This window comes from Neltuma alba, unplaced genomic scaffold, assembly GCF_004799145.2.
Source record: "Neltuma alba isolate B1F8T4 unplaced genomic scaffold, ASM479914v2 tig00012088_pilon, whole genome shotgun sequence".
Lineage (NCBI taxonomy): Eukaryota > Viridiplantae > Streptophyta > Magnoliopsida > Fabales > Fabaceae > Neltuma > Neltuma alba.
The window spans coordinates 506,824-573,781 of NW_021636646.1; the positions used below are offsets into that span (position 1 = coordinate 506,824).

Genomic DNA, 66,958 nt, shown 5'->3' on the forward strand with positions numbered 1-66,958 from the left:
TTGGATGATTAATAGAAAAGTTAGTTTAGTTGTAAAATGACTGAAAAAGATATGGAGTAGTGTTTGAAATTTTATATTTTTAATATAATAATAATTTAAAGAAACACGTAAAATTATTATGATAAAATATAAATAGTTTATTTGTAAAATTATAAAATAAAAATATTTGTTACGGAGAAAAATTTGAAAATCTATTGTAGATAATTAATTAAATATACATAATGAACAAACATGAATATAAATTAAAATTTATTTGGTCTCTAATTAAAGTAAATAGAATCACATAACTAATTAGATCGTAAGCTTTGTACAATTTTTCTATAAGTCAGTTAGAAAAGTTGATTCAGATTGCGTTGGATAAGTCAGTTATAAAAGTTACTTTTTTTCATAAGTCAATTAGAAACGAAGCTCAATCCAAACAATCTTCTAAGCTGCAATAAGCCACAAACCTCAGTTTGACGCTTTCCCGTGTGTTTTTGACATTCCAAACGGCAATCCAAACAAGCCCTTTGTGGTTAAGGGTAAAACCGAAAACACGTGTTATTTTTTCCTCTCTATGAAATATGGAGAAAAACTGCTTTTGAAATATTTTTACACTAACTGTCATTTAATATCAATGTAAAATTTAAGACAAACTGTGTTGTTTGTTAAGTGATGAACAGCGTAATTTTTTACTCAAGCTCCGCTTGATACACCAAAAATGATATATAGCCTGCATTGCGTTGCAGTATTTCTTTTAACAAGAAGGACCGCATATACTCAGAATTGCTTATCATAAAAAAAAAAAAAGCAGCTCTTCATAATAGTTTATAAATAAATTTTCAATCATAATTTATAAAATACTGCCTTTGATTTTTAATATAAGATCTTATTTAATTTTTATTTTAGTTCTAAATATAAGATCTTAATTTACTTTGTCTATCATATTTATTTATTTTTTTCTTAAGGTAGTCCTTCTAATAATAATAGTTCTAGCCAATACGTTTGATTTGTAAGAATATTTTAAAAAGATAACACCTCTTTATAATAAATAACTAATTTAATTATTTTTTAATTTATTTAAATAAATCAACTAATTTTTATATTTAGAACAGAAAATAATATAAGATAAAATATGCAAAATTTATTTCGATTTACTTAAAAATATTCTGCTCTCGCGTTTTGATGTTTAACGTGTTATAAACAACAGCGCGTGCGGCAAACTCCAATGGAGAGGAGTCGGGAGGGGCAGGGACAAGAATCCGGTGGTCAACTAATCCGATAAACGTAGTCAAAGGATACGGTTTCGTAATTCGTATCCATACGCTTGTGGGGCCAGGGATTATTTTCTTATCTCATCGATTTTTCTATCAATTGGAAGGGGGAAGCGAGAGCGGTACAAGTAGGCTAGCCTGTCCTAATTCTGATGATGTGGAAAAGGAACTATTTTTCATGCATTGCTCGGCGAGCGTGCCGTTAAACTCTATTTTTCCCGCGCGCAAAAACACCATTTGATATCTCATTTATGTGGAAAATTGTGGCAGGGACCTGGCAACCTGAGACGACTCCATAAAGCAAAATTATATTTCAGAAAAATAAAAACACAAGCTGCAAGTACTTCCCCCTTAAAACCCCTTCGTTTGCTTACTGCATTCAGCTCTCTTTCTCTCTGCACTTCACAGAGAAACATATGTAGAAGATGCAAATGGCTCAGTTTACCTTTCTTCTCACAGTATAATGAGGAAGCATTTCTCTCCCATCTTCTTTGACCGCTATGGCTCTCAGGGAAGAAGCCCAAGATTTGCAGGACTCTTCGTTATTCCTCGACGCGCTCCTCTGTGAGGAGCATGGCTTCGACCAAGAATCTGCTGAGGAGGAGGAGGTTCATGACTCCGATTCGGCCGTTAGAGATCCCTCATCTTTACCCTTGAATTTGTTGGAAAATGACTTGTTCTGGGAAGATGCTGAGCTTGTTTCCCTTATCTCTAAGGAGGGAGAAACTCATTTAAATTTAGACAGTCTAATTGCCGACGAGCCTCTGCAGAAAGCTCGCGAGGACGCTGTGAGATGGATTTCAAAAGTTTGTGCGCACTATGGTTTCTCTACTTTGACCACTGTTCTCTCTGTGAACTACTTCGATAGGTTCGTCATGAGCCTCACGTTTCAGAAGGATAAGCCCTGGATGACTCAGCTCGCTGCAGTTGCCTGTTTAGCTCTGGCTGCCAAAGTGGAAGAGATCCGAGTCCCTCTTCTTTTGGACCTGCAAGTATGTCTATTGTTGAAAGTAATGAAGCTTAGGCGTCTGTAGATATAAGTGCGTCTCTCTGAAAGTGGGGTTTTCTGTTTTTGATTAGGTGGAGCAATCGAAGTACTTGTTTGAAGCAAAGACAATACAGAGAATGGAGCTCCTGGTATTATCAACTCTTAACTGGAGGATGAACCCGGTGACTCCAATCTCCTTCTTTGAACTTATTGTCAGAATGCTGGGCCTAAAGAGCCGCTTGCATTGGGAGTTCTTGTTTCGGTGCCAGCGTGCGCTTCTCTGTCTCATTCTGGGTAAGCAAAGCATTGCGCTTCGTGTTTTTAAATAAACTTAATTTTAATAATAGATGGTCATAACTAGGACGCATCAAATCCGGAATCCGGAATCCGGAATCCGGAGGCCTGAAAACAATCATAACATTGCCGATTCATTCAAAGGTGCCTTCTTGTCTCTAGATTCAAGGCCTATGAGTTATCGTCCATCTACATTAGCTGTTGCTATAATGATCCACGTTATTAGCGAGGTTGAACCATTAAATGCAATGGAGCACAGACACCAGCTTATGCTTTTACTCAAAATCAATGAGGTTTGTGTCAGCAGTTTTTCATCTACGCGGGAGCCCTGTCTCCTGATTTTGTAAATTTTGCAACTGAATTAATGAATCCCTGAGCAATTTGGCTGTGATCTTTCAGGAACAAGTGAATGAATGTTACAAACTCATTCTGAAGCTATTATGCTGTCATGAAGACATTCAAAATATTAACCCGAAACGCAAGCGTCTGTCCAGCCCAGATGGTGTCATTGATGTGTCTTTCAGCAGTGATTGCGCAGATGACTCGTGGGCTAAGGCATCACCACTCTCATTGTCGCTAGAGCCGATGTTTAAGCGAAGCAGAGCCCTAGAGCAGCCGATGCATTTGCCTTCCGTAAATCGTGTGTCTATTGATGTTCTTCACAGCCCTCGTTAGTTTTTTATTTATGCTAGTATTATCACGAGACACGGTACCCTCTGGCATATATCTGGCACTAGTGTTCTTCAGATGCAACTTTATTGTGTTTTTAGTCGTATACATGTCTCGGCCATCATTTCAAGGTTAATGACATGGAATCAGACTTCCCTTCTCTACTTTCTTATTTAGTTGGAGGTGAAACGAGGATCTGAGACCGTGAGTAGAAAGATGAACTATAATTCTACCTGAGTTCTGATATTTTTCAACAAGCACTATAAGGAAATTTCCTTTATGTCCTTATTAGATACCCCCCCGACTCTCCTTTTGTTTGTGCAGAATAGTATCTGCACATGGAGATCGCTATGGGATAACATGCTTTCGGTGTTTCAGTAATAAATGAAACTTTTGTTGAAGGTCAAACTAAACCCTTATTCATGTCATCTTGTTTTTCCCATGGGAGACAGTTTTTTCCTTCCCGCATCAATTCAACGATCTGTTACTTTTCCAAAATCCTTTTTTGCGTTAGAGTGAGAAACAGGTCGATACTATTGTACTGAATATCATGTCACGGAAAAGATGCCGAATATCTGACTATGATTGTGGTAATCTCAAGGGTCTTCATTGTTGAAACTCAGTTTGCAGTTGCTTGCCTGATTTGTTTCAATTTTGTTTATAGCTGACTAATCATATGAGAAATCTGCAATTCTATCCCTCCTGTTGTGGGCCAGCACATATCGAGTGTAAGAATTTCATGAGATGATTAATGTTCTAATTCATCAGTTGTCGCATATCGTGCAAATGAACTTGCAATTGTTTGTTGTTACTGCCATATTGGCATTTGACCAAAGTGAACTGAGATGATTATTGCTGGCACACTGCTGCCATCGATGTCAAACTTGATCCAAAGTGCTATTGGGGCTGTGCTGTGTCTGTGTTTCATCATTGCCTCTTGTGACCATTTGCCATGCTAAAGTGAATTGGTCAAAAAGTGAAATGCTTTTTGTTGCCTTCTATAGCCCGTCCTCAAATATAGGTGGCAGGAGATTCATATGTCGTTATACAGTCTCTTTGACAGAGAACCCCCCCTTGTTTTCATTGTATGATTAAGAGGGCATGTAATATTTGTTATACGTTTGTTGTTGCAATGCTGTGGTATGTTATCATTATTTAATAATAACTTTTTTTTTTTGGTAGGCAGAAAAATATGTGCTGAATTTTTCTGATATTTTTTCATTCTACTTTATTCGGTGTCAAATAAATTTCTTAGAAGTCTGAATGATAGTATCAAGTCATTGAAAATAAAAGAGCACTCGTAGATAGTACTACATTGCTGTTTGTGAGAATAACAAAAAGGTGAACAGACAACGTAATAACAAAAGGGGAGGGGTAACTACTAGCTAGGCAGGGCATGGAGGCTTTAACGTAGACAATAAGGTGGGAGGCAGGACAAAATTTAAAATGTGAAAAGGGTAAGGAGTAAGTATAGGTGGATAGAGGAAGCTAGGTATGGAGGATTTTTGGGAAAAAGACTGCCATGCTATGGGAAAACCATTCAATTGTGGTTGGTTGTGGTCCTGCTCATGGTTGGCTATGGCTACGTGTAGAAGCCGCTGCTGCATTATGTTAGTGAGGCATTATAAGTTTTGCAAAAAGTGCCTCGCGTGATGAGGACGCATTTTCAAAGCGACAGCTATACTCCAATAATAATTCAGAGTGATATCATGACCCTGCTTCTCGGAGTCAAATTTAGCACTCTGTTTTGTATTGCTCGTCTTTCATACTTGCCCCTACCCTTTGCTTCTTTAATCATTTGTCAATGCAGGCAAGCGGCCAGCACGCTGCTTTATTCTCATCCACATGCAAGTTTCGTGAGCCTTGTCCTGCATTCTCAAAATAGTCAATGTACATTTCTCCCCCTCACATAATAACTTCTCCTGCCTTGCCTTCATATTTGTACGCTTCGTTTTTTATGTTTAGTCCGGAGAAAGAGGTTTTGCCCTTTGATGTTCTGTGCGAGGGAAGTTTGGTCCCCAGGAATCCCAAACAAAGTTCACACTCTGGCCCTCTTAAAACACCATGTGAACAGGGCTCTATGACTACCTAATGATATTGGTACGACCTAGTAATTAGAATCAACATGTTTAAGTTGGACCTTAATACAATAGTTGCAAGAGCAGAAGATTCCCCGGCTGCAAATGGGGTCGCCTTCCCCACACTATTAGTTTAGGACTGAGCCCTAGGATTTTATAATTTTATAAAGTCCTCCCGGGACAATGGAAGAAGAAGTTAATGGTATCATAGAGATTAGTAAATATGCCCTTTGTTTTTTTAAAATAAAAAGCAATGAACAGAGAGAGAAAGGGGCGTGAGGACTGAAGAGGTCACATGTGATGAAATAGAAGGGAGGAGTGGTTGAAGAACAGCTATGGAGAATTGTCTGATGTATCACATCGAAGGGAAAAAATTGGAACAAGGCCTAGCACGTATGTTTCAAACATTGAACAACTCTATTAATCGTGAAGCAAGATAAGTCAAAACAGAGACGCTAGGAGATTTCACAAAAGCATGACTTAATAAATCCCATCGGACTATATGAAAATTTAAAACTGGGGTGGGTGAGAAATTGAAGAAATCTAATGAGAATTTTCAGCTGAAGGAGACGGAGAAGGTGGGTTGAAATGAATGGCAAAGGAGTGCCTCATAATAAAGGTGTGGCTCTGCTCTTGTTTGGCAAGTCAGTGAGTATTGAGTGGTCAATGCGTGTCGGTCAAGTAGTTAGGCCTACTTGTATCCCTTGTCTTCTTCTAAATCTGTCTTTCGCTAGGGTCGACCAAGAAGCATTCGTATAACCAAACTACATTGACTGTTTTTTTGCATAACCAACGTACAACGCAAGTGTAAATATTACATGACTAGAACCTTTTAGATCTCACAAGTCGCACATCGTGGAGATTTCAGGTACTACACAAGCCATCAAACATCAATATATGTTGCTTATGAGATATGGTAGTAACAGCCAGGCCAGTATCATAAACTAGTGAATCATGCCTTGCTAGATATGTTACTTGATAGCCAATCAAGTCCCTCGTAGAGTCCTTGTCCAGAGGTGGCACATGTGGCCTGGATGTACCTGCAGCATTCAATTAATCCTGATTTATCAGCAAAACGAATCTAAAGTATGCGTTTATTAATGTGAGTTCTAATTTCCATATCAAAGGTGGTGTAGTTGGGGGGAGAATATTAAATTATTCCATAGTTTCCATTAACTTCATTTATGTGTGAAATTATAGTTTATGATGGAAGAACAAGCGTCTGATCTCGTAAGGCATGTTGAGAATGAGTGATTGAGACAATTGAAGAGGGGATTACCAACGGCGCCGGCGAAGTGAATGTAATCCAAGTTTGTCTGTAATTTCAGAAACACTCATGGCATTTGGAAGGTCTTGCTTATTGGCAAACACCAGTAAAGTAGCATCCCGAAGTTCATCCTGCAATAATGCGTGTTTTTCAGCAACGTTCCAGTCCCATTTACTCTCTGATTTTTTAAGTAAGGATTTGTTTGAATTTATTAAATTTGAACCGCACAAATGAAAGAACAAATTACCCACCAAAAAAAAAAAATCATGGGAAGTTATATCAGATTGCAGATAAATTGCTAGTTTCTGCAGAAGTCACTGACCTCACTCAGCATTCTATGGAGCTCATCCCTAGCTTCAGCAACTCTTTCTCTGTCGTTACTATCTACCACAAAGATAAGCCCTTGTGTATTCTGAAAGTAATGCCTCCATAATGGTCGAATCTACACCCAAAATTGGTTCAATAGTCTCTACAGATATTTCATCGATAACATCTTTTGAATATTTTTTTATTATCAAACTAACAATACAGATCAAACACATAACGAGCATAGATTGTTGGAACTTCAGAGAAACTAAATTCATATTGAGAAAATGAATTAAAAAATTATACCTTGTCCTGTCCTCCCACATCCCACACAGTGAAGCTCACATTTTTGTATTCAACAGTCTCCACGTTGAAGCCTGGCTTGTCCATCAAAGAAATCCTATGTTATATTTCAATATCCAAACAAAAAATAACTGCAAGTTCCACTTTTTGTCGGATAAATCTGATTGTTTTCTGGGACATTCAAATGGAAAAAGAAATAGGATGTCACATTCTCAATCGGTCTGAAATAATGCTTTTTCTAAATAGTGTTACGCTATGAGGATGAGGTCGTCTGATAAACTAAGTCTTAGCCCACGTTAAATTATTAATGAAATGCGCATGGCAGAAGAATGCAAATATCAAATAAGAGTGCTAGTTCAAAATCGATTCCCAGAACGTCGGAAGATTCTGTGTTTGTCAGAAAGAAACCAACGTAAAATATGGATAAGAACTGCTTGAAGGTAATAGCAAGTAGGTGAGAAACATAGTTATACAATCGCACGGTGGTGGGTACCTATAGTGGGAATGGTGGTGACGATTTCTCCAAGTTTCAGTTTATAAAGTATTGTTGTTTTCCCAGCTGCATCAAGGCCAACCATGAGAATCCTCATTTCTTTCTTTGAGTAAAACAATCTAAATAGCCTCGATATCGCCAAACCCATTTTTGCCTCTGCTTCAAACACAACTGCAATTAATGTGACGAGCAACTCAGAAACCAAAACTTAGGGGGTAAAATATTATGTTCTAAGAATTCTTACGATGCTCAATATTGTTAGAAACTTGACAGTAGAAGAATATATGTGCGGGAATAATTGTCAATAAAATTGAGAAATAAAACGAAGATATAAGTATAACCAGAATTTATGTTCTTAAAAATTGCGTTTCTATTGTTGTCAGCTTTTGAGTATGCTACAAATGGGCTTGTGAAACTTAAACTTAGCCAACAAGAAAAATCAACGGTAAAATAAATTATTTGATGACCAAGCAAAACCAACAGTAACTCGGTGGGTAAGAAATCTCAGTGATCCTAATAAGTTTCTTTGACTCCAAGTAGGCAGCAAAGCCACTTCACAAATCTGGAAAAAAGAGAGAAATTTTATACCTGTGCTGAAGCTCGGGAAGAAAAAGGACCAGTCTTCTTTAATCTTTAGAAGCAGAGGAAAGCAAAAACCAATTAGCTGTTGGCTTATTATTATAATCGTATGACAAGAAAAGGGCATCATAATAAAAGAAAAGCGAAAACAAAAAAAGAAAAAGAAAAGAAGAAGAATATGATTCCAAGAAGATTGTCGAAAGAGAAAAGGCGTAATTTTGAGCGGAGGGCTTTTGTGAATGGATGAAAAATTCGAAGGCATAAATACTGAGAGGGAATGAGTGAGATTCTCGTGCAAGTTGGGCACATAAAAAGGTTGCGTATTCCCAACTGTGAGATTATGAAGTGATTGAGCATGATACAAATCTGAAAGCATGGCCATCCAACGCATTCACTTACGTCTTGTCAGATTCAGGTGTCTAATTAAGCTTTCACGTTGTATGTTTCAGATATTCGATTTTTCGAGAATATGTTGCAATTTATTGTTTTACATTGGATATATCTAAGTGCAAAAAAGCACCCCTTCTTGTATGCAGAAACAGCATATTAGCCCTGCTTTTTTTGGCTAATTTAGAGTCGAGATCGATTTTCACTTTTCTGAGATTAGATCATGCGTAGAGCAAATGAAACAGGGGCTCATGACATCAAATAGATAACTTAGAAATGAATGAAATTATGTGTGACTGTGTCCTACAATTTACAAGGCGACTTGGGGAACAAGCACAGAAGAATGAAGTTTAATCAGCATCACAAGAAAAGAAAGTGAAAGGAGAACAAGAGATGACAATGAGGAGTGTTATTTTTGAGATAAGGCATCTTGGGCTGATTGTAAGGTGGAGGCGACAGCGGCAGCGGCACCGGCAAGAACACCACCACTGGTATTAGATTTGGAGGCCTCCGAGAAATGAGGTTTGTGGATCACCTCCACCTTCCTCTCTTGTAGCCCTTGCCCTGCCGATGATCGGTATTCCACTGTTTCTACTCTTTTTGTCTCACTTGTCTCATCCACCTCCTCCTTCTGTCACACCAATTCATTTATATATTTGTTTATAATGATGTAACAGCTTTAAAAAAAAAAGAAGAAGAAGGAAAGAAAGAAAGAGTTTTACCATTGCTCGTGCGTTCATGTTGGCGCAGTAGTTGATTCTTTGAGGTGTTTTGGAACGAATTTGGACATTTTACTAATGAGTTGAAGATTTTAAGGGGAGTTGAAAATGGATCAGGAGGTCTTCAATGGGCATGGAGGTAGGCTAAAAAACAGGGCTGCCTTACGAATAATCTCCCACTTGTCACCAAATCCAATACCCTCCGTTTCCATTTCCACTCCTATTAATATTATCATCAGGAACTTACTCCTTTAAAAATAAAAATAAAAATTGACGTACGTTGACGCATTACACGCTAGAAAAGATAAGACAATCGATCCCCAACAAAACAGAGAGAACAGATTAGACAAAAATGACATAGCATAAGCTATAAATGCGCTGTAATCATCATTAAGAAAAATCAAAATTCTACAGATGTCAATTTCTATTATTTATTACAACATTATCACAAGAATGGTTATTTTCGTTCTTTTTTTTTTTATTTGTCGTTGCGGTTCTATATGATAATTGATAACATTATACTAGTTACTTCCCGTCCTTAATATAAGATCTTGTTTGACTTTTATTTTGGTCCTAAATATAAGACACTAATCCACTTTGTTTCTCATATTTATATATATTTTTTAAGATAATTCTTCTAATAATAGTAATTCTAGTCAATATATTTAATTAGTAAGGATATTTTAGAAAAGATAACACTTATTTATTACAAATAACTAACTTAACTTCTTTTTTTAATCTTCTCAAATTAGTCAACTAACTCTTATAATTAAGACTGTAGGTACTCCTTCCGTTCCTTAATATAAGAGACATTTGATGCTTATGGCATGTTCCTATATATAAGAGACATTTAGAAGTTGTCTCTATTTTCTTGTATTGATTTCCTATTTTACCTATTTATTATCTTCAACTCACACACTCTCTCCTTCCTACTTCTCTTTTTTGAATAATTTACTATTGTTCTTTCTCATACTCTCTCTTTATTAATGAGGGCCTTTTTGAAAAAAAAATTATACATTTTACACATTGATTATTTTTAACTAATTTTAACTATTTTTTTTATCAACGTAATTCCGTTATTTGTCTCTTATAATAAGAAACGGAGGGAGTAGTATTTAAGAACTTTTTCATAGAAGACGACATCAACGCGACAAATTCTCAAGACAAGAACGGGATTTGAACACTGATCTTTCCAAAATACAACCAAATTTTGGTGCTTCAGTTACATGAGATAGGGATTAACATGTTGACTTAAATGTTTCTAGGAAAATGTCTTTCAAGCAGAGAAATGAAGATACAACAAAATGTGGTGGTATTTAACAAGTCATGAGAGGTGACCCACTACAATGAACATCCGAAGCATCAGAAAGCCTTTGCCTCGGCGACAATGTTAAGATGCTAGTCGCATCAAAGTCAGGATTCACAATGATCTTTCTCTTCTGATTTTCGGAACTGCCTTTCTCCTCCGAAACCTCCGTGATGGGGCTCAATCTCTCACCTTCCTTCTGCTGAACCGAAACCATGGCTTGAGCTTCCGCCACAACCGTTGCGTCATCACCTGTGGCATATAATATCTTCTGTATAGCCGCAACAACCTGAATTTCGAAACATGAACCACCAAAATGTCATCATTAATTACTGGGTAATAGGTTCCCATTAGTCAAAGGAGACAAGCTATGTGCACGGTACCGGTAAGTGTTCTAGTTCGGGACTTTGGCACAGTATCTCAATATCCCTCAGTTTTGCGAAGTAGAAATCCCTCTCTTTTTCAAGGCCATCAATGGACAATTTTAACTCCGTGATCTGCATTTTCAACAGTATAAGTAAAAGATAAAGTATGACATTTGCTAATTCTTCTAGTGAAAACAAAATACCTGTTCATCATATGAAGGGCCGCTGCTTGAAGGTTTTGTGGCCCTCGCTGCTTGATTTGCATTATTTGTTGCATCATTTCTTCGTCCATTATGAGAAGACTGAGACTTCGCAGAAGTAGAAACCTTAGCAGACGACTGGGATTGTGAGGATTTCTTGTTTGCTTCTCTTCCTCCCTTGCAGGACTCTCTCCGTTCCAGAGGATTGTAACTAACGGATAATGCATGGAAGGGCATCAAACCAAACCCTTGTTAGGTGTCAAGAACTAATATAAAAAATTTAAATAGGAAGCAGGATAGCGAAGCAGGTGAGTTGGAAACTAAATATGTCCCAGATTCAATTAATTAAAATGACCCTTGGAAGTACGTCGTGAACAGTTAATGAGAGCCAATTGTCATGGAGTCGAATGAGCGAGATGTTTTCATAAAACCTTAGTTTCAAGTAAAAATGTCGATTAGTGGCAAAAGTCACAGAATCGACTATGCACAGGGAGAAGAATTGCCTACTGAAGCGTTTTGACTTTGATTATAAAACATTCAGAGTGCATTAAAAGCTTGCTTTTGTCCTCTGTTTTCCTCCTTGAAGGGCTTCAACAAAACGATTGGCAGGCTTCAAACCAAGAAAGGTTGGCAAAGATATGTAGCGAATCTACAAATACTAACATAAACACCAACTAATAGATAGGAAAAGGCAGTGATTTTAGTAAAAAGAAATTATAATGACGAAACAGCGCCCATGAATAAAGAAGAAAAAAGTCAAGATTTAATTACTGGTGCAGAAGTCCCGAATTGACAGAGTCACAATATCTTTTCATCCATTGCATGAACTCCAAATTATCCAGCGGTCTTCCTTTGACAAGCTTGTTGACCTCGATGTGCTGAACAACCCATCCCCAGCAAAAAAAAATTCCACGCAACAAGTCAGCGATCGCATTCGGTAAGGAACATTTCATGTGATTGATAATAAACTCTAGGATGAAAAAATTTGATAGGAGTCATAAAGGGCAGAGAACAAGAAAATTTATGACCGTAAAGAATGGAAAAGAAACGGACATACCTTTGTGATTTTGAGTTTATTGAAGACGTCTTGAAGGACTTTGTAGTTCTGAATCATCTCGTACTCACTCTTAGCATCAAAATTGACCTTGTGCATGGGCACAATCCCAGGATGGACCGCATCCATAAGCTGGCAGTGTACCGCACCAGAACAAGCCTGACGAGTAGACGGTCCAAGAAACCATGACCAAGAAATCAGACGCAGAAAAGATAGGGAAAGAAAAGGAACGATAAAGCGAGATGGGTTAGGGTTAGGGGGTTGTGATGAGAGGGGATTGAATACCTCTTCGACTCTGGAGAGATTTAATTGGAGTGAGGAGTTGATCCAAGCGAGAATCTCAGATCTACCAACGAAATAAGCCGAATCCATGATCCCAATGTTCGTCGCCATTTTCTGCTTCTTTCCTGTGTGGCTGTCTCTAAACACTCTCCAGATCCTTTGGGATTTAAAACTGGAGCGGGGAGCGGGATCTTCCCTAATTTAAATTTGCTGGTGGACACGACCGTTGGACTCAACCACTGCTGTCAACACTCAACAGTCGTTATGGGTTTGGGCCTACCTCCTTAGGCCTAATGCCTAATGCTACACATATTTTTTCCCATCTCGTTCACAGCATTGTTGGACTATACCTCCCATTCCAGTGGGCTTTTTCAAAGCCCACTCACATTTGAGTCCAAACCGACGCAGAATGAGTTCTAAAATTCAATACTAATTTTAAGCTGAAGTGTATCATTTGTTTTCTAATTTTACACAAAATTTCAGTTTGGCCTCTTAATTTTATAATTTATCTTTTTAATTCTCTAATCGCTAATCCTATCGTCGTTAATCTCAAATAATCATTCTGTGTCTGTTGTTGTTGTTTGAAAATATTAAATTTAATATGTCGGCATATAAAAATATTGTGCTATATTTAGAATGTTAATACTGATATTGCTTGTTAAGTAATAAATGATGGTAGTGTCATATAATTGAAAAGGGCACTTTGTGGGATTAAAAAATCGAGATGAAATCTCATATAAAATTAAATGGATAAACATGTACCTTTGCCTAAGCTACATTGCCGTGATTGTTTTGCCAACTAGGTTTTGTCATGCTATTGTCAATTACAACTTCAAATACCAAGACAACTTCTCACGGGTTATTATTAGATCATTTGCAGTTCGAAGAATATTCCATGAACATCATTCCAAACTCATTCATAAAAGTCCATTAATGCTGCCATCAAAGCTCGCTTGCGGTCATGGGCTGGGGTTAAAAGCAGTAGTCCTACAAAACCTGTCAGACTGTCAAACAAGCCGCTAAAGCCGATTGGCTTCCCCACTATTAGAGAACGCCAAGGAATCCAAACAAGAGCACCGGTTAGTCAATCATAAGTATACTTTTCTACAAAGGGGAGAAATAAACATTGTGGCAAATCACGTGTTTTGGTGAGCATGGTAATGTGAGGAAGAAAACGAGGACGGTATTTTCTCTATAACTTGTAACACTTCTTTCATGGATGGCCTCTTCTGGGGTACGCTAGACACACAACTATATCCTAACTTGAACCATGCCAACAAGGACTCCTCTTTTCCCTGCATGTCAGCACGAATTGCCATGTCAGCCATCCGAAGAACCCGGGTCTTGTCCTCAACCAAAAGCCCAGGCGGTTGGCCCATGTCATCCAAAACCACAATCTTCCCCGTTAGCAGCTCCAAGAAAATGATGCCGAAGGAGTACACATCCCACTTGGGAGTGGGCTTCAGGCTTCTGAGCGCCTCAGGTGCATGGTAGGGAGATACACCCCCTATGGCACTTGGGCTTGGGCTTGGGCTTGGGCTGGCCCCAACTACCATGTCTGGAAAGCTATCCCTAGAGGCCGTGGATCGCTTACTCCCAAATATCCGAGCTGATGCGCCAGCTTTATAACTAGAATCTCCTGTTACAATTCTGTCGAGCCCAAAGTCTCCGATCTTGGGCTCCATGTCGTGGCCCAACAGAATATTGCTGGGCTTTAGATTTCCGTGCACGTGCTTCTTGTCGTGGAGATAAGCCAACCCACGTGCCACCCCTCTCGCAATCTTGAGCCTGACCTCCCATGGTAGGTGACACGGCGAAGAGCCCACCTTCCCTGACATCCCAGAGACACCACATTATCAGTTCACACCCGTAATTCAACGGAACAAAGACAGTGCCTCAAAACAAAAAAGAGTAGAAAGTGTTATTTCCCCTTTATTTAAAAACTGACAAGAGAGCTTGTAACCCAAAAAAAAAAAAACTGACAAGAGCACATATCATCATTTTTATTTGCGCGCTTCCAATTATGGACGCCCCAGTCGCTATCAGAATACCCAAGGACGAACCTCGTCACTAGGTCTTTGACTATCACAGCCGAAAATTGAAAAAAAATGTTACGGTTGCAGCTACTTGCTCCCATCCCCTCAAGGTCATGTTCTTCATGCCTGGCGCATGGTAGGTTGATAGATTTTTCTTTTTCTTAAACAAATTCACATAATCAATCTTGAAACAAATAAAGCTGCCAAGTTGGTGCATGTTTTGGACAAAGAAGATATTGAAATACTTACTGTAACGAAAATTTGCAAGGCTGCCGTTTGGGACGAAATCGTAGATGACGAGCTTCTCATCGTTTCCCCAGTAGAAGCCACGAACACGAACCAGATTGGGGTGCACCAATTTGGCTATGACCCGGCCTTGTGTTTCCAAGTTCTTGAACCGTTCGAGCCCGTTCTCGCCGATTCTTCGAACCGCTAACGCCGATCCGTCTTCTAGCACGGCCTTGTACATTATACTGGAACCAGTTGCCCCCAGTATAAATGCCGAAGCCTTCAGCAATGTTTCCAGCTCAAGCTCTTTTTCACCGTCCACAGTTATCAGTGTCCCTGTTTTTCCTTGTCCTGCTTCTTGTTCATGTTGCCTGTGATTGTCATGAACCTTTTGGTTTTGCCCATTTCGTGGTTCTGCTTCGCTGCCGGAAGAGCTTGTGGTGTCGGTGGACTCTTCCTCTTCAGCCGTCTTGCGCAAGCACGACCACCTTCTGAACCCTCTTGACTCGGGTGATGATGGCGGTGACCAATCACTCCTCACTGCAGTAGCTTCCTTCTTCAATGTGCTCTCAACGTTTTTCTTTCTCTTCAACCGGTAGACATACACAAAAATTAATGCTATGATTGCAATGCCAACAATATCTCCAACTACGATTCCTATAATTGTTGTTCGTCGAATCCCGTTTTGCTTAGAGTGGGAAGATACAGATGGTGAAGCTGCGAACTCAGGAGGAGAGTGAAACGTGTTTGGAAATGCAGCCAAAGCGGGAGATGTGGCAACCGGCATATTTGATGGAGAAGATGGAGGAGTAGTAGGACATGGATTCTTGGTTGGTTCTCCGCAAAGATCAGGATTCCCGAAAAATGACTGGGACTGTTGATTGGTTAAAACTACGGAATCAGGGATTTGGCCGGTGAGATTGTTGAAGGAAAGGTCGATGGTGGCGTTACCTGGGATTTTCCCGGCAAATTCTGGAGGGATTTTCCCCGAAATTTTGTTGTAGGAGATGTTAAAGTACCGCAAAGTAGCCCCGCCAAAATCCGGAGGCAGAGATCCATTGAACAAATTCGAAGATAGATCTAAAACCTGTAACGTTTGGAACCCACCAGGAAGACCGCCGGACAAGTAATTATTATTCAAAGAAGCCACCGTTAGATTTTGCATATTTGCCAGATTGGTAGGCAGTTTTCCAGCCAAGGCATTGTCAGAAAGATTGAGAGCCTGAAGATTTCTAAGCTGTACTATGGAGTCTGGAACCTCCCCGCCTATCAAATTGCCAGACAAATTAAGCGACTGAAGTTCAAAAGCCTGAAAAGTGTAGAGGGAAGAGACCCGTTGAGTGAATTGCCTGAAAGGTCCAGAATTCTGAGGTGCTCAATCAACCCCAGATCATAAGGAATCGAACCCACAAGCCGAGAATTTGGGAGAGATAAGCCGATCACTTGAGCTTGAGCCTTTTCTGCACTTGCAATATCCACGCACGTAACCCCATTCCATGAACAAGGTGTCTCGTGGCCGTAATTCCAGCTTCTAAGCACGCCAAGAGGATCACTCACAACTGAGTTCTTGAAGGACAGCAACAAAGCACCGTCTTTGTTCAGGCCTGAGGACAGATTAACAAGAAGAAAGGCCGAAAGAATACTCGACCATGAACGGAGACCAGCTCTCGAGTGGCACATGATTTTATAGTGATCTCGTATTACTCCATGTAAGAACAGGATAGAGACGAGAGAGGAAGAAGGTTTAAGAGAGTTATGATGGAACACGAACTATGGAGGTGCAAAACTGCCACAAAAAGAAAGAAGGAAAAAAAGAGTTGCAGGATAAACTGCTCACCAAAACTAAACTCTCTTTGTCAGTGAAGCTACGCAGGATTTGCTCAAATAGTTTATTTGCTCTTCCCAGTGGCTCAGCTGTCTCGCTCTTCCCAAACTGACTCTATAAAATATTGAATTAATAGCGCTAAGAAAGATTAAGCTTCTTTTTTTATTTTCCAAATAAATATATGAATCAGCACGGTATGTCAGCATCCAATAGTGTCATTATTGAAAGGGGGTCCCCAAAACAGGATGACTCTATCTATCACCGCATCGTCATTATTGAATTAAATGGAAAAAGGATGGTGTTTATTCAATGTTTGTCCACTGTTTTAAATTGAAGTGGCGGTCACTTGAGATTGGAAGATGCAAATGCCATGCGATCAATGCACAGGACAATTAAGGACCAACCAACCTTGAATTCCAAGACCGCGAGAAGATATGGGCATATCCCATTTATTGGAAAGAGGGGATAGTAAATGTAAATGCGCAGTACAATATCAATAATGCTGTTTCGTGCAAATCGGTTTTGTTGTTCCCTATTATTATTTTTCCATGTTACCATGTATCATTCGTATCAGCATGATTTTGCAGAATAGTTTGCTACTGTTAGCTGATGCCGCCCAAAACAACGTTGCCATCTAGAGGCATGTCTTTTCAGGTCAACGAGGGGAAAAATGATGCCTTTGCTTTTTCTTCATCCATATTCCTTATCGTCTTGCTCTTCTTTAGCTTCTTGTTTTGTTATGTTTCCCTTTCTAAATGGTGCCAGCTTTAAATTCCATATATTAAAATAATCTGCCAGGTGAAAAGGAGATCATTAGCGTTTTAAAAATGAAATAATCATAAGATTCAAAAGATCAGGTATATGCTTTATGTGGTGGATCATTCGGTTGGAAAAACTTTCTAGGCCCCCGTAATCGTGAAAGGTGCTTTAAATTGGCCATTAAGATCCATCCTTTTCTTCCTTGCGAGGGAAAAGGGAATTAAAAAGCATATAACCCTTGCTTTGCTTTTCTTTTTTATTAGTTCTTTCTAATTGAAAAGATGGCAATAGCTATAAGAAAGGAGAAAATAGGGCCGTTAGCAATTCAAGGAAGATGACCAAAACAGAAGCCTTTCAGAAAGGTCGAGCCACGAAGAAACCACCAAACCCAACCCCTTCCAAGAGATGAAAAAGTCACCAAAACAATAAATTACTAACATCGCGAACGCAGAAACAGGCAAAGGATAATCTTTTCAAAGGAATAAACAAAAAGCCTGAGTTTAGTGAAAATTTGCACGCTCTTTCATAGCTCTTTTTGGAGCTGAAATGCTGTCAAACAAGGGAAGAGATTCCCGATCACCCTTTTGCCTCTAAATTGGCGCGCAATAATTAAAGGCACAAAAGGAATTAATCTGTCTAGTGATGGAGCCAGTAACACGGAAAGGCTTGGAGCGAGCAGTGCAGTACCCGAGGTTAATTTTCTTTTAGCCTTTTATTATAGAGTAATTTTTTGGTTTTCATGAGCAGCATAAAAGATGATAGCTGTAACGTAATGTAACTTCGCTTCGCACAATAAATGGATCGTGCTTGCTCGATAGATACATAGGAATCTCTATTCAACGACGCTGGGGAGATGAGCGAATTCCAACGAAGAAAACTAAGTGAAGAAGACGTCAACAAAGAAGGGCGTTGAGCAGTTGAGCCTTAGTCCACCCCGTGAATGGAAAGCAAAGGCATCTCAAAGTCCAACAATAATAATATATTAAACCGTCGCTTGTAGTTGTACTGTGCTGGCTTAACTTAAGTCGTAGGATTGATTATCCTTTTCAACACAATTTGTCCTTCTCCATGTCTTCTTTTAATCTCGTGGCCACGTGCTCAATCAAGCGGGTGTGTCTGGCGTATAATTGCGCAAGTCAAAAAGGGGTTTCATTAAACTAATCAGATATTATAATTAAGCATAGTTGCAGAGAGAGTAAAGCAGAAGGGGCAGTGTGTGAACATGTAGTTTATTAAAGAAGTAGGTTTAGTAATAGTAAAATCCCGGAATTCCGACACAAATGCTTACACAAGAAGGAAGCACATGGGAGGAGCCTCGAAGTTATGAGAATGGCTTCCTCCAACTGGACTTCACGCTTACTAATCACCGCCCTCTGTCCTTTTGCCCGCTTCGCTTTCCCCTCTTATGGCATTTGCCAGTATTTCTGTGTGCACTGTCTAAGGATTTTCTTTTTAGGAGAAAGAGGGGTGGTTGGTTTCATGGCTTTTGCCAGTATTGGTTGAGCAGAGTATCATTACAAGGTCACAATTGGGAATTGTGAATGATGTCCCCATTGCCCGGGAAATTCTCGTCACAAATATGCACAAATGGTACGTCCCGGGAGCACCGTGGAGCCCCATTTTGTCCGCCCACGAAATTTTATTTCTTTTAAGCTTGGATTGGGTTGTTTTATCAATATTGGACATAATTTTAGCCCCATTAGTCCAGCATATTGCTGGCCCAAAACCCTGCGCATGAAAAGGGGACAGAGAACATACTGTTTTCAACACACACGAAAACTCAAATTCATATATTAATTATATCTGTTTTATTATCATCTAAAAATAAGAACAGTAACATCATTTTCAACCCATGCAATTATTTTTTCCCCTACTGTTTTGTTTCTTTTTTCTTTCTTCAAATTTGTGACATGAGTGTCTGTCTTCTCATTTGTGGATTTTTCGGATTTTTCCCCCTTCCTGCTTCCCGGGGCCGGCCAACCTAACCAATCCTCCCCCCCCGGGGTCGAGATAAAAAAATTAATTAAACAAATCAAATTCATTAAAAAGAATTCAGAGTCGCAGTAACCCTCAACGGAAGGTCCTGATCTTGTTTGGACGGATTCAAGAGAACGTTGGCCAGATCGATCAGCAGCAACTCCAATTTTTCCACGACATAATGTACATATACCTAGATTAATGATTATCTCCGCAATGAAAAACAACACCAATTGTTTAATGGCCTTGATAGGTGGCAAGGTAAACCATAGGATTTTGACTTAACCTAATGAGTATATCTCTGTGGCTTAAGGATTCTTCAGTTGAGGAATGAATCCGTTCTTAAGCGTTTCGGGGGCAGTAACTATGCTGTCCATTTAATGATCAAATAGATAATCACAACACAATATTATATACACACACCATATGCCAGCTTGCCAATTATACATACGTGAAAGATTCCATTAAGGAGTATGCATACCGAAACCGAACTGTAATTATTCTGGACGAATCCTCTTTGCTACTGTGATTTACACGCGTGAGCCTATTGACGACCAACAAATCTGGCGGGACTGAAGTATTTAAGATCAACAATGGAAGAATGACCATCAATTACAAGTTCAGCCATGGCAGCTCCGGTGGCAGGACCATTTAGAATGCCCCAGCAACTATGCCCCGTGGCCACATAACAACCCTTCATGCCTGGCATTTCTCCGATCACCGGCACCTCGTCATCCGTGCACGGCAAAAAGCAAGCTTGCTCTGCCTTCACCTCTGCCTCTCCCCCCAAATGGCTTGACACAGTCCAAGCCACTCTCTTCAGCATTTCAATCGATTCCGAGTTTCCCCTCACCTCCTCTGGATCATCCGGGACCTCTTCCTCCGCCGACATCCCACACAAATACACCTCCCCTGCCAAATCATGCATTTCCCATCAAAACCATCTTTCCTTTCTGATTTCCCAATCTTAATGCTATAACAGTTATGAGCTTAGCTATGATTTAATCCAGATTTATATGCTCTTCGTTAAGCTGTGAGTTCGGCAACTTGAAACAAGTTGGCTAGTGCACTATGCGTAATTCGGGGATCCAAATTAAGTGGTGTCCTATGCTAGTTCCACTCAATTGATATTTTATTTTAAAAGAGAAAGAAAAGCCTACAAGAGGTTCGGCAATGGCATACCTGTGGGGCGAGGGTAAACTTCAGGGTCCATGGGCTTTCCTCCATGAGACGGGTAGTATCTGAGGAACAGAGCGTGAGGCGTTATGGCATTTGCTTCTTTGGGCTTTAAAACAATGCTATGTGCCTTTAACCCATACACTCTAAACAGTGATGACAAAATTTCCAAACTAGCAGACCAGGGACCGAGTGCCAGTACCACAGCGTCCCCGTCGACAACTCGTCCACCTTCAAGCACCACCCCTCCAATTTTACCTTCATCTAACTTCACGCGCTCCAGTTTCCCAATCACCACCTCAACCCCATGACTTTCCACGGCCTTGCTGATTAGTGTGCGAGTAAAGAGCTGGGGATGTACTTGAGCCGTGGTCTCTGGAGTCCCAATTGTCCTGGAACTACCGCCCGGTCCATCGACCCACGAAGGGAGGGTGGAGCCACGGGAGGATTTGGAAGTGTGAGTTGGATTATCTGATTCGGTGAAAGAAACGCTGAGAGTGGTGAGGGGTCTGTAGCCGTAGGATTGTGACCCATTCAGCTCTTGAGAGAGGGAACGATGGAGATGAAAACTGGTCCGAGCGAGGGAAGCCAAGGGTCCTCCGTCGCACCAATCCAGGGCGAGAAATCCACCGGCTTTTCCAGAAGCCGCGCAGGCCACGTCAGACTTCTCAACAAGAGTGACGACGGCGCCCTTCTTGGCCAGATAGTAAGCCGTGCACACCCCTATAACTCCGCCACCACAGACGACCACTCGCTTCGGAGGCTGGTTGTGCTCCATAGTCAGCGAGGACGACCGAATCAACCCTGCTGGCGAGACGGAGAATCGATTATACGGGTTGGGTCGCGAAAACGGAGCTATCAAATTCAATGACCGCGGAGCTACAACCGCCAGATTCATAGTACTTCATAGTGAAGATTAGGCCCCCGTGGTTGACTGGTTGTTCTCCGTTTTGGAGCTGACGCGTGGGATGCCCACCATTTACTCAGACAAATGGGCTTCCCTTTTGGATGCTTTTTCTGCTTACGGGCTTCTGTTCATTGGATTCCCTTGTTATGTTGCACCAGGGCTTAATGGATAACCCACTAATTACTTTGGGGTTCATTTTATTATTTTCTCGTTTCCCCAATCTCATCGTCTAAATTATTTGCTTCGATGATCTTTCTGGTGAACTCTTCAGCAAGAGAAGCTTTCTCATTTCTCAACGTCGGAAGGAGGCTCAAATGATATTGCACTGCCATGTTTTGGTTTAAACCTTGTGATGATTGTTCGGAATTTCCAGGCCCAAAGTGAGGCCCGTGACATTAAGAGCCCAACTTCAATTCATGGGAAAGAGTTGGCCACTTTCGCACCCATTGCCGCTAGTCATGATCATAGCCGATGTTACAAATAGGATTATGTGAAACCTTGCAGAGGAATTGAGTATCTAAAAGCAAACGATAATATGACAGATGGTGAGAATTCCAGAGCGTGATTGAGGTTTTATATTCTCTCCTCAATCACATTTTCCACGGTGATGGATTTCTGATGGCAATGAGATATTTGTCAGGACTTATGGTCCCTCAGCCTCAGGTAACTAACAGTCACATATGTGTAGGCAGGACAAAAGTCAGAGGGGGGAATATTAAGAGGCGTCCACTGTCCAGTGCCCCTCCAAAGTTTTAAATTTGATTATTGTTGTCCTTTTGGTTGGTGGGCATTCATCAGAGCCTGCTTGTCGTGTAACAACATTGACACTCCCTCTTTGGCATTCTTCTATGTGAATAAGACTCAATAAAACAAAATTTCAGTAATGAACTAAACGCGTATTTGCATTCAAAAATTCTTAGTTGAACGATTGAATGAACAGTTATTGTTTCATTCACACGTCCTCGACATTTAAGTGATGATATGTTTTTAAGTGGTGAACAGTCATTATTGATCTCCCAATCAAGAGCAACACATAAAATATATGTAAAAACAACAGGGGAGTTATTTATAAATTGTGAGAGGGGTAATTCATTCCAACTTGGAATATGCCTCCAATTGGTTTTTTTTTCACCAACTCCCTTTTCTTGTTGATTTTCCTCGACAACGCGGCTGGGTCATCGGTCCCCAAACAAGGAAAACACGAAATAATAAACGTATGACGTTATGGTTGTTTGGTCCAGGAAAATAAATCCTGTTGTGGTTGTTACTTGTTAGTTAGATACACAAGAGGTCAAGTTCTAATCTCATCTGACGTTAAGAAAAGGTTGACAAGTTTTAAATCTAAATTATTTTTTTAAGAAAAGAAATCAGCGTTGCGATTCAGCTCATCGTTAGCTTCATTTCCACCAAGTTGTTCTCCATTATATATTTATATATATATATATATATATAAAAGTATTCCTCCTTCCTCACCTTTTTAATTCTTTAATCTTTAGAAGTTGGAAAACAAGAATAAGAAGCAGCAGAAAAGGCGAGTTAATTGCCAATCAATTCGTATGTGTTTGCTGGTGCGTGTGATGGCGACTGCAAAATTATTATAATAAAAAAAATGGCTGAGCCGGTGAAGCTCCTTCTGTGATACTGAAAGCCCCTTTCTTCCTCAAAATAATAATTTAAAAGACAAACGCTCCACTTTCGTTCAACTTGCATTCTCATTCAACTTTCACACACTCTTGTTTGTTTGTTTCTTGGTTTTTTGGGGAATATGACTTCACTTCACATTTTTAAACCACCAGGGTTTCTATCGGCCCACGGTTTTCTTATCTTCTCCCCATCCACCTTTCCTTATCAAAATATCTTACCCTTTCATTTATTATTATTATTATTATTGAAGTTATTTTTGTGGATTAATTTGGGTTCCGTATGGTATTATGACGGGAACAGTTATGTTATTCCTTTTACGCAAAAGGAATAATAAAAGGCGGTTCTCTGATACAGGGAAAAAGTCATCTCTCGCAGATCAGCCTGTCTGACCAATTAAGATGGGAATTGGGAAGCCTCCTCATTTTTCAAAGTCTGCCCAAACAAATACCAAGTTACGTTACAGTTGGGAGTCAACTTGTTTGAATATTACTCCTTTGCTGAGTTCATTCACAGGGCAAACATCAGACTTTGATTTGGATGGGATGTCCCTGGTTTTCCTTCGCAGCCACTCATTTTTTTTAAAAAAAAGGTCAATGTCTTAAATAGCGACACTGTTTATGTTTGGGAGTTAATTTGTCAAATCTCACTTTAGCTTCTGTCCCAACATCATATCATCTTATTTTGTGTAATCTACCTAATTCTTGATGATCTCTGATAAATGTGCCAAAATACCACCATACGTAATTCTCATGAGTCATGATTATTAACTGGGGCGCTTCAACTCCCTGAAATTATTATGCGCTCATTATTACCGGATTGAAAGTAGTAATATGGTAGCATACGTTGAATGTTTAATTAATATATATTAATGAGGGATTCTTATCGTAATGGTATTTTCGGTGGGAATAAACAACAATCATGTCTGAAAACGAAAAATGATAACGAAACTGTAGAGAGAGAGAGAGGGGGGGGCAGGGGATTTGGTAACAAACATGAATGATGATGAGTGACGACCAAGTCTTGTACTTATAAAACAGGAAAGAAAGAGAAGAGGCTTTTTATTTATTTCAAAGTGGGAAGTGGAGATGACTTCGTCAACCTCAGTGGTAGTAACGAGAAGAGCTTGGTGTTGGTGGGTAATCATAGCCTCAGAAACAAGCACATCAGCAAGGGGCTTAACAGTTACACGTCATTATCAAACAGCAGAAGCAGGAGAAGGTGAAGAAAGAAAAACAGAACCACCGCAAACATATCATTAATAAACATTTATATATACATATATGGATGGATTATCAAATGAGACAGGAAACCAGAATCAATAATTGGTGGGAGTAGTGTATTGAAATCCGGATAAGACCAGCCAGTTGAGATCAGAAACTGGAGGACCGGGCTGATAACCGGTCCGGTTGAGCATTTAAACGGGAAGTGAATCGATTCAGTGTGATCCGGGGCAAACTGGTAATAACCCAAGTGACCTACCTAGTTTGATGAGTTAACCCAGTTCCTTTAAAAAAAATATTTTGATAATTTTTTTAAAAGTTGTTGATAATTAGGATTTAGTGATTGAATAACTACAGAGAAAAATATATTTTTTTATCATATATCTATTTTGATATTTTTTTGGGATGAATATTTAGTTATTTTAGTATTACGATATTATAAGAAATTAGAAGTATATGATTATTTCATTAGTGATTCAAGAATCAAGATATTAAATTGATATCTAGTTCTTAGTAAAAATTTTAATTATTTTTTATTGTTTTTTATTCTCATCAATTTGACTCCCAGTTTGACTCCGGTCTGACACATTAACTCTTGATCCACTATCTTGATCAATTCGATTTCCGATCCAATTTTCAGTGCATTGGGTGGGAGAAGGACGGGGTCCCGGGGTAGAGGCACAAAGGGTTAAAAAAGAAGCAGCCTAACTAATTAATAAATGGGCATCAGAAAAAGACCCCACATTCCAAACAGAACAAAGCACCAAGGCTCATGAAACGTCCTTAACTTTAATCTTTTTCCTATTCACACACCGGATCCCGCCCTTTGCTTGTCCCACACGAACAAAACCTACCGTCCAATTAGTGTACCGTTGAATTCCTTCATATCGTTTTGCTCCTTTTCCTCCCTCTGGGCGGCTCCTCTGCTCTATCCCTAACTGCAACGATAATGAAAGCCTCTTTCTTTTATGGTTTTAGGCATATTTATATGTATATCCTGCCCCTCAATTCTCACCACATTATTCTTGCACGTTTCTTTCTTTTTGTTTAGAGACAAAAGCCAAGAGAAAAGGGATCATGTTTATAACTGTTGCAATTCCATTTCATGAAATCTACCTTTACTTATGGCGGAGGTAGCTAGATTAGGTCCCAAATGGCCTCCCCATATTAATAATTCTGCATCAGAAGCACCAAAGTGGAGCTTTGGATGGGTTTCTTTCCAACTGTGGTAATCATGATATCCAAAGCTGAATCTTATCTGCAACTCTATCACCGCTTTTAGTGGATAATTAATATGTATGTGGATTGTGTTTACAGCTTGAGATTAAACATAAAGAAATGAATGAATAAATTTTAAAGGGCTACGAACTTACTAAGCTCATAGAATTGAAAGGACAGCGACCTCTCACCTAACTTGAGCACGTAACAGGGGGAACACTGGGTTCCACACCTTGACAAAAAGCCCATATTATTGGAAGAGCCTATATACAAAATTCAACAAGAGGGTGCTGGTCGTGGTTCCGTTTTATCAATAGAGCCAACCTTCTTTTTCTCTCTAACTCTAATTCTGCAGAGATTTTTGTTTGCTTCTGTTTTCCCCAACTGCCTTTTTGCGAGATGGCATTCAATGAAGAAAACCCAAACTTTGGACTGTTCCTTGTGGTTTTGGTACTTCTTTTTTCTCCTGCAATTAGCTCCACAACCACCACCGTATCTGACGTGTTCAAAACAATATCTTCTTCTTAACATCCACCGCTCCAAGTCCCATCCTCCAATAATGCTCCCTTTTCTTTCACCAATGATTACACGTTTGTGGGTTTGCGCTTTTCATCAACTACGTTAGGTTGCAGTCTCTAATTTTTAACAGATTAAAAGAATTAAAAAAAAAACAAATCTTATTATAGAGTAATAGATTTGTTCATGGGTTTGTGTCACAGAGCACAGACCTTGTTGGTTCAATTATATTCATGTGCTGGTTTCAACTTTTAGAGACCGATAGCCGCTTGGTTTTAAATGGAAGTGAATAAAGGGAGAATAACTTAATAGCGAAATTAAACAATGAATGCCATTTATTTGTTGGGTAGGTGATATTTAATTTGCTTTGTGAGGTGCACATACACTCTCAATAATCATAGGCTAAAAAGAAAACGCCGAAAAGGATCGTGAATGAATGAAGGGAGCACTGTGTTATATTTAATAGAAAGCTAAAGTGGCTAGGACTGTGGAAGGTGTTAGGGAAAACTTATTTCTCAATGTGACGCACAATTCCATACAAGGGATCAGTTGTTGTTACGTGACAGTCTCAAACGACGAATAGTTAGATGCATCATCATAACAACCACACTAATTAGTGATCAAATCCTGTCAATTTTCCGAGAAGATTCTCACTCCATCACAGAAATAAGTAAGAAGAGTCAAAGTGTACTCCGTGTGATCCACAGAAACAAATAATAATACTAATAATAACGGGAAAGAGGAGGAGAAGAAGAAGAGAGCATCAAGAAAGGGAATGTATAGAGACATTAAAAACAAAAGAAAGGCCCAAGAAAAGTGATATGCATGGATTGGAAAAAACAGGAGCGGAGAGCAGAGGAGAGGTTGGGCAGACAATATCAGAGTCTCCTTTTTCCTGTCTGGTATTAATACGAGGGAATCTCTCGTCCTCAGTTTTCGTGCCTTCGTTTTCGAAGATGGCATGGCAGTTTCAAATTCGAACACGGCTCCTCCGTTAATATCTTCTCACTTTTCAGTTTTCACGATTTTCATCTTCAGCTAATTGAGCTATAACTACATGTTCTTTTCACTTCCATTTGCCTCGTACTTTAATTAAACTAACTAAAGCACCGTCCCATCTCACCCACCCCATTTTAAAAAATGCATACTGATGCGATCAACTTTGTCCAACAAGCTCATCAGGGTCAATTATGATCTCTTATTTAAATAGTTTTGTGCGCTAGTGTAGATTCTCTTGATCGAGTTTTAAAACAGGACTGCATGCAATGAAAGATTGATCGTCCTAAAGAAGAATAAAGAGATTATTGATGCAATGGAACCCATCGCTTTTCTAAACAATCCATTTCACTCGGTAATTAGTAATTACCCTCAGGCACAAGCTTTTTGACTGACAGATCAAATATCAAAATCAGTGTGATCTCTTTACGGATCAGTTTGAAAAAGAAATGCAGCAGTGAAAAAGCAGGCCGGGTGGTTCATGATAAGCACGACGCGAAGCAAGCAAAGCGTTAACTATCAGAAGGACGCTCCCCCAGTTGAATGATTGAATTAGGTGGATTCAAAAAACATTGGGTAAAATTTAGTTAAAAATAACAAATATATAAAAATGTAACTTTTTTCCAAATATATATTGATTTATGAAGAGGGTGATGAGGGAGATAATCAATAAAAAAGGGTATGAGAGAGAATGGTAAAAAAACAGAGAGAGAGAGAAGCATGTAATTAATTGATATAAAAATAAAAATAATGAATTAAATTTTAAAATTAATGTAAAAGGGTAACTTATTAAAAACCTATCCTGACCGGGAAATTGTAACTTATTTTTGGATAGGATGAATGCTCTATTTCAAACCATAACAAAACGACGCTGCCCGCGTAAACCGGGAGACTGAGCAATCCCTCGCCGTTGCTCAATTCTCAAATCGTGATAAATGAATAACGATTACGTGTACTGCATGTGATATGGTTTCATTTATCAGTCGCTTGAGGTACAAGTCCCCTTTAAAACTGTAAAAAGACGGAAGCATTAAAAGAAAGTAGCCAAAAGTTAATTCCACTGAGATATTTGTGCTTGACGTTTTTTATTTATTTTTTAGCCACGCAAAAAAGGCAGAACTGGAATTGGAATAATGGAATAACAAAAATATATGTTTGTTTGTTTTGAAAAAATAAAAAGGAAAAGAAAAGCAGAAGGAAACAACAAAAGGTACTATGGGGAGAGGAATGCGAGATAGCTGGCACAGACGGTTCAAACGGATTTTCGCCAAATAACAAAAGAATAAAAGTAAAACGGAAAGGAAAAGAGAGGCCGCAAACCAAATGACATGAAAGAAAAGAAAAGAAACGAAAGGAGGAGGATGAAGGAGAAGCAGGCGTGGAGTATAAAGTGGGGATGGGAGGAAACGACGGGATGGATAGTGGGGCCCAGATCAACAACCCCTCATAAAAATTAAAAAAAAAAAGAGAAAAGGAGGACGTGGAGAGAAACCAGAGGAGGACACGGGGACAGCCTGCTGTCTGTCTGAGGTTGCACCATCAATTTCCGGTACCTACGTGGCAGAGGGTTGCGCCATCGTAACAACTGTTTTGGCTTTGCCGAGCTCCTCTGCCTGGCACCGTCGTTTTCCACGTGCCCTAAAACATTTCAACTCCGCCTTTGGACCACCTTCCCTTCTTTCCCCTGTTTCATTTGCTTTACGGCCCTGAGTATTCCACACGTGTATCGGATTTACGGGATCGCGGAAGTGAATCACCAAGGTCCTCAATTCTTTGGGAGACGAAGATTTCACCATTCCAATTAATTTAAATTCAAAAAATAATGATAAATAAAAAGATATATTCCTCTCGTCCTAAATATAAAACTCATTTTATAGTGTAATTTACACTATAAAAAAGATCTTATATTTAGAATCGGAAGCATATTCTAAATGAGAAATAATCCGTCAAAATTAATAGATTGATTTCTAATCTTTACTTCCTCCATTTCTTTATATGAGCAAAAACTACTATCCCACTCTTGTCTGGAGAAATAACTTTTAATTTCTACCTTGTTATTGTGTATAACTAATTTTTTAATATGTGTGATAGAGTTTAATGTTGTTTATAAAAAAGAATGGAGAGAGTATCATCCAAATTAACTCTTAATCAATTATAACGCCAATTATTTCTTAGATGTCACAGTTACTTATTTACTAATTAATCTTTATTTAGTTAGAATTGACTTTATGCTTGTACAACCCGAGATTATCCTAATCAAATCTTCAAACTATGATTTCACTTACCGTTACGTTTGAATATAATCCAAACTACTATACCCGGTTCTTAATATAAGAACTAATTAACTAATTTTAGTAAATTAAAAAAATTAATTAAATTAGCTATTTGTGATAGATAGTTATTGCCTTTCCTAAAATATCACTGCTAATCAAGTATATTAGCTAAAACTACCATTATTTCGAGGACTATTTTGAAAAAATAGATAAATATGAAAGATAAATAAATTAATGTCTTATATTTAGGACTAAAATAAAATCAGATAAACTTTCATATTAAAGGTTAGTATAATATATAGTACTATTAAGGTTAGTATATATATAGTACTGCCTCCGGTCCTTAATATAAGACCCCGTTTGACTTTTTGTTTGGTCCTAATTATAAGACCCCAATCCATTTTGTCTCTCATATTTATGTATTTTTTCCAAGATAGTCCTTCTAATAATGATAGTTCTAGCCAATACACTTAATTAGTAAGGATATTTTAGGAATGACAACATTTATTTATTATAAATAATTAACTTAACTTACTTCTTTAATCTCTTCAAATAAGTCAACTGGGTCTTATAATTAGGACTGGAGGTAGTACATCAAATATTACCAGTCCTAGCTTGAAAAGCTGCCACATCCAAAATATAATTAAAAAAATTATACCTATCTAATCATAAAACATGCACTTCACTCTAATCTTTTCCCATTTCTCCTCTTTAATCTCTCTCACACTTGTTCAATTTTTCCGCACTTTCTCCCCTGCTCTTATGTGCGTCGCGAGCATATATAATCATGATTATGGATTTATGGGTTCGATGGGGATATAGCTAGACATATATAAAACTGGTGGATATGATGATGACCCGAAAACCATAACGTGCACGAATAATGATACGTGATGCATGTACCGTGATTTAAAACATGCTAATACCCGGGTGTCATGATAGTTGCCTTGAAATACCATTGAAAAATATTGAAGATAGAGCGCGTTCAAAACGTGATTCTTCAGAATAATAAATATATTTTAGAAAAAAATACTTATTTATGACATATAATTAACTTAATTAATTCTATTAATGTACTCAAATCAGTCAACTAACTCTTATATTAAGGACCCGGTATATATTTAATTAGCTCAAATCCAGATATCAATAACAGAGAAGATCAAAGACTGCCGCAGAGGTTGACGGGAAACACAGAATCAAGAAGGATGACATATACTATTATTTTATATTTAAATTCAAAGCAAATATTTAGCAACAAAACTTATAATTAATTTATCGGTGTTTAATTAATCCTGAAGTGGAGGACGGAATATTTGGGGGGGGGTAAAATGGACTGCGTGCACAGTAAAAGGCGGGTGGGTGAATGTAATGAGGAGTGAAGAGGAGAAGCGAGGTTAGTTGAGGAAACTACCAAAATGAAGCCGTTTGATTGATGCGTGCAACTGCCACTTCCGTTTGTGCTTGATCTTATCGATGGATTATCATCTACCCGTCACTCCCATTAATGAGTAAATAAAGACCCCGCCAAGCACAAAAAAACAAACAAATTGACCAGACTTTATCACGTGATCTATGCCCCGCCGGGAAAAATGTTAAGTAGAAGCGAGGGGAATTTCCGATCGATTTACAGCGGTCCACGCGCGTTAGTTATGAAACTGTTATGGATCAAAAATGAGTTTGGACCTTAAATACGGCTCAAATGAAGGCAAAAGGGAGTGCATTGAAGATGATTTGTTTTTGCCATTTGGCTAAAACATGAATTTGAACTCCGTCGTCGTCACCATTTTTTAACCATTATTTTTCACACAAGAATTTCGTGGATAAATATGTAGTACGGCATATAAATACTTTGCATACATTCGCTTGACTCGTGAGATTAGCCCATTTCTATTCAGTTTCGACGCCCAAATGAGATGGAGTAACTTGGCTATTTAACCACCAGTAATATATACGATATGATTTTAAGGTTGAACTGCCAGCCTTTCGACGCCACTGTTTCATTAATAAAGCTGTTCAACCTTCAAAACTCCCGTACGCGGCCCTGCATCATGGCGCAGAGATCAAAACAGTAAACAAAATTTTTGAACAGGACTCCCAAAAAAAAGTCAAGGTGAATTGAGCAAGTTAAAGTATTTTTCCACATCCAACATATTAAAGTATTTCATGATGTATCTAGTACCCTGAAATATCTTGTTTGTTTTGATGCTGAATGTATCAAAAAATATTAGATGCATAAAAAAATATTTTAAAATACTGGATGTATTTTAAAAAAATATTTTAAAATATTAGATGTGTCACAAAATATTTTAAAGTATTATGTGTAGCTTAGAGGTGTTGGTGTAGCTTAACTCCAAAAAAAATGCACCAAAGAAAATCATAAAAACCAGGTGCTGGAATTTCTCGCTCAGGCGTGCATGGATCGAGATTTATCCAATAGTCTAAAAATCCGTTCAGTCTTTTCTAAATTAAAGTAATATAAAAATCGGCTAGTGAAAATTGAAAAGAATGAAATTGCAGAAATTCAGGAACCAAAGAAGCGATAATAAGTAAGGGCAAAACTTGATATATATATATATATATATATATATATATATATATCTGGGAACGTTCTGATGCCAAATGAATAAATGAGGGGGAGAAAGGGAAGGAAGAAAGTAGCGGCACTAGGTTAGCAGGGACGCCGTACGTGTAACAGAAATGGATACGGATCTGTTTGATCATATCTTTCCCACCCGACCACCTTCCCTCTCGCTCTTTCCCCATACCCCGCCTTTTATGTTAATTAAATAAAATCCTCTCACGTATCGCCTGAATTTTATTCATTAATAAAAACTAGTTGATCTGCTAGAGATCGTACACAGGATATGCGAGTCAAACGAACGGGTCACAATTCAAGTATTATAGTATAACAATAAAAATTTAAGAGTACGTGTCACTTGAATTATATTCTCAACCTCTATTTCACCTGGAAGCCATATATTGAATTATACTGTTTGTAATTAATAAATATTAGTAGTATTATGTTATTAGCCAAAAAAAATAGTACTCATCTGATTTACAATATAAAACCTAATTAGAAAGTTAATATTATTCTTAAATATAAAAACTACTCCCTCAGATCTTATATATAAGTTTTAAATAATCAAACTATGTCTAATAAACTGGCACTTAAAATTAATTAAAATTAATAAACAGGTCATAACTATATTTTTTTAAAAAAATTCTCCTTATTTATTAGGAGAGTAAATGAGAAACAATAAATAAAAAATGATGAATGACATATATGAGGTAATATTAATGTGTGTGAGAGAATGTTCAGTCAACTAAAAGTAAAATAGAGAAAAAAGTAATAAGTATCAGACAAACTGAAAAATAAAACCTATATTTTGGATCAGACTCGAGGGAGTATTTTATATAATTATCAGCTTTTTTAAAATTAATTTTATTGATATTCTTTTAATAATAATTAAGTAGGAGAGATAAAAAAATTAAAATAATACTTATGATATTTAAAAAAATATATCATATTAATTAATTTAATTAATATTTTTTAGTCTTACATTCAAAATGAGAATAATACTACCTCCACTCCTTAATATAAGAGCTCATTTGATTTTAATTTTGGTCATAAATATAAGATCTCAATCCACTTTGTCTCTCATATTTTTTTTATTTTTTTAAGATGGTACTTGTAATAATGATAGTTTAATAAAAATATTTTAGAAAAAATAACACTTATTTATTATAAATAATTAATTTAACTAGTTTTTTAAAGCTATTAAAATTATTTAACTAATTCTTATGTGGGAAAATCTCAAGAAAAAACCCTTGGAATATAAAAAATTTCAGATTGGGTCATGAAATCTTGTAAAATCAAGAAGAATTGACAACTTTGCCCTCATTTATATTCATTCACTATAATGATTTAATGAATTACTATAAGGGTTTAGGTGTTACCTAAATTCATGTAGAGAATAACTACTTACTTTTTCGTAGTCAGGTGCTTTGTTATTAACTACAACCAATCATGTAATTACTATAACTGTGTAGGCGTTACTTCGATTCGTGTAGAAAATAACTACTCACTTTTTCGTAGTCAGGTACCTTGTTATTAACTTCAACTAATTATGTAATCATTAGAACAGTGTAAGCGTTATATAGATTTGTTTAGAGAATAACTATTCACTTTTACTTAGTCAGGACAAAATTGTCAATTTTTTTTAATTTTACAAATGACAGATTAAGTCATTGAAACATTCTATCATTTACAAAATTTTAAGACTCAATCTGAAATTTCTTATATTCTAAAAGAATTTTTTCTGGAATTGTCCCTTCTTATATTAAATATTAAAAATAGGACGCAGGAAATTTTTTTCTCCAATGGATGTGTGAATATAATAACTGGCATGGGCAGAATCATAAAGGACTGAGGGAAGAGGAGAGGAAGCTACGGACGGAGCTCAAGTCTCGAGGAAGCGGAACCGTACACTTCAGAGATGGGGAGTGACCGGCAGGTGTCGGTGGGGGATTGGGCCGAGGGCCGTTAAAGGAATGGTGGTGGCAGGTATACAGGCTGGACTGACAGGAAAGCAGCAATGATTCGCCCTCCGATTCGGCGACCGATCTTGTCGTTTTCTGCCACCTCAGCCAGAAGCGGGCCCCACTTTCCCAAAAAAAATCCCACACGAAATGCCCTACAGCCTGGATTCCTCAGTCAAACTCAGCCTCCGCCCCCCAACTTGAACAAGAAACCTCACCCCCCCCCTTTTCTCTCTCTTTCTCATCGTTATCCCTTCCTTCCTTTCTTATATTTCCTTTTTGTTCTTTGTTAAATAACTATATTAACGTGAAATTTCTGGTTCTCTCCCTCTCTCTCTGTCCTCATTAACTTCCAGAACTGTTGTAGTCCCAACAGATTTGACGCCCTCGCTGCCTCTCTCCCCCCCCCGCGTGAACGCCACACGCTGGTGCGCCCTCGCATAAAAGAGGAGCGTGAGAGCGAAACGGACGCACTGTGGGTGAGTAGAGGAGGAAAAGACAAGAGCGGATGAGGATGACTTGGGTGAATGGGAGCAGCTGAGAGGTGACGCGTGTCCAGTGACAGCTGTATCCCAAATCCCAAACTAACCGCCTGCCCCGGAAGAAGCGGTTCCCATTGCCCATAACGCTTCTTCCAAACTCCACAACCGAACCCGCCCAACCGGTCTCCTCTTCCACTCCCTCTCACACATATAAGCCCCTCCTCACCTCCGCTTCTTTCCATTATAACCAACAACATCACGCGACCCAAAACCCCTCACCCTTCATCGCAACAACTTATCTATTCTTCGCTGTTTCGTTGTTGTCTCTCTCTCTCAATCCACATTCCTCTCCTTCTTCTTCATTTTCTTATGATCTCCGGATTTTGAAACGGACATGAATACGGTTGCCGTCAGGAAGGATATGGACCGGATTAAGGGTCCCTGGAGCCCCGAAGAGGACGAGGCCTTACACAAGCTCGTCGAGAAGCATGGCCCCAGGAACTGGTCCTTGATCAGCAAGTCCATTCCCGGTCGATCCGGCAAGTCCTGCAGGCTTCGCTGGTGCAATCAGCTCTCCCCTCAGGTCGAGCACCGAGCATTCACGCCCGAGGAGGATGAGACCATCATCAGGGCTCATGCCCGTTTCGGTAATAAATGGGCCACCATCGCTCGCCTGCTCTCCGGTCGAACCGATAACGCCATCAAGAACCACTGGAACTCCACCTTAAAGCGCAAGTGTGCATCCATGATGATCGATGACGCCGCTGCTGTCGGTGGATTCGATGGCAGTTTCAGCCCGCAGCCACTTAAGAGGTCGGTCAGTGCCGGCGCCGCTGTACCCGTATCCACTGGGCTGTGCATGAACCCGCCCACGCCGGGAAGCCCTTCTGGATCGGATGTGAGCGAGTCCAGTGTTCCCGTTGCGTCTTGTTCTCAAGTCTATCGACCTGTACCGAGAACCGGCGGGCTTCTACCTCCCGTAGAAACGACGTCTTCTTCCAATGACCCTCCCACGTCATTATCCCTGTCTCTTCCGGGCGTAGACTCTTCTGAAGTCTCCAATCGGCCTGCAGACCCAACACATGCTGCACCACCGACCAACAGTACGCGCTTGTTACCCGTAATGGCGCCGACGCCAGCTCCAGCTTTCCCGCCTGCCCCACCCCCGGCTCCGGCGTCTGCTCCGATGTCGATGCCTCAGCAGGTTCAGTTGGGTAGGGATGATCGAAGGGGCGAGAGGGGTCGGAATCAGAATGGGTTATTAGCTTTCAATTTCAGTGCAGATTTGCTGGCTGTGATGCAAGACATGATAAGGAAGGAGGTGAGGAATTATATGGCGGGGTTGGAGCAGCAGAATGGGGTGTGTTTTCAGGCAGCTGATGGATTTCGAAACGCTTCGGTGAAGCGTATTGGAATTAGCAGGATCGATTCATGAATGTCATCAGAGGAATAGAACAGAGCAGGGATGTGAAAAATGTGGGGTGGGACTGAGAGTAAAAGTGAAGCTTCCGCGTTTTGTTTATGATGGTTTTGGGCAATAATTTTGGGGTACTGTAAATAGAGAGACAACGCGTGGTCGAGGGAGAGAAGTGGGTAAGGGGTTGGGGACAGAAAATGGGAAAGGAACTTCATTTCCAGAGCAGAGGAATGAATGGATATTCTATGGGGTAACAAGTCTGAATTTTCACCAACGTGTTCACCGTCTGTGACTCCTGTTCTCCGCGTCTGGTGTGGAGAAAAAGAAGACAGGAACTGAGGAGAGATGTAGGATGAATCAAATCCGTAAAATCTCAATATAAGTTAATTTACTGCCCTTATCTGCACTTCTAAATTCTAATTCAAGACCCTCAAGAGTTGAACCTGTTTCCCTGGCCGGTTTGGTTTCAATACACTGAAACGGTGCAAAATATAATGTGCTTCAAACTAAACACTGAAAATAAGACAATACACAACTTCAGTACCCCCGTCTAGTATATTTTGGGTCGAGTCGAAATTTGTTCATTTCTTAAATTTTGATATTGACTCAAAATCCGAAAGAAGCTTTAAGGGAACGATTTGAGATCCTGGGCTGTTTTATTTTTCTGAAGTAAAAATTGACTGAATCCGTGTATCAAAAATAAATAAATTGACTGAATCCGTTTCCTTCATGTTGCTGGGGACAATGAAAAAAAAACATATGGGCTGTACGGGCAGGTAAATGGGTTCTCACCTCGAGTCTCGGTGTGTAGTACATAGCATGTTGGAGCATTCGGACCCATTCCATTTTTCCACTGTATTCTCTATTCAAATTCAATTTTTTATCGGAAAATTACAAAATTTTAATCGGTAAACCAGAAGTTCGAAATTTTTGTTATTTAAAATGAGAATGATGATTGTGTGTTTGTATTCACACAGTTAACATCTTTGCCTTCAACCGTTCACACAAAAGTGTTCCTCGCAAATAAATTTTCTTTCACAATTAAAAATTTCTTTTAAATATTCAACTTTTGTCATCAAACATCACTCAAAAAGGATTTGCCGGTTCAAAATTATTATATTAAATAAGTCACATGATTTTTTAGATTCAAAATGACTCCAGATTTTTATTTTTTATATTAAAAGGGCGCAGGCAGTAACAATAACAATATGAGATGATCTGGATCAATCCTGTAACTTCATACTTATATATCACTGGACTATTAAGCCATTGAAAATGGCTGCAGAGTCAACACGCTCAATAGTAGGGAATCTGCTTTGGCAAGGCCTGGTGAGGATGACGAAAATTTGTAAACTGATTGCAATGGAACTGTAGGGAAGTTAAGAGTGGCGTGAATACAATGAATGAGAGGGGATGGTGATTGATCAAGCAGGGGAGCTCCCACATCCCACATGATGGAACCTCTAACCGCGCGATAAGTGATGTAATGCCACTGAAATTAAGGATATGCCTACAAATACAATGAAGCTCAACTAACTAACAAAAGGATGGTGCAAAACCTCTGCACATTCTTCTAACTCAACTGCCTTGTCCCATCATCATAAACCACGCCTATGCACATTCTTCTAACTCAACTGCCTTGTAAGGCTATGCCTTCATGGCCACTACAAATTCTGCCCAAAACAACATACTCATACACACGTGTGTGTGTTTATAACACACTAATTCTAAAAGATTTTTATAGGCATTATTAGGCATTAAACATGGACCTCTCTCTCTCTCTCTGTAAAGATTCAAATTTTGATTTGCCATGTTAAAAAGGGCTCCGTTAAATCTAAAGCCGTTAGTTAATGAAACAAATGTTTGATTCCAATATTAACTAACTGAGTCCGTTTCCTTCAAGTTCTAGAGCTGTCCATCGCTTTCAGTAGACTTCTCTTAAGAAATCCAATATTAACCAACAGTCCCGTTTTGCCTCAATACAATTGCCGCAGGCTCTCTTATTTGCGAAAAGTAGATACAAGAGAGCGAAATTCGTTTCGAACTGATCCAGAATGTTTATATATGAGATAATTAAAAAAACGACTACTACTAAAAAATGTTGGCATTTTTCTAAATATACACACTATCTAACAATCAGCAGTTCTCTACTTACAGTGAAAACCTGAAAACGCTTGGTCACAAATTTGCGGTGTCCAAGGCGCTCGAGCTAGTGTTGTTTGTCGTAAGTGGCAGAAGTCTAGATTTTACTTTGTTTATCAACTGAAGCACATCCTGCTTCCATGACCAAGCTGGCTCACGTAAACCACGTATGGAATTTAGGCAAACAAGCAGGGTTCCACCTTCATGTAACAGAACCTACATTCATTTAAAAGTTAAATCGGCAACTTGAAAAAAGACCAATAATGCAAAAATAAGCGAGTGAGAAGCAGCCAATAATTGAAGATGAAGTCAGTGCGTCCTATATCTTCTGCACGCTAAAGGTTCCACTTTCAACCAAATTATTATTACCCAGGATTCCAGCCTACAGTAAATTGGCACTACCTCCAATCCTTAATATAAGAACTAGATAACTAATTTGTGAAAACTAAGAAAATTAGTTAAGTTAGTTATTTATAACAAATATGCATTTGTTTCGCTATTCTTAATCATGAGCATTGTAACTTCCTCTTGATGAGAACTCCCTCACCATGTGTAATTAATAGGGGGATATTTTGGAGGAAAAAAATATTATAGATTTGAGAGATAAAGTGAAATGAGATATTATATTTAGAATCAAAATATACTCTGTCTATTATTATTATTTCCTTAACATTGGCAGGTGCCCTAGGCACGGCTAAAGAAGCTATTTTTTCAACTGAGAGGTGGTGAGAATTGTGATGACCACCGTTTAAAAACGATAAAAGGACTCCTAGTTCCATTCCGATTTAATCATGATAGAAAGCTTTCTTCGGTTCACGAAGCAAAATCACATTTATTTACTATGCAAAAACTAATGGGAGATTTTTTTTTTTTTTTTCCAGCTCCATTCCTCCTTCAGTAGTTCAGTATGATAGATTGCTTAAAGAGAACAAATTTTATGACGCACGACCACACTTATTTTCCTCGCATAGACTCATGGAAGACACAGCCAAAAAAAGATCAGCATCAAATTATGAAATTGAGCTTCATACCGTTAACCACAAGGGCAAAAATCCCAAGACCGAAGGAAGAGACGCCATGAAAATGCTGGACAATGCCAGGGCCACATTTTGTTTAATCTGCATATGCACTAATGTATAAGGAAAAAACTATGCAACTACAGAAGGAAACAACACGTCGAAACATAGGTACTATAAATTACCAGTGAGGTTGTTTGGCGAGACTTGGCAATACAAAATGGTACTGCAGAAATATTTTCCCGAAGCAACAGCACATCTGCAACTGCTATGGCAGTTGCACTAGCACGATGAGCAAGCACAATCCCTACTGTTGCAGCAGCAAGTGCTGGGGCATCATTAATCCCCTCACCAACCATGATTAGGCCTCCCCCTGCCACAATAAAAATATCTGTTCTACTCAAATTTGAACATCCCAAAGTTGAAAATGAAAGAAGACTCGCGTGAACTGGGGGCGCACAAAGCATAAAAGTAAAATCAAACTCTAACATAAGGAAGGATAAGTGAGTTTGGAAAAGACAGCATCCGATTTAGTTGTATTAAATTCAAGAAGAGTGAATTTGCTAGAAACGAAAAACAGTCCCTCTTGTTAAAAATTTCCAAATAGAAACGAATCAGTGATCACAACAAATACAAAACTGAAGAACTGGAAGCAATGCATCAAAAGCTCACCCCCTCCAACAAAAAAAAGAAAAAAAAGGAAAGAAGAGAAAACAAACACCAAAAAAGAATAAAAAGGTGAATGGCAAATTTAAAATTAGACAACAAAGAACCTCAAAAGGTAAAGAACTTCAACCTTATACGTGTGAAAATATTACAATAGAAAACAAATCAAAAAGAGATGTAAAATGATTAACTTATTATAGTTCAAGAAACCTACCCATGTCCCTCGAGATATCCTTCACATGGCTCAACTTATCTTCAGGCTTAAGGTTGCAATAAACCTCATTGATGCCTACAGCACCTGCAACTCTTCTTGCACTGGAATCGTGGTCACCAGTTAACATCATCACACGAAAGTTTGCTTCGTCTTGCAATTCCTGTATGACATTAGAAACCCCAGGCCGAGGTCTATCCTCTAAGTGGATCAGTGTTACCTGCGGCAAGTGCATGTTCATTTAGGTTCGTGTGAAAACGAATGAAACTGAGAAAATGACATATTATAATATAAAAAGCTGCACAACAGTCCAATTCAACATAAAAGACTACAGAAGGAAAAGATTTTGACACACACACACACATATATAAGGCGAAGACTTGCAGGTCAGCTCCTTTGCAACAAAGGAGTTTACTGCATAAAACTATCGGCAACTTGAGTAGCAGATCACTTCACGCTTCTAAAAAGTTCAAACCTGCACCCTCCCCCAAGAAAGAGAAACACTGTAAACTTACAACACACCACCTTTTTGTCAACTGAGAGGGCAGCATGAACAAATTCACTTCCATAAGAAGATGCATTAACTGCTTCTTTGATCCTTTTAGACTCGACTTCAGATTGACATAATGAGGTGATGAAATCCACAGATCCAAGTGATGCTTTTAAAAGTTTGGCTCCTCCAGTTTCTGACTATACCGAGACAGACATCAATTTAAGTCATTGTACATGCCATTACAGAGAAAAATTTGAGAAAGATAATGCAATATATGGTATTCACTTGTCACTTCAATGAGGCCAAACCATTGATGAGAAATGGCAAAGATAATGAATGCGGAACATTAAAAGGGCACGGACAGAAACTGTTCAATACTAAAACTATTAGACAATTCAGGAGCACCGAACAGCAGATAAGCTCACGGCACACATTATGGTTTATCCTTGCAATTAAATTAAAAACGTAAGTAATAATAGTCAACGAAATACCTCAATGCTGTTGAGAGTAGCAACAAGTCCTCTACCAGGAAAATACTCAAAACTTTCAACAGAAACAGATGGGAGGTCTTTCCCCTCACTGTGGTCGACAACTGCCCTGCAATATATTTTTCCTCTCAAAAAATACACGGAATAGAAACGAAGGAAACAATAGTAGTATTTAGGAATCAGGATCACACTTCACAAATTTTGAGATGATGCAAATGAATTCATTAATTTAATATGCAATAACAACTTAAAAAAACAATTTATAGAAAGCCAAAATTTCAAATAAAATGAGTGATAAAAATGTGTCAAGAACAGTTTTGAGCCTAAAAGCTAAAGCTGTCAAACGAAGATTCATGTAGTTTCACTACAGCATCTAACATGTTCTCTCACACGAAAGCCTCTAAGGATTCAAGTCCACTATGCCTTGTGCCTAAACTATCTGGGTCAAAGTGGGTTTAGAAAATGGACTTTTGGGTAGCAAAATATGGCGACAAAACACCAAGTGAAGTTCCATGAATAGTTTTTGGGCCTGTGTATACATATATCTTAAGTTTCAATTTGGCCCTTCTAGTTCAAAATCGGTCAGCATTGATCTCCTATTTTGTAAAATGATCCAATTTTGCCCCTTTTGTCAAATCCTCCATTTATATCTAACAATCTGCAGAATTTTCCTATTTTGATTACCTGCCACAGTTAGCTCATGCAGAATCTTAAATTTGGCCTTACATTCTTGGTAAATAAGTAACCTTTGGGGGGGGGGGATTAAATCATTTTATAAAATTAAAAAGGAGGGCAACATTGTCTACTTTTAAACTAGAGAGACCAAATTAAAACTTTCAAGAAAACTACAGGAACCAAAGTTGTATTTAAGCCATAATGATCTTCTAATATTTAACAGAAAGGAAGAAAACTTCCAGGGAATATAAGGGTTCAAAAAGAAGGGAATTCATTATGTTCAGTTCAGTATACCTTCCAATGGGGTGAGTGGTACCCTTTTCCATGGCAGCAGCAACAGCAAGAGCTTCTTTTTCACAGCTAGGAATACAACAGGAAGGAATTTTTGTTATGTTATTTGTAACTTTATGACCATAAATTGGTTCAATTGCCTTGAATACAAGTCCACCAGTTGTCAGTGTCCCTGTTTTGTCAAATGCTATTGTACGGCAAGAAGATAGAGCATCTAGAACATGTCCACCTTTTAGCAATATCCCCTGCAAATTAATATAGATGATAAGCCCATAATAAAGGAGCACCCCCTGCTATGTAATTTAAAAGAAACAATTTGAATAACTTTATACTTGACTCAAACTAAGAACGGGCACAAGGGTGAGATATTGTAATCAAAATTAATCAATTACAGCATTCAACTCATCTTATAAACTTAGAAATCTTTTAAGTTCCAATAAAAATTAGTTTCAAATTTAGAGGATGCTACATCTTTCCTTGTTTGAAGCACGCTTACGCTTTATTTATTCTTGAGTACATCGGACCAGGCTTCAAGATTACAGACGGTGTTTGAGATCGGTACTTATAGATGCCATGGGAGGGGCAAAAGGTCTTATGGGAGAATCCCCATACTTCTTATCATGCTCAGAATAGATAAAGAAACAACCTTCCTCTTTATTCTGGTGGTTTAATGGTAAACTACAAACTTCTTCATATAGTAATGGCAGAGATTTGAATTCTTGGACTTTCACAGCATTAACACATGAATATCTGAAGTTGTACCTAAGCAGCTGACTTAGTGTTATAAGTTGATATATACAGGCATTTTATAGACACATTGCTAAAGTTAGCAAGATAAAATGCATATGGAAGCCCATACTTGATCCAAGTTCTAGGATTTAACAACCTGCTTACAGGATTATTATCCCACCCAAAACTAATAGATTCAGAAGCTGCGGTGAACAGTAAGTTAAAAGACACAACATATCGAGTGGGCACAAATAAATTGTAACTAAAATAGCACAATGATAAACTTGAGTCTCCCACAAGAGAATTTAGATTCCAGAAAATTAGAACAAGGTAGAATGTAAAATTCACTTTTCAGCATTGAGGAAGATAAATATGACATATCCTATGACATTTCACAATTCAAAATGATGAACTGGTCAAATGCCAGAGGATCCAACTATACCTTTTTGGCACAGGAGCTGATTGCTGTAGCGTATGCCAATGGAGCTACAGCCAAGGCACATGGAGACGCAGCCACCATAAGGCCCAAGGCTCTATAAATTGAACCTCTGCAAGCTGCATAACCAGACAGTTAATAAGCTGAAAGATTGATGTGAAACAAACAATTTCTTTTTAGGATACTAGCACACTAGGATGAGATTGGACCGTTAGATGACATATTTGACCTGAGCTATGCAATTTTTAAGAAAAATAAACCAGTTACAAAAGAAGACAATATCGTTTGCAGTGTAGAAAATTTCAATACAATAACAAGAACCACCAAAGCAACAAAGCGCAATCATGATTACCTGATGTACTAATAAAGGGCCACTTAAATATGAGTGGCCCAATGACAGCAATAGCAACTGATAGCACCACAACAACTTTGCTGTATTGTTCACCAAATTCATCCAGCCACCTTTGAAGCTTTGGTCTATTCAACTGTGCTTCTTCAGTCAACTGCACAATTCTGTTAAGAGTTGATTCCTTCCAAGTCTTTGTTGCCTATGACTCCAAAAAGAAGCACGTTTCAGTGACAAGTGCCTAAAGGAAGCACAATTTTACTTGGACAAGAGAAATATCTATCCCCAAACAAGCTGAACAAAGAATCAACTGACAAGCTAGCACTAGCACTTAGGGTGTACAGGGTCATGCCAGGTTTTTTCCTGGCTCAATGCATGCTGGCATTGAATAAATTCTTTAAGCATGGTGTTTGGCCACACTTGTAACGTCACCAGGTCAGGCCAGATTGTGTCAGGCAGACCAGTTTTTGGTAAGAATTTGAATTGAACCCCTAAAGTAAGACCTTGTAAAATTGCAGATTGCTCCAAAAAATTAATATATGCCATTGTAGGCTTTAAAATTACATTTTTGCGCTCAAAGAAAATCATAGAAGTCCCATTAATTGATAAATATGGTTGACTAGCTTGATATGAATGGGGACCAGGTTGGTCAGGCAGCCAGGCGCCTGCCCCTCCTAGCAATCTAGCAATTCTGTCTCCAAGGTCAAAAGAATTCTAGGATTATCCATAAATTGGATAAGACTAGGTTTTTCACTGTTCTCAACACTTGATTCTTTTAAGTTTCAAGAATATACATTTTGAAAGATACTTTTCCTGCAGATCTAATACCTTCAGTATGGTCAGCGTCAATGAAACTTGGCACTGGATAGAATACCAGAAGGCTATATTTATTATGAGCTGAAAACATGCAGCAACTCTTGCAAATTACCACATAACATCACCATCACCAAAACCTACCTGCACGACTCTTAAAACACAATCACCAGTCAACCCAAAAGTCTAACTATACCATCCGGGCCACCAAGTACAAACACCTCACTACATTGTTCACTACCCAAAATTTTGCATTTTCAGTTTGAATTCCTAGTCCAAATACAGCAACCATTCTCTATCTCGCATAACCATCTCCTCCACACCATCCCCAGAAACTTCTCTCATCGTAGAAACGCAAAAACTTGAATTTAAGAATCGTAGATGCAAAGGATGAAGAGATTTATCACAAGGCCCAGTATTTCCCTTACCAAACAATCCAAACATAAATATACAAGTAGGCATACCCTTATAATTATTCTCCCATCTAAATTCCTTGCACCTCCAGGAACCCTGTCGCCAACTCCAGCCTCCAATGGTTTGACTTCTCCAGTCAGATGCTCAATGGTAATCGTAGCACTGCCTTTGAAAACTTCACAATCTACAGGCACAGACTAATCACAATACCATTCCCATTATTCTTTTGATATAGAAGACTCAAAAACCCCAAATTATATGCATGGACATGTGCTCAGTTGTGTAAGAGCATGTGTGTGTGTGTGTGTGTGTGTGTGTGTTAAAGTCTGCTCATTAAGTTTCTTTAATGATAATACTTTAATGGCGGGATGCTTTCAACAGTATAGATATGAAATAGTGGGGATCTTTGAGCAACAAAAGCAACAGAAAGCATGCCATGGAAAGGACAAAAGTTTTGCTCCAAAGGGGCCGCAAAGAATTGGTAAGCTATGTGAAAAGATTGAAAACGGGTCATATATAAAATTAAGTTTCCCATTTTTGCCCTGTGATGCTTATGACTGCAATATAAGAACGCCTCTAAGGTAAAAAGTGACAGCTTTTGTAAGCATCCATAAGTTAGTGAATTCATATATTAAAATGTACTTAGAACCAATAGTTATGGCAAAATAAGCATTTAAACAGGCAAACTGATTTGTGTCTAACAATTGACAAGCTCAATCCCTACCCAGCTCATTTGTTGAAGCATGTCAACCCTCTCTATCAAGGAAATATTATTAGATTTCTGGAATGATAGTCAAGATTTCATCCCTTCTCTTTGTTCTCTGTATCCTTAGGAATCACATGCACCGTGCCTGTCTGTTTCCCTAATTGTAGGCAAGTTGATCCTCTATATCATGGAGATTTATTCTCTTGTGCCTCTATACATAAAAGGGAGAATCGCCCTTCAAAAAATGAATAAGCTTATTCTTATTCTTGTAATTTTTCACAACTCTTATTCATACATACTTCCTTACTTTGTTTGGATACCAACAATGTTTTGCTGTAATATTTAATTACAATGCAGTAAATCATACACCAAGAGTTCAGTAGATCTGAGCAACAAAATTGAAATCAATACTAGCCAATGATTCAAGACTGCTGAGTTATTTTCACGATTTTATAATCAGCTAGAATTTCAAATGCCATGTCAGAATTACAGGTGAACAACAAACGTACTAAACTTACCTCACCAGCTCCAACCAAGATATATGAGCCTACAGTTACATCATGCACAGGAACCCTCTTATACGCCAAATCAAAGGTATTAGGGAGTTCATCGTCACTGTCAGTTTCCAGCACAAGGGCAAAATCTGGATTATTGTCCTTCAACTCTTTAACATCAATCATTGAACGGCTGGTGAAGTACTCCTCAGCTGTAGAAATCATTCGTTTTAGACAAGCAAACCTAATGAGGATCTTGCCTTATTAAACTAAGCTCAACAGACGTATGGTCTATATAGATCACCTATATGGGCCAGATTAAACATGGCAAGAAGCAATCCTCCCTCCAAAGAATTCCCCATAAATAGGGACGCAAAGGCTGCCAGAGCCATCAACACATGGATATTTACTTTTCCACTGCCAATTTCGACAAGCGCGTCAAGTGATGCAGGAACCTGTAATACACACGTACGTTTTATTAGCAATCCTCTAATTGTTGATATGGTGATAATTCACATTGGTCTATGAATTCTTAGAACCATCTGTTTTCAATTTACGGAACTCCTTATGGAATAATATTTTGCAGCAAATTAAAACTACCATGTCAGGCAGGACGGAGGACAATGTATTGGAGTGAAAAAATTATATACCCCAACTAAAGGAAAAGCGATGAAAATGAGAGTATTTTGAACAGGCTTGATGATGGGCTTAGGCAAGGTATGGGGGCAAATGGCAGCAGCCACAAATAAAGCCGTTGAACAGCAGCATAAATGCAAATGTTCTCTCAAGAAATCTGCCACGTCTATCCATCTGGTGGCTTTGGCGAACCTGAGAATAGCTTTTTGAGGTCCGGTAAGATTCGCAGAATCGCTGCCGTGTGAGTGATGGTGGTTGTGGCAGCCGTGATGGTCATGGTGAGCTTGATCGCTGTGGTGGTCGTGGTGATCGCGCTGGGTTAGAGCGCTGTGGTGGTGGTGATCAGTGCTGGCTTCAGCAACACAAGGCAGAGGGCGGCGATGAAGCCTCTGAAGCTTACGAGAAGCAAAGCGGCTGCCTAAAGTCGAATAGTAAGAGAAGGAGGGTTGGTGGAGAAGGGATTTGGAGAATCCCATACTCTTGGCTCCTCTGTAGAATACAAGTGACTGAAATTGGGTCGCCGGCAGTAAGTTTGGGACAGTCTCCATTTGCAGATTTGGAGAGGGAGGGGATTCAACTTCAATTTTCAGGCCATTATCAATGAAGCGGGAGAGAGAATAGAATAACGAAGTTCAGCCGATCTGTCCCTCGTCAATAATTCTGGGACTATGTCTGCTCTTCAACTTTGCGGATGAAGCGAACCATTCAGTTTGTCGTTATGTCATCCACACCACATCGTGTGCTCATCCAACTTAAACGGGTCCCCTCGTGGGTCTTAGTCCCTGGGAAACTCTGTGTCCCAGGGCCTTGCATTTGTACCCCGACGCTTAAAAATGCTAAAAATAATATACTTGAGCTAAGGCTTACATTAATTAAAATATGAAAGAAAAACTACACCAATAATTCAATATGGTTACCCCAACCGGTAAAAACTATGGTTATCCCAAAAAAAAGAAACCTCCGTCAATATAACGCAGTAGGCGATATTGGAAATCAGAAAAGAAATCCTATTAGATAGTCTTGAGTCAAGAAAAATAAGACCTTAACTTAAAGTTATCTCTAGAATACTGTTCAAAAATATTTATAAGTATGTTTTATATAAATAAAAACAAAATTCTCTTTACATACTTATACTATATTTTATAAATCATAATTTAAAAGTTACGTGTAAACTATTCTAAATGGGTGATTATTTTCATTACAAATAATTTTTTAAGTAGATCTTACCATTTGATTTTTTTTTTTTCACTTTGTTATTCAATTATATAAATATTTCTGCGATAAAATCTAGGTATTAAAGTTTAATTGGAGATTGGTTATAACGGATATAAATGAATGGAACTAAATTTTATTCTGGCAAAATCAAAATCTCTCTTAAATGCAAATTTGTTAATAAGCGCTTGTGCAAAAAAATTTTGTCTCAGTCCTCATTTTTTTGCTTTAATGAAAAACAATTCTTTCATTGATATTAATTAACTTGGACTGTGAAGTTTCATTACAAGAGAACACCTTCCTAGTTCCTACACACGAGGTCGATAGTCCTCACTCCTCAGGCTATATGATATTAGGCTAAATTTCATATGTGGGAGTGGGAGGCTGTAGATTCTTTCACGTTGATATCAGCTTGTCCTTGTACTTAAAAAATGAAAAATAAAAAGGCCACCTTCTTTTCCCTCATTTTATTCACAAAATTCTTCAACCTCGGAATTGGTGGTTGGATTTTTCTTTCAATAAATATAAAATATTAAAAAAAATGAAAGGATGAATTACTAGACCTTCAAAGGTCCAATTTCAGTTCTTAGTTTTCACTGAAAAATCTTTGCACGGATTTCCTAGAGCACCATCCTCAAGGAGAACCGTAGAAGTCACTTCATTCACTAATAACATGCTTTCTTACTCGTAAGGGCATAAGACGATGAATTTTCTTTATCTTTTCAATTCCTTTCTATCCTTATGCCAAAGAAAATACTATCTCCGGTTCTAATTATAAAAGCTAGTTTACTAATTTCAAGAGATTAAAGAAGTAAGTTAATTAGTTATTTGCAATAAATATATATTGTTTTTCCTAAAATATCCTTACTAATTAAGTTTATTGATTAGAACTACTATTATTAGAAAGTCTATTTTGAAAAAATATATATAAAAATATAGTCTTATAATTAGAACTAAAATAAAAATCAAACAAGATTTTATATTAAGAACGAGTAGTATAACAATAACCAACTGTATTTCGCTTCAAAAATGTATTGCTCATATGAATTGCATAATATCATCGTGCTCTGTTAGTATCCAAATTTTTAATAAATTAATCAAAAAAAATTTGTTCATACGACTTAAAATTATTTGTTCTGCCCTTTTCACTAGCTCTTTCAACAACTTTCTTTGTATGTATAGCCCTAGTCACATCACAAGTCCAAATAATTGCCTCTAAACTTCCACGGGTGATCCTTATCCGTGTGGTCTATTCCTCAAATTAAAAGACAATACATTTTTTTCTTTCGTTTTTTGAATAAAATAGAAAAATAGGAAGACTGCCCTAACCTTAGTAAGCTAAGCTCAGATCTCAACTCACCTAAATTTTTTTATTAAAAAAAATAAACAGAAAATTAAGACTAGTTAAATGATAACGGCAACAATAGAACACCCATGCCTCTCGACCCCTGCACTAAGTAAATAAATTAATAAAATAATACATATGATGGTTCATGTCAGAAATTTGAGGTCTTGGACCCTACAAAATCGTCCTGTCAACTAAGCCCACTCCTTTTGGGCCAGGCCCCACAATGATCGAAACCAAGGAAAATCTAGCAGAATTATAGTGAAAATCGCCTCCTTTTTTTTTTAGGGTGGTTTTTTGGGGGGATGGGTGGTTGGAGGAAGTCGGGACACACACCGGCTTGATGACATTTTGTTGATTTACACCCTTCCCAAGAGCAATGTGTCATTCCCAAGCATTCTTCCTAATAGAAGACAAAAATGCCTTGCCGGAACTCATTCACGAGAGGAAATCAAACTTGATTCCTGCAATGTGAAAGAGGCGCTCCCTATATCGCAGCCCATCTGCCGACTGCCATCACTATCAATGCACATAAACGAACACATCTAATGAGCCACAAGCACCTCAACTATCAAATGAATTTCAGTCGTATGATAGCATTGGCCAAATTACTGTGTGAATTCTGAAAGACTAAAGAATGAATTGACAACGACTGTTACAACAACAATGGGGTAGTTTGTCCAGGGAATCGCAGGATATATATATATATATATATAACATTACCAAACTGCCGTTGATCATGAAAAATACGAAAAATGTGATCCAAAAGGATTCATCACTACCTCTCATTCGTCTTTCCCCTTTCCTTTTCCTTCAGAAACCTTTATGCCATCATATGCCGAAAGAAAGAAAGTACTTTGATTTTTCTGCAAAAATCTGCAACGAACTTATTTATCAAAACCGACAGCAATAAAATTATGAAATCCTGAAAAGAAGCATACCCGTGAAATAAAATGTTCCCTCCCAAAGTTTGATAGAAACATGTCTCTTTTCGCCCCACATCCCAAGAGCAAAGAAAATGAAGTAAATTAAACTATGACCTTGAGGGCATATTTCTTCAACACTGACTTGATAAACACTAAAAAGGTCCCATAATCACCTTGTACATGCATATTAGTTATCAAGACAAGACATCCAAATTCACTAGAGGTAAATCATTTTTCCTTTCTATGTGTCTGTGTATACATATGTAATGATCCACAACCTATCCTATTAGTATAATAAACCTCTCAAACTACTAGTCATAAAGAGAGATCTGGATCAGTTTTAGAAACAGCTAATGTCAATGACATTTTTCCCTTACATAAAATTCTTAAATCCTTACATAAATAGGCACCTGACACCGACTTGCTCCCCCAGGAAAGAAAGTCAAAAGGAAAGGAAAATGCTAGAACTTGCACGTAGACTTTAAAAACTGAAAAATTTTATACCCACAGTTGACAAGCAGTGAAATCTTGTGCTTGGAGGTCAAAAGCAGCGCAAAAGATTATAATGATGAGAAATAATATGTATTAGTCTTTAAATCATTATTTAAGCTCAGCAGCAATGGGGTATGCATCTTTCATCGAGGATTCAGAACAACGGTATTAATGAGCTGGGTTTAGTTACTTGAGAAAGTCGAGTAACTTCTGCTGCAGGTGATTCAGTGTTTCCTCCTCAATATTCACATATGCCAAGAGCTCAGGTAACTTAACTGCAACCACCAGAATATAATGAAAATTTTGAGGAAATAGATTTTTTTTTTTGGGGGGGGGGGGGAGGGGGGAATTGTCCAGCGCACAGATCACAAGTCATGACTGTTAAAATGCTATAATAAGTGAGCTGTGATGACAATATACAAGATGTATTCACTAAAATGATGCCATCACCAGACTAGAATAGAAATATGAGATTTATGGGGATATATATTCTCGGTGCAACCACCCAGCAAAGATTCCATGTTTACGAGTGTCAAAATTGGACACTTCCACCAAAATAAGAGCAGAAAATAATTACTGACACTAAATTAAAAGATCACCTAATAAAGAAGAGAAAAAGGTAAATCATATTCTAAAAGAAGAGGCAAAAATACAATTTTGCATGTGTGCATATATGAACAGTCCACTGTCCTCCACAAATTTTAAAGCAGCATGAAGTTATGAATGTACCAAAGAGACGCAATAAATGTTCAGCTCCGTATATGGTTGATGGTGAAACATTATCAACAACTGCTTCATTATACTGCTTCTGTTCTTTCTTGTACAAGAGCATCATAGGCAACGCTTTATCAAAATAACACCTAATTCCTTTCAGAATTTCCCCAATTGAATCAGCCACCCTGCATCAGAGAGGTAAATTAAGCATACTTCATCATTAGTGTGATTGAGGTGTCCAGAACTTACATCTCAGAGAGTCAAGTTAAAGCCAATTGCAAGAGAAAGTGAAATAACAGAATACATAGCCAGGCAAGAAGAAAAGGGAGGTTTAGATGTATCAATAATATATAAGAATCTTACATGCCATCCTTCTTTGACCTGTATTCAAGATACTTTGTCAAAATTTCATCAACAGTTGGTGAACGAGGAAGTTTCACAAGCTGTAGGACAAAGATCGGCATAAGATTCTAATCTTTCATACCTTAAGAAAGAGCAATAATGTAATTGAACAGTAAAAAAATCAGCTGTCACATCAGAATTTGAACAACATTATCCACAAATCTTTAAACCACAATGAGAAGCTCAGGAATGCATGGCAACTAGTAACTTTTAGATTGGTGAACTTTCACCAAGCAATTCAAACTTGACTTAAAGTGGTCCTTCACAAAGCATCTTTCTCCAACTTGAATTAAATTTTAGCATAAATGGTTCTCCGCTGTTAGATATTATGAAATTGTTTGTGGCCATTCATTCATTGGCTTGAGCTTTTGGGTTGAAATAATCTTTGATGGTTTTCAATTTAAGACGGGCAGCTATGACATGATTAGGACCTTAGACTACCAGTGTGAAGCATCTATTTAATTTGCATGGAAACAAATAAATCACAAGGATACTTGGATTCCGAGCACTAACCCCTTTTTGAGTTTGTATTTAGCATTTAGGATGATATGCATGAAATGCAAAATTTACCGTTCAAATATTTACTTATCTTGATATGTCATCAATTAATTAAGGTGGTTTTAAGTTGCACGGCTGAAATTTGCTGAAGTGTGAGCTTCTGATACATTGTTCTCACTAGTACAAAACTTGTTGGTAGTGCTGTAAGAAGAAGGGAATTCTAATCTGTTCTAGTGCACTATCTTTCCTCATTTTGTTTGAAGAATCATCAATATCAATATTAATGTAAAACCGATGGTAGCTCTCCCTAATCACAAGCCATAAACAATGCAGCTAATTCTCAAGCTTTACATAATGCATGGTATGGACCTCAAATACTTTCTATGTACCTTGTCCTGCTGAGAAACAAAATCCCAATCATCAACAAGTTGTTTTTTTAAGGTTGCCGGAATTTGAATCTTGACTAGCTTTTCAACGGAGACACTGCCCTTCTGACAATTAGAAAAAACACAATTAGCTGAATATTTTGAAATAGAGTGATGGCATCAAACCAACAGACAGATATCTGGTATCTTGGAGAAAATGAAAAAGAATTTTGACCCTAATTCATAAATTCATCAATGCTCCTTCAAAAATTCTCAGATTTATTATACTATTTCTATCATTGTAAAATACATAGAAGAGGAAACTACATTTGACCTTAGAAATCCTAATTACAAAATCAGCATATGATTTCTTTTGGGGTAAGAGTAATAAATGTATATGAAAGGTGAAATGCAATTTCCCCATGTAAAATTTCTTTTGGGGTAAGAGGAATCTATGAGTGTAATTAAGGAGAGAATGCAAACCAGACCTCAACTCCTGAATCATTCTTTCGCTTCTTCCCCTTAGGCACTGCATGAAATTAGACAAATTAGACTTATACAACTATGCTGTGGTGGCACGAACATATTACATGTTTTTCTCCAACTTAATGAATCAACGAACAATATTGCATCAAACAAGCCAATTGTAAGAGGCCTAACTTGTAAACTACTGCATTTGAAAAGAAGAAAACCATAGTAATATTACTGAATAGTATTATTAGAATGCATAAAAGATGAGTAAAGAAAAGGAAAATGAAACAAAATTTACTATATACCATTAGTCTTGATGTCTTCTTTATCCACTTTTGCATCTAAAGAATACAAAGCAAACATAGAATTATCAAGAAAACAAAAAGGAAGAATTCAAAGTATAATCTAGCCAGCAGTTCAGGAAATAGAGATTTCTTCCTGTATGCTTCTGCATAATAAAAAGGGTAATCCTCAAGGAAATGTAAGCCTTTTTTACCGGTAGAATTTTTGGCCTTAGCTTGAGCTGAACGCCCTGACTTGACATTCTTGTCTACACCTTGTTTTTTGTCAAGAGCCTGCTGTTTCAGGACATTCTCTTCAGTATGTTTCATTAAACGGTCCTCACCCACCCATTCGTCCCAACTGTTAGAAAGATGTTTAATCCATGATAATGATTCGGTGCTCCCTTTTAAAAGTCATAATTATCAATGATAGCAAATATCTATGGTGAAATAAGTAACAAACATAATGATTCTCTCTTGTCTACATAGACGAATCAATACAGGCTGTTCAAAATACAATGTTAGAAAAGTTATGTCGCCTCATGACTGCTTTGGTTGCCATTCAACATAACAGGTACAACAATAACAATATGAAACTAACACAAGCTGAAAGTTTCAGGCCTTATCACTAACGAAAGGCAATCTGCACCTCCACAATTTGAAAACTGAACTTGAAATGAAATCAAGGTAAGTTAAGGCACTCACTTTTTGTTCCATCCCTGCAAAATAGAAACCAGTGAAGCAAACAGAAGTTAATAGCATAATACGAAATCCATTCAAAATTCTACTATTAATTGATTCAAGCTTTCAACTATAAAGCTGAAACATTACATGAAACCTAAAACTAAAGAAGACTCCACATAAGAGATTATATATACAAACAAGTTGAGTTCTGGAAACAAGATCTATCGGTGGGGGGAGGGATTATTTTGGAAGAACTTACAAGGTAGTGAACAAAATATCTCCATTCATTCTTTCGAATCTCAGCTTTTTGTACCTAATTATCATAGAACACAGTAAATTGGGTCAATACTACCGGAAGGTAAAAGAAAAGAATATAAAATAAAATAAAATAAAAAACACTTCATCTGCTGAGGCTTCACATTTCATGCATACAAAAGAAGATTAGAAGACATGAGAGGAAAGAACCCTGGATATATCTTCATTTATTCGTGTTACAGCAACCCTTAAATTTCATACTAGTCAAAACTTGAACGTTGATTGAACAATCTCAGGGCTAAGCAAATAATAATCAATCACAAACATATCAGATTAAGCATGATAATTTGCTTCATATCTATATATGGAACAGAACTTTCAAAGGAATGATTTAATTTAAAAATTAGCGAGATGTACCTACTGAAGAGAGAAGTTTAAAGCCTCCACTATTATAGACAAACCAACTAGCTGTTAGATTATAATAACAAAGATTCTTAACATTATTCCCATGTTTGCAGCAATGGGGAGCCACGATCCCTTAACAACTGAATAATCATTCTTTTAATAGAATAAAAACATAAGTATGCTGTCTTAGAAATTAGAAAGGCATTAGAATTACTGCAAATGGAAGTGGATGAAGCATAAACACATCAAAAAGGAGCTGCGTCTGTCTGACACAAGCCAAGCATCTTATATCAGATACGATGTAGCGACTTAAATTACATATGGACAAATTTTGTTATTTCCATATCCATGCTTGTTTGAGACACCAAAATGATAACAATCTATTAATGTCATTCGAAGCCGATCTTTTACAGGGAAACTGTTCATTAAAACTCAATGTGAACAGCGATAATTGGTCATTTGGAAATCATTCAATCAGCATTCTTATCAAAACCTGTCTTCCAGTGCCTATAATTGAGGAAAGTGTAGCACTTCTAGTTTCCAACAACTTCTTAACGACAGCCTTCAGAGAAAACCACAATTACGTAGAAAAAGTTGTTTCTCAGTTAACAACCGAACGCTCGAAGCAAAGCCACACTCAGTGGAGCCGATAATTCCATGAAAAAAGAACAAAGCGAGCAGGCAGATCAAAATGATAAGGGAGTAAAAATGAATTTGCAAGCTGCAAAGGAAAGTGATGGGTACCTTTGCTTCGTAGATGCGAGGGCCATGATAGGCAAGTACTTTCTCGCCCTCGGAGTACAGGCTAGAATTAGAAGGCGGAGTATTGCCGCCGGATGTGTCGCCGTCGGTCGTGGAGTCGTCCTTCGACGAGTTTCCCATGTTCGAGCTGGAGAGAGGAACGCTTCAGCGTGTGGAAGCTCGAAGTTGAAGGTGATGTCCTTTTCGCCGTGAAATCCACTGGCTCCAACCAGCGCGCCTTATTGCAGATTTCGGGGGGAGTCGGAGTCACAGTGACAAAATGAACAGAAATCATTAGCGGTTATGGACCCCATCTGTTTCATCTCACGACCGTTTTATTTTTGGGCTTTCATCAAGCCCAATAAGAAGCCCAAATAAATTTAAGCAATATTCCAGCGGGAGTCTCTACTTTTTCGTCTTTTTCACCAGCCTAGCAAAATTGGCTCCCGCCAATTTGCAAATCCTATCAGTTGATGACTATTGTGAGTTGTGAGTTTAACTTTGTCAGTCTGTAGCATATTTTAATTTGGAAAATGTCCGCATTTTATATAAAAATAAATTCGAAATTAGTAAATTCTTTACACGTCGTATGGAACATTTCATGTTTTACCTTCCAGATCAGATTGTTCACATGCTGACATATCTGCATCAGTCATGTGCATAATCTTCCTGTCATTCTTCGGAACTAATTCTTGTGCTGCCGTTGCGTCTCTTTCCAATTGGACTCATCTTCAGTAATTGAGTTTTCGCAGAGAGGTGGTCTTCATACCAAACATAGAAGCGAGAGCGAATTAATGGAGAACAAGACTCGATTTTCTCACATACGTGTACTATATATTACTGTAAGATTGAGCAGATATTATGTGGTCCCTGAAGGGATAAATTATGGAGGAGCAAAGAGCAATTAGTTACTTTTTCCGATTCATTTTGTAACCTCCAATAACTACTTTATGTGAGTTAAAAAAATTTTAGTCATTTATTATAAAATCTTAAAATTATCATCAATATAATGAAAGTTATTAGTTACTTCGAAGGGATGTTTGGTAGAATATAACACTTTAAACAAAAGCACGTACGTCATATTAATAAAGAACATGTCCGAGATCCATATGATGAGTAATGGAGGGAGGATTTGATACAGAGTTCTTAATAACAGAAGTTAGCATCGCAGAACTTCTCCTTATTCTAGTTAACCACAATAGCCTTCTTTGAAGTGCATAAGAAGTTTTTTTTTTTTTTTTTTTTAACTGCAGACGTTTTCAGAAGCTCCGAGAAAGAAACGGTGAAACGAGTATTATACTCTAGTATGTGTAATGATGGTGGTTTTTTGAAGTGACCTATGGAAGAGAAGCGGGTGAGCTTCGATTTATTTATTGCAATATATTTAACAATACGTAGGGAAATAAGTGGCAAGACACCTATGAATCTGATGACCGATGCCATTCAAGTGAACGAACATTATATTGGGTTATAATTAAAGAGCATCAAAAGTACACATATGAATGAAATAAAAAAGAAGTGGTGGACAATCTTAAGCTAGCCAGCCAACCAATGGCTTGTTTAAGCTAGTGTCCCTGACCAGGACTGGGCCCATTATCCATAAGCCTTCGGACATGACTTGTAGAATCTGCAAACTTGTTTCCAAGATTCAAACCCTCAAGGACAGCTTCATGAGAGTTGTTATTACTAACACTATGATCTAACCTCGAGATAATGAAGGGCCTGGCCTCCGACTTGGAGCTAAAGAACAGGAGGAGAAGCAGAAGCAAGAAGGTCGAGAACTTGGCAAGTATTCCTATCGCCATGCCGGCGACGTGGGATATTAGTTTGTGTGTGCGCGTGCGCATATAATGATACTGAATGCTAGCTGAGAATGTCTTAGACACACATATATATATATATATATATATGAGATTTTTTTTTTGAAGAGCCAAAGCACATTATGTACTGTATACACGTGTTTTATGTGAGGGGCTGGAGGCTGAATATATATACACATGGTTAGGTTCCAACGTTCAACAGAATGAATGGAAAATGCCGGAGGTTGCATGTGAATCGGAAATAACGAGGAAGGTTCGCGGGTTAGAAATCAAGGAAACAAATTATAGTAATTAGTAGTGGAGACCGCTTGATTCGTATTGTCGTGTTTCTGTACTAATGAGAATTGCCTGACCAGTCTAAGCAAGATCTGACCGAAGCATCTCTCTCTTTCGCACTCTATTGTGCAAGATCGTGAGGCGCCCATTGGTCCTCCTTTTCTCTTAATTTCTATATAATTTAGTTACGTTGAGTATCTAATTTGGCAAATTACTCTTTCAGTTCTTAATACAAGACCCATTTAACTAATTTGATTAAATTAAAGAAGTTAGGTAAGTTAGTTAATTATAAGAAAATTGACACATTTTTTAAAACATCATAATCATCTTTCTTAATACCCCCTCTCTCTTTTACTTAATTATGGTTGAGGGAGTATCTATAGGGGTAATTTAGAGAAAATTGATAAATATGAGAAATGGGTCTTATATTTAGGACCAAAACTAACTCAAAAATTGGGTCCTATATTAAGGACCGGAAGAGTATATTATATACTTACGTTCTTTTTTCTTTTCTTTACAATATACATGTGTATATATATATCCGTGGTGGCTTTGCTTTTTCTACGTGCAAATAAAAACAGGAGAACTATCGATCGGACCGAAAGCAATTTAAGTTTGGCAATAGAGGAAAGACGTTTCAAAACTTGCTTACGGTGAACGTCAAATTGATTAAGATAGGGCCATCGAAAACTGTTAAACTGGTGAATGGTAGAATCTAATACTTTGACTTTCCAACCGTGCATCACGACTACTCTGATCCTGGTATTGCCGAAAAGATCGCACATCAGGAATTCACGGATAGCTTCACGTGGCTGCGGTCCAAGAGAAGGAAGACCGTGGCTAGAGATTAAACATACACTCCATTCACTTCAAAATATAAGCTAAAATTTACTGGAGGGGTTTGTTTTTTTTATAAGATAATATTCACTTTTATCTAAGCATTTAATGAGTTTTTTTTAATTTTACCTCACATATATTCTTTTTATTTTTTGATTCATTTATTGCATCTTTTACTTATTCTTTTCATTAATAAGGGCATTTTTGGAAAGAAAAAATTTATGCCTTACATATTTATTGTTTTGAATTGATTTTAACTAATTTCTTGATAAACGTAAGTGGATAAAGTTTAGTTTATATTTTGAATCGGAAGGAGTATAATGGAGTGATACAAATTGGAATAAAATGTAAATAAGCCTAGTTTGAACTTGTTTGGTAATTAAAATCGAAAAATGTTTTCCTCCCCACATGAATCTATTAAATTCACTGTTAAATCGGCTACTCACAAGGTCAAGATTTAGAGATAATAAATATTAGTGCACGTTTTTTGAAGGAAAGTTGAAAGGGTCAACGCGTTAAATCTAATAATTAATTCAATCCATTAAATCTTGTCGGGTCAAGGTTCGGTAACAGAAATTATCACGGGACGATCTCGTCATCACTTAGCTTCGAGCTAGCTCCGTTTGATATGCGTCTCTCATGTGCTGAAATTAAAGTTCATAGCCGTTTAGGAATAAAACATCTAAGTTTTGTCTTTCACAAAATTAAGTAAAATAAAATATCTAAGTTTAGCTGTTCGCAATATATGCACATGTAGGTTTTGCTACCTCTTGATTATAATTAAATCAAAATGAATATTCCACCAATACCGCGTGCTGGTAAATAACTTCATATCCTTATCGAGAGATCGACGTTTATTTATAGCTGGTTAATTAATTAATCCACGAAAATTTGACTTTATATGTATTCAATTCTCATATAATTTATTTGTTATAGTATTTTTTTCCCCAGCGTTTCAATCAAAGTATTTGGTGCATACATATATACATAGGATTCGCATGCATTTTTGTGGCATGAAATTATTTTCTTATTCATCGTATCCGGACGTACTATGAAAATTACATCATAACATAAGCTCTGCAGTTTGCACGCAGAACATCAGCGTGGCTGCAAAGTTACAAAATTAACAGAGAAAACAAAAACTACATTTAATTCAAACAGTAGACAATCACGTTTTTGTTCTTAACATAACATATGAAAAAAGAACTAAAAAACCAAATTGGTGGATATATAGCGAAATAATGTATATAAAGGAATGAAGGAATCAATTAATCTGCAAATTGCCTGGTAATTAGATGGTGCAGCTGGCAACTGGCTAGTGCCCTTGGCCGGGGCTAGGACCAGACTCCTTAACATCCCCAAAGGTCCGGCTGTTGGTAAACTTGTGTCCTTGTCCTCCAGAGCTAGGACCCGAGTTCTTGATCCCTCCCAAAGTCTCAGAGTTGGTGAACTTGTGTCCCTCACCAGGGCCGCTTGGCCCTGATTGCTTCATTGATCCCAGAGACAACCAATCAAACACATCCAGGTCCTCCCTAATTCCTGTGTTCACTTCCCTAGTGATGCTCAAAGGCCGAGCTTCTGATAGTGTGAAGACAGTGTTCACCAACAGAAACAGAACCAAGAGGCCCTGAACTCTGAGCACTGCGGTTGTCATGCTTTTAAGTTGGAAGATAAATAAGGCTCGAGAGTACAAAAACAATGCTCGAAATTGAAGGCAAGATAGAGAGATAGAGAGAGAAATAAAGTGTCTGATGTTTTAATTAGAGTTGTGAAGGACATGGAGACACTTAGATCCAGGAATCCCTTAAATAGGATTGGCCTGCATGAAGTTAAGAGTGGAAGGTGAGTCAGGTTGGTTTGACTCATGCATATTCCAACGATAAGGCTTGAAAATCCATTGCCATATTCAAACCCAATTTGAATAGATTGATCATATTCTCGGGGAGGAAGCAGCCGAGGAGGTTTCTGAAAGTCCTTGAAATATATATATATATATATTTATTTGACTGCGGACAGTTATCTAACTCCCTGGGAGTATCTACTAAAACATGGAATTGATCGAGGAAGAAGACAGAGGAAGGGTTACGTGTCCATATGGGATAGGTTGAGTTTCCGTTGGTACCCACGGCATCAGTGAATTCATCGGAAAAGTTGAAGCGCGCGAGGCGCTCCAAGATGAAGACCGAAGACTAAATACGTGACGTCACTTGAGTTTGAACATCAGGATATGAAAGTGGTGGTTGATTTATTGGGGCAGCATGTTGTGACCAGTCAAAATAATTAAAAGACGTCGCCTGTGTGACTGTGTGTATGATGGCCGATCAATGGGCGCAAGCAGGACGAAAGTTCGTAGCCAGTGAGAAATAACAATACAACTTTTATTTTGGAAGCCGAGATGGCAGATTAATGCCAAGTTTTGCTCGCCTTAAGATTTCATGCTATAATTAGAGCCACAAAGCTAGATCGTGTCTACTAATAACTCAATATGCCCATATAGTATTATATTAAAAAGAACATGCGCCACTGGTAAGTCGCTTTCATTTGAGGAGTCGAAGTCTCAAAAGCCATCGCATTTCTTTTTGTTATGTGTACAAGTATACAATCACGACAGATGAAGATATATAAGACTAAATAAAGTATTCAAAATTATAGTCAAATTCAAATTGTCATCACATGCCGGCAGCCTCTTATTTTGAAGAGTACGTATGTTGTATTTTTCCTGCTTTTCCTTCTTTCGGTTGGGGGAAAACAAATTAAAAATTCAATTTGTATTGTAACTGACTAACTTCTTATTAGAACATTTTTTGAGGACAAAAAGGGGTGCTTTTTTATTTTATTTTATTCTGTGCTGCTGTACGACTATATTCGGCCTCAATAAGCATGAGCTATGACGATTTCACTGACGTTGGCCCAGCGTCTGTCCATAACTTGCACCCTTCCATACAAGTAAAGTTCTTTTGGGGGAGCTATAGTAATAAAGTGATAAAAAGAACTGTGATTTCACAAACAAACTGTGTTGCTGTGTCGAAGTACAGAGACTAAGAAAAATAATCAAGAAAGAAATTTTAATTAAATTAAAGAAAAGAACGTACTTTAATGATGGTAATTAAGTTTCGTGAATGCATATATCGCCTAGTTAAATGGTAATAGGAGAGAAAACTCTCTTCCAGCAGAGTTGTTTTGCTGTGTGAACCAGTTAATTTGAGCATTTAGCGAATGAGCGATTTTCGAAGTCATGGAACATATACGTTCCTCCCATCCATCTCACTGTGCTACTCATACTTTTGATGATTGTAATAGCTATCGAGCTATCAGAGGAAGGGATCCGATATTAACCCTTCACAGAGTCATACTGCTATTCTCTTTTGTCGTCTCTATGATAATTAAGTTTGACAAGTGTCCAGTATGAAGCCTGAAGTATGTGTTCCGGATTCGCAATTACGAAGATTGTTGTTCCTGATATATATTATCCTGATGAGACCCTACAAAACGAAATAAAAAAAAGACCGGGGAAGAGTTTGTTCTGTGAAACAAAAAATAAACATTGCATACACAACGCTGGTTCCCGCGCCCTTTGAAGATGTTCTGGTCTTGCTTTTCGTATTTCTTCGAACAGAAGATTTGTGTCTATCGTAGCTTAAGTTTTTTTTTATCCTGGTAGTGATTTGTTGCTAAAGTTAACCATTATTAATTAGCTAAGGATTGGAGATGAAAGTAATACTTGGGCAAAAAACAAACACAGAGAAAACCATTAAGATTATCAATCTGAATTCTTTATCACGCCGGCAGAAATAATACATCTAAAATATAATACACACGCATAATTGTTATCTAATGATTATTTGTAACTTAAAGTATTTAAAAAATAAAAATATGTTAAGGAATCAAATTAACAATACATAAATGTATGCATGTATATTAAATTTGAAATATTTGGCCTCCCGGCCCCAGCTTACGTCATTATACATATAATTATATTATATGCAATACAATCATAATATTCTTGGTAACACAAGATCTTGAAGAAGGGGAAAAAAAAAAAGAACCAACAAACCAAAAGAATGAAGGAGTTAAATAATCTGCAAGTTTCTTGGTGATTAGATGGCATGTGGCCGATGACTAGTGTCCTTGACCGGGGCCGCTGGGGCCGGAGTCCTTAACATCTCCGAAGGTCTGACTATTGGTAAATTTGTGTCCCCCTCCTCCAGCGCTGGGACCCGAGTTCTTAATCCCTCCTAAAGTGTCGGAGTTGGTGAACTTGTGTCCCTCCCCGGGGGCACTTGGCCCCGACTGCTTCACTGATCCCAGAGATAACCAGTCAAACACGTCCGTGTCCTCCTCAATGCCTGCGTTCACTTCCTTAATGATGCTCAAAGGACGAGCTGCTGACACTGTGAAGGCACCGTTCGCTAACAGAAACAGAACCAAAAGACCCTGAACTTTGAACGCCGCCGTTGCCATGCTTTCAAGTTGGAAGACAACAAAGCTCAAGAGAGTACAAAAGCAAATGGTTGAAAGAGAGGGATGTAGAGAATGAAAGAAGTTGTTTGATGGATTTAATCAGTGCAAGATATGGAGTCCTTAAATAGGATGGCAAGCATGAAAATGGGAAGAGAGGAAGGTGGGGGTTAGGTTGTTGGGTTGACCCGGGCATATCCAAATGGGAATGGATGACCAATTTCGCTTGGCTCCCACGGCAGTGAAGTCATGGGGAAAGTTGAAGCGAGGGGCTCGTTGGAAGATGAAGACCAAAGGCTGGAATTGCCTGACATCACTGGTTGGTTTTGAATATTCCGAATTAAAGTGGTTGATTAGTTGGAGCAGTACGTGGTGACCGGTCAAAAGTAAAAGACGTCGTCTGTGACTGACTGACTGTCTTCGTGGCAGCTCGGGGGCGCGGGTGAGACGAAGCTTCGTACATGACTGAGACCAGTGAGCGATTAGCAATTAGCGATTAACTTTGCTTTCCAACTTCTTTTTGCCGTTCCTTTTTCTGGGCCTCATGGTGTTTGAGCCCAAAACGGGATTGGGCTAAGACAAATTTACTATTACCTGGTCCTAAAATAAGAGTTAGTTATTAATTAAATCAAACAACAACAAGCCTTATCCCACTAGGTGGGGTCGGCTAATGAATCACACGACGCCATCGTGCTCTGTCAACAACCCAATCCTTAATTAGTTATTAATTTAAATAGATTAAAAAATAAGTTGAGTTGTTTTTTTAATAAATAAATATTATCTTTTTTAAATATTTTTGTTAATCAAGTTTATTGGCTAAAACTGCTATATTAAAAGAATTATCTTAGAAAAAATGAATAAATGTGAAAGATAAAAGAATTGAAATCTTATATTTATGACCAAAATAAAAGTCAAACGAGGCCTTATATTAAGGACCGAAGCTAGTATTTCATTGCTGGTGGCCCAAAACATTAAATACGACGAGAAAACGAATATTCACGAAATACTGGTCCGTGGTCTAAAAGCTTGAAAAGGAGACTGTGAACGACGTCATGCAGTTCAGCTGTAGCTAGCTTATCCTGAGGAGAGTGGTGGCGGCCCGGCGGGTTTGCAGACACCCAAAGCCTTTCTACGGGTAAGGGTTCGGATTCAGAGGACGGATGCATATATATATGGTGCTCGAAATTCAGACGAATGTGTTTATCATCCAGTGAATCAGAATATTCTATGCACTGCAGCAGCTAGTCTTTTAATTGTTGAAATTTATTTATTGTAATTGAAATTGTTATAAGTATACGTAAAAGTTGGATGAATTTTGTTAGGAAGTAAACATTATGAATATTTCCCCCAACAGAGATATGCACGCCCAGAGGAAACTGTGAATCAGCGATTAGCCAGCTCATCGTCGGTGTACGTGGCTCGCAATTGGCATGATTGTTATTTTATGTTTTATAATTTCTGTTATAGTCAATCAACTTGACAAGCTTCTCTCACTGAAATTCTTTTGAAAAGCTCCCCAATGTTCATCTCTTTTTTTTTTCTTTTATTTAGGAGGTGTTTCACTAAGAAGCACTTTTTAAAAATATTTTTACGCAAATTGAAATAATTTTTTTTTTATATTTTAATGTCAAATATAGTAAAAGTACTTTTTAAATTATGATTTGGTTTTCATTTAAACACTATTATTTATATGCAATCCCATGAATTTGAAGAATAGATTTCTGTTAGTTTTACTGATCACTGATATTAAATTAAGTTTTTTACTCTTCTAGAATTACGAAGACAGAAATTAATAATAAGAAAATTGCTGAAGAGCACGGGTGAAAATTCCCAGACGAAACCATCTCTGGCTGTTCGGGCAGGGGCTGGAAGACCTTGATTCGTTTTTCTTACTCGGCTACCATGTCAATTCGTTTAGATCCTCATACGTAGGTTCAACGTGTTTTAATTTTGACACCATTATTCTATTTTTTTAAAAAAAATTGACCCAACGGTACACCCAACCAAGAATTAACAAGTGTATTTCCATTGTGGGCAGTTGGGAAGCCCCATCAGCACTATTCTTCTGAATCGGATCCCATGACAAATTCATACGTAAGCGGCACGGAACCCTCCGCCGTACTCCTTAACCTAACTCTTTGCACCAAGAAAATCCACAGGCCCATTCCATGTTGGCCCATATTTACTTGAGAGAATAATATATTACAATTTTAAAAAATAAAAAATGTGAAATATTAAATCTGTGACGGAGCACACAAGCAGTACGGCTTCTTATCATTTAAGCAAATGCTTCTTATATCTTCTACCTACCTATCACTCTGATCTTATATGTAAACCACTTGTTAGAGAAAGTCTTGATCCTAAATGTAATTCATTTGTAATATTATTTAATGCTTATTTTCGATTTTACTTTTATTTAGTTTTCATTAAAAAAAAGAGAAAGAAGGAAAAGATACAAGAATGATTTAGACAAGTGGAGGGAGATAAAACGTTAACAAAACAATCTTATGTATTTCTGGTATATGATAATAGGTTACAAATGACTTATATCAAAGAGAAGAGTCGTATATGTTATGTTCCAAATTTCAAGATGTTATTACTTGATTATAATAATACCCCTATTAACTTGGGGCATTAGACTGAGGAAGTTGAGATTTAAATATTAAATCGTTAAATGGAAAGCAAAACTGGGGGAACTGGGAAGAATCCTACTTGTAATTTTTTTGAGCTGTAAATAGAGGAGAAAGCACCATGCTGTAGCTAGCAAACCCAACTTTTACCAGTATTCTATTTTACCAACCAGCTTTTACTAGTATTCAATTCAATATAATTGTAAAAACAATTAATAAATTTTTCACAAAAATAGAAATTCCTGTTTTGGGAAATGGTTTCATGTCTTTCTTTTTATTCTATTTAAATCGTGCTGGGAGATTTAGTAATGTTTACATATGAGTTAATAGATAATATAGCAGACATGATAATTGTTAAAAATTAATAAAAATCAAACAGAAATAAAAGCTACTTTTCCTTTTCAAAGACATCATTTTGGTATTTTTTTGGAATCTTAAAAGATAGTAGTTAACAAGCAAGAGAGTATTTCCTTGTTTTTTCCGGCTAATTTTTGTTTTAGTTGGGTATGATATCTTTCATTCAATTAAAGCAACACTAGATCCCAAATAAAAATAGCTTTAATAATAATTACAGTAATAGCAACCATTGCATCTTACGATATTTTTGTAATGTTTAGCATCCTTTGGTTGACAACTGAAGGTGCCACCCATGCTTTCTTTATCCATAACAATTTCTTTAGCCTCGTTTAACACTGAACATTCTCTTCCTTCATCTTCTTTAACTCATCTAGCATTAGATTTTCCATCAAGCTAATCAAAGTAATTGCATGCCCATCTCTCCTAAATGTGAAAGATATGAATAAAAAACCATTAAATTTGTGAGAGAAATTCTGAAGGCTAGCAATTTAATCAGATTTAAAAATAAACATGTCACTCGCTAACCTTGAAATTTGGACATTTAAGAAATCTATTATAATTTTGTTTTATTCATGAAGTGAGGACTATAACTTCATTTCCATATCTACATCTTTGGACACTCGTTTCACCTGCGCTTTTTGCCCATGGTGTGTGAAGATGAGCTTCTACTAAAAGCCATTAAACTTCACTACAACAAAGAAGAGTTTCGATGTTTAGGTCTGGTATGTGAATACTACAAGACGAGATCGCATAAAAAATTACTTCCTACAACCTCCTCTTACCTTTGCCAAATTTCTCTGCCTTTGCCGACATTTCTCTCCCTCCAACCGCCCCTCCTCTTTCCTTGATTTAAACGATACTGGATCCCAAATAAAAATAGCTTTATACGAGTAAGATATTTTCATTACCCTAGCCGCCACTTCCCAAGGTTATGGCGATTTCCCTCTTCTTTTAATTATGGTTCAATCATACAGGGGAACTACTTTCCTAAACAAGGTATTTGTTTCTTGTCTTTTGTGGAACAAATTTTTTTTAGGGAGGAAAATTGAATGCAGCGGTGGCAGGTTTCGATGAAATGAAAGATCACAATGTGCTAAGGCTTCCGAGAGAAGGCGCTAAGCAGTCAATTTTGAACAGCTCAATAGAAGGCGATTGATGAGGACCGAGTGAGGGGCTCTGTTCTTGAAACTAATCGCCAGCCAGCAATTCCTCAAGACTTGAATTTGAATAAATCCGAAATCGCGAGCAGTGTTCACCGTTCCCTTAAAATGATTGTCCCTGTCTCTGTGAATCTCCTTCCGGGATCAAACTCAATTATATGTTCTTTCTCGGTCCCTTTCTTCTTTTATTCCTGTCACTTCTCCTTTGCTCTGATTAGCCCCATTCAATATGTATGTTTATTATTCTGTTCTCGGACTAGCGATTTCCCTTTCTCTGTCTCTCTCAGCCCTTGCTTTGTCATCCTGGCTTCTCCACT

General features: G+C 37.9%; 11 protein-coding genes across 17 annotated transcripts; 2 read left to right on the forward strand and 9 right to left on the reverse strand.

Annotated features, from left to right (window-relative positions):
- Positions 1-1,650: 1,650 nt before the first annotated feature.
- On the forward strand, positions 1,651-3,622 carry LOC114722309 (cyclin-D3-3). The gene is made up of 4 exons (XM_028908316.1): positions 1,651-2,245; positions 2,334-2,535; positions 2,698-2,828; positions 2,935-3,622. Exons 1-4 carry the CDS (start codon positions 1,754-1,756, stop codon positions 3,208-3,210), a joined length of 1,101 nt encoding a protein of 366 aa, XP_028764149.1. The 5' UTR covers positions 1,651-1,753; the 3' UTR covers positions 3,211-3,622.
- A 2,396-nt stretch (positions 3,623-6,018) lies between these two features.
- LOC114722307 (ADP-ribosylation factor 1-like) lies at positions 6,019-8,372 on the reverse strand. Of its 4 annotated transcripts, none has more exons than XM_028908312.1 (6): positions 8,240-8,372; positions 7,652-7,807; positions 7,162-7,232; positions 6,872-6,991; positions 6,562-6,680; positions 6,019-6,322 (listed from the first exon to the last, which is right to left on the reverse strand). In XM_028908312.1, exons 1-6 carry the CDS (start codon positions 8,358-8,360, stop codon positions 6,235-6,237), a joined length of 675 nt encoding a protein of 224 aa, XP_028764145.1. In that variant the 5' UTR covers positions 8,361-8,372; the 3' UTR covers positions 6,019-6,234. The 4 variants fall into 4 exon arrangements, with proteins under 4 accessions (XP_028764145.1, XP_028764144.1, XP_028764146.1 ...); XM_028908311.1 differs by having other exon boundaries at positions 7,652-7,822; XM_028908313.1 differs by lacking the exon at positions 8,240-8,372 and adding an exon at positions 8,158-8,224 and having other exon boundaries at positions 7,652-7,810.
- A 64-nt stretch (positions 8,373-8,436) lies between these two features.
- LOC114722308 (uncharacterized) lies at positions 8,437-9,501 on the reverse strand. Its single transcript, XM_028908315.1, has 2 exons — positions 9,340-9,501; positions 8,437-9,248 (listed from the first exon to the last, which is right to left on the reverse strand). The coding sequence occupies exons 1-2, from the start codon at positions 9,355-9,357 to the stop codon at positions 9,027-9,029; spliced, it is 240 nt and encodes a 79-aa protein (XP_028764148.1). The 5' UTR covers positions 9,358-9,501; the 3' UTR covers positions 8,437-9,026.
- Positions 9,502-10,448: 947 nt separating this feature from the next.
- Positions 10,449-12,689, reverse strand: LOC114722306 (microtubule-associated protein RP/EB family member 1C). Its single transcript, XM_028908310.1, has 6 exons — positions 12,547-12,689; positions 12,265-12,420; positions 11,979-12,085; positions 11,211-11,418; positions 11,026-11,139; positions 10,449-10,931 (listed from the first exon to the last, which is right to left on the reverse strand). The coding sequence occupies exons 1-6, from the start codon at positions 12,652-12,654 to the stop codon at positions 10,653-10,655; spliced, it is 972 nt and encodes a 323-aa protein (XP_028764143.1). The 5' UTR covers positions 12,655-12,689; the 3' UTR covers positions 10,449-10,652.
- A 934-nt stretch (positions 12,690-13,623) lies between these two features.
- LOC114722303 (probable LRR receptor-like serine/threonine-protein kinase At4g37250) lies at positions 13,624-16,665 on the reverse strand. Its single transcript, XM_028908306.1, is given in 3 exon segments — positions 13,624-14,374; positions 14,829-16,124; positions 16,127-16,665. Coding segments are annotated over 3 exon segments (2,352 nt in total). The 5' UTR covers positions 16,488-16,665; the 3' UTR covers positions 13,624-13,679.
- A 3,052-nt stretch (positions 16,666-19,717) lies between these two features.
- On the reverse strand, positions 19,718-22,172 carry LOC114722304 (putative oxidoreductase TDA3). Its single transcript, XM_028908307.1, has 2 exons — positions 20,551-22,172; positions 19,718-20,280 (listed from the first exon to the last, which is right to left on the reverse strand). Exons 1-2 carry the CDS (start codon positions 21,440-21,442, stop codon positions 19,913-19,915), a joined length of 1,260 nt encoding a protein of 419 aa, XP_028764140.1. The 5' UTR covers positions 21,443-22,172; the 3' UTR covers positions 19,718-19,912.
- Positions 22,173-34,606: 12,434 nt separating this feature from the next.
- LOC114722305 (transcription factor MYB44) lies at positions 34,607-36,156 on the forward strand. The gene has a single exon (XM_028908308.1). It carries the CDS (start codon positions 34,734-34,736, stop codon positions 35,772-35,774), a length of 1,041 nt encoding a protein of 346 aa, XP_028764141.1. The 5' UTR covers positions 34,607-34,733; the 3' UTR covers positions 35,775-36,156.
- Positions 36,157-37,694: 1,538 nt separating this feature from the next.
- Positions 37,695-47,031, reverse strand: LOC114722283 (probable cadmium/zinc-transporting ATPase HMA1, chloroplastic). Of its 3 annotated transcripts, none has more exons than XM_028908273.1 (13): positions 46,327-47,031; positions 45,981-46,131; positions 45,701-45,888; positions 44,527-44,673; positions 43,256-43,406; positions 42,910-43,022; positions 41,742-41,983; positions 40,776-40,881; positions 40,317-40,481; positions 39,795-40,011; positions 39,100-39,287; positions 38,930-39,016; positions 37,695-38,114 (listed from the first exon to the last, which is right to left on the reverse strand). In XM_028908273.1, the coding sequence occupies exons 1-13, from the start codon at positions 46,858-46,860 to the stop codon at positions 37,935-37,937; spliced, it is 2,469 nt and encodes an 822-aa protein (XP_028764106.1). In that variant the 5' UTR covers positions 46,861-47,031; the 3' UTR covers positions 37,695-37,934. The 3 variants fall into 3 exon arrangements, with proteins under 3 accessions (XP_028764106.1, XP_028764105.1, XP_028764108.1); XM_028908272.1 differs by having other exon boundaries at positions 43,256-43,451; positions 46,327-47,030; XM_028908275.1 differs by lacking the exon at positions 40,317-40,481 and having other exon boundaries at positions 43,256-43,451.
- A 1,702-nt stretch (positions 47,032-48,733) lies between these two features.
- Positions 48,734-55,352, reverse strand: LOC114722242 (protein MRG1). 2 transcript variants are annotated; one of them, XM_028908221.1, is made up of 12 exons: positions 55,107-55,352; positions 53,962-54,015; positions 53,724-53,737; positions 53,234-53,379; positions 53,043-53,078; positions 52,755-52,795; positions 52,291-52,392; positions 51,365-51,444; positions 51,017-51,186; positions 50,478-50,562; positions 49,652-49,745; positions 48,734-49,388 (listed from the first exon to the last, which is right to left on the reverse strand). In XM_028908221.1, the coding sequence occupies exons 1-11, from the start codon at positions 55,242-55,244 to the stop codon at positions 49,655-49,657; spliced, it is 957 nt and encodes a 318-aa protein (XP_028764054.1). In that variant the 5' UTR covers positions 55,245-55,352; the 3' UTR covers positions 48,734-49,388; positions 49,652-49,654. The 2 variants fall into 2 exon arrangements, with proteins under 2 accessions (XP_028764054.1, XP_028764055.1); XM_028908222.1 differs by having other exon boundaries at positions 48,734-49,491.
- A 3,698-nt stretch (positions 55,353-59,050) lies between these two features.
- Positions 59,051-59,796, reverse strand: LOC114722232 (PAMP-induced secreted peptide 2-like). The gene has a single exon (XM_028908197.1). It carries the CDS (start codon positions 59,688-59,690, stop codon positions 59,352-59,354), a length of 339 nt encoding a protein of 112 aa, XP_028764030.1. The 5' UTR covers positions 59,691-59,796; the 3' UTR covers positions 59,051-59,351.
- Positions 59,797-62,073: 2,277 nt separating this feature from the next.
- Positions 62,074-62,576, reverse strand: LOC114722238 (PAMP-induced secreted peptide 2-like). Its single transcript, XM_028908212.1, has one exon. The coding sequence runs from the start codon at positions 62,495-62,497 to the stop codon at positions 62,156-62,158; it is 342 nt and encodes a 113-aa protein (XP_028764045.1). The 5' UTR covers positions 62,498-62,576; the 3' UTR covers positions 62,074-62,155.
- Between the last annotated feature and the right edge of the window lie 4,382 nt (positions 62,577-66,958).

Coding starts and splice junctions, on each gene's coding strand:
- LOC114722309 (XM_028908316.1), top strand. CDS start 1,754: ATGGCTCTCAGGGAAGAAGCCCAAGATTTGCAGGACTCTTCGTTATTC. Junction 2,536..2,697: donor GCTTCTCTGTCTCATTCTGG/GTAAGCAAAGCA, acceptor TCTTGTCTCTAG/ATTCAAGGCCTATGAGTTAT. Junction 2,829..2,934: donor TTTTACTCAAAATCAATGAG/GTTTGTGTCAGC, acceptor GTGATCTTTCAG/GAACAAGTGAATGAATGTTA.
- LOC114722307 (XM_028908311.1), bottom strand. CDS start 8,360: ATGATGCCCTTTTCTTGTCATACGATTATAATAATAAGCCAACAGCTA. Junction 6,992..7,161: donor ATGTGGGAGGACAGGACAAG/GTATAATTTTTT, acceptor TTTTGGGTGTAG/ATTCGACCATTATGGAGGCA. Junction 6,681..6,871: donor TCCATAGAATGCTGAGTGAG/GTCAGTGACTTC, acceptor GCATTATTGCAG/GATGAACTTCGGGATGCTAC.
- LOC114722306 (XM_028908310.1), bottom strand. CDS start 12,654: ATGGCGACGAACATTGGGATCATGGATTCGGCTTATTTCGTTGGTAGA. Junction 12,086..12,264: donor ATAAACTCAAAATCACAAAG/GTATGTCCGTTT, acceptor TGGGTTGTTCAG/CACATCGAGGTCAACAAGCT. Junction 11,140..11,210: donor GCCCTTCATATGATGAACAG/GTATTTTGTTTT, acceptor TTGAAAATGCAG/ATCACGGAGTTAAAATTGTC.
- LOC114722304 (XM_028908307.1), bottom strand. CDS start 21,442: ATGAATCTGGCGGTTGTAGCTCCGCGGTCATTGAATTTGATAGCTCCG. Junction 20,281..20,550: donor AGTTTACCCTCGCCCCACAG/GTATGCCATTGC, acceptor ATGATTTGGCAG/GGGAGGTGTATTTGTGTGGG.
- LOC114722305 (XM_028908308.1), top strand. CDS start 34,734: ATGAATACGGTTGCCGTCAGGAAGGATATGGACCGGATTAAGGGTCCC.
- LOC114722283 (XM_028908272.1), bottom strand. CDS start 46,860: ATGGAGACTGTCCCAAACTTACTGCCGGCGACCCAATTTCAGTCACTT. Junction 43,452..44,526: donor ATGGGAGAATAATTATAAGG/GTATGCCTACTT, acceptor TTGGAGTCATAG/GCAACAAAGACTTGGAAGGA. Junction 40,482..40,775: donor CTACTCTCAACAGCATTGAG/GTATTTCGTTGA, acceptor GTCTCGGTATAG/TCAGAAACTGGAGGAGCCAA.
- LOC114722242 (XM_028908221.1), bottom strand. CDS start 55,244: ATGGGAAACTCGTCGAAGGACGACTCCACGACCGACGGCGACACATCC. Junction 53,079..53,233: donor TAAGGCCAAAAATTCTACCG/GTAAAAAAGGCT, acceptor TGTATTCTTTAG/ATGCAAAAGTGGATAAAGAA. Junction 52,393..52,754: donor AGAATGATTCAGGAGTTGAG/GTCTGGTTTGCA, acceptor TCTAATTGTCAG/AAGGGCAGTGTCTCCGTTGA.
- LOC114722232 (XM_028908197.1), bottom strand. CDS start 59,690: ATGACAACCGCAGTGCTCAGAGTTCAGGGCCTCTTGGTTCTGTTTCTG.
- LOC114722238 (XM_028908212.1), bottom strand. CDS start 62,497: ATGGCAACGGCGGCGTTCAAAGTTCAGGGTCTTTTGGTTCTGTTTCTG.